We start from the raw sequence: 70,350 nt of genomic DNA, 5'->3' as shown, positions 1-70,350 counted from the left end.
TTAAGTATATTTTATATTGTATCTTTTATCAACGTGAGAAAAACATTGACTTAGTAAATATTAATTAGGATTAATAAAAACAGCTGGGTGCCTGCAATTCTACCTACTCAGTCAGGAAGCTGAGAGTTGAGGATCACGAAGCTAGCCCAGGAAGGAAAATCGAAGAGACTTTTATCTCTAATTAAGCACCAAAAAGCCTGAAATGGAATTGTGAGCTCAAGTGGTAGAGTGCTAGCCTTGAACAAAAAAGCAAAGTGCCCAGGACCTGAGTTCAAGCCACAATATTGACAATAATAATAATGTAAAAAAAATAAACCCAGCCTTTGAGATTGGAGGCATGGCTCATTTATGTAGAGTGCTAAACAAGGAGCAAAAGCATCAGATACTGAGTTCAAGTCCTGGTCTCAAATCTAAGAAAAAGGAAAGAAAATAAACAAGCCACTCTCTTATGACAGTGACTTTCAAACTCTCACCATCATGCCCTGTAATAAGGAAGGTGTGTGCATATGTATAGATGTGTGCATATGTGTAGATGTGTGTGACATGTGCATACATGCATATACAAAAGGAATATTTTATGAAACAATCTGCATGCACTCTAATATAAGTCCTGTCTTGTCCTGCTGTGTTCTAAGCTGTTGGTTTCATTCAGCTGCCTCAGGGGGCATGCCATGGTGGTCGTCTCCACAGCTCTCCATTAATGAAAAATGTCTGCATGTCAAGACCTTGTACCTAGAGCTTTTGTACAATGCCCCAAGGCCTCAAAGATAGAGGTGATATTATTGTTCAGTGTGAAATTACTTGCCAGGAAAGGGTCCCTTGGGCAGTAAGTGCAACCCTGGGGTCAGTCTCCCCGGCCCCCAATCCTCCCTCAGTCCCATGCACTTTCTACCACCATATTCTGCCTCCTAAGCAGGCATCTCAGTCAAGCCCGCTTCCAAGGCATTTCTTAGGCCATTCTTGCTCTTTCCACAAGGGAATTCACCTCTCCAAGTCTGCTCTGTGGCTTCTGCTCTCTGTCTGCATTCACGATGCCAGCCCCCTCCTTCCCCACAAGAGTCAGACTCTTTGGCAAGCCAGCCTCAAGAGCCCCCGAGGTGAGGTGAGGGGTGAGGATGTGTGGCACAAGATGGAGTTTTCTAATATGTGTGTGTCACGTTGGAGACTGAGTGGAGAGAGCCTCACATGCTAGGCCAGCACTCTACTACTTGACCGATCTCCTAATCTTTGGTTTGTTATTGTTTCTGACGGTCTGCCACCTTTGCCTGGGCTGGCCTCAAACTCCAGGTCCTCTTGCCTTGGTGTCCTGAGTACCTGGGATTATGGGCATGTACACCACACCTATCCAGACATGGAAAATCTTAAGGAGCTTTCTAGACAAATCCATCTCAGTGACTGGGAGGGATCAACCTGCCTTGGATTGGAAGAGGAAGAGAGAGAGGAGTATTAAGGTTCAAACTCAGAGCCTTGGATTTGCAAGGCTGAGCTATGCCTCCAGCTCCCCTGCCCCCTTTTTTTGCACTGATTACTTTTGAAATAGGCTCTCACTTCCTGCTCAGGTCTGTACTTTGATCCTCATATTTCAGGCTTCACAATGTAGCTAGGATGTTACCAACATCCAGCTTCTTTCATTGAGATAGTCTGAAGGATTCTCTTCCCCGGACTGATCCTGAACTGCTACCTTCCCAAACTCAGTCTCCCAAGGAGTTAGGATAACAAACATGAGCCACTGGCATCTGGCTCTCACTCCCCTATCTTCTGTCGCAGTCCCATTCTTTCATCACTTATCTGTCATTCCCTTTTCCCCTTCCACAATAACCCTTCTCAGCTCTAACATTTGGCATTTTTTTGTGCCAATAGTGGGGCTTAAACTTAAAGTCTTGGGCTCTGTCCCTTAGTGCTTTTTTCCACTCAAGGCTAGTGCTCTTGAGCCACAGGTCTGTTTCTAGTTTTTTGGTGTTTAACTGGAGATAAGAGTTTCATGGACTTTCCTGCCCAGGCTACATTGGAACTGTGCTCCTCAGATCTAAGTCTAAGAAGCTAGGATTTCAGATGAGAATCACAGGCACCTGCCCATTTCCCAGTTTTTGGGATCTGTCTCCTTGCTTCTGCTTTTTTTTCTGCCTCCAGCTGTCAAAATGGGAGCTCCAGAGGGATAGAGATGCTCATCTCTTTGCCACCCTGCTGTCCTCCAGAGCCTGGCACGTAATGCACCATCAGTAAACATCCCAGCAGAATGCATTTCAGCCTGACATATAACACTCCAAGAAATAGCCGTGACTTTGTTGATGGCATGAATATTCTTTCAGAGCATAACCACAGCCCCCAAGGAGAACAAGAGCCAATGTTCCCCTCGGCCTCCAGTACAGGAAGCGAGCAGGGTACATAGTAGCAACGCCGTGTTCCCATTCTCTGCTAATGATGAACACTTGATCTAACTTCCAACCCCACACCAAGTGTGGCCGGGCAGCAGGCGGCAATAAAAGCCCAGGCTTGCCCAGGTGATTCCCACAGGATCACTTTGTACTGGTCTCCTTCCATCCCTTTCCATCCCTTTCCTCTTCTGGACTGTCCAGCCATCAGGTGCCGCTTCTGTATCAATAGAATTGATTGTGCTCTGAGCTCTTTTCAGCTTTTTGGAGAGAGAGGAGAGACAGGGAAGAGAGATGGGGGAGGAGGAGAGGGACAAAGAAGGGGAAAGGGAGCGGAAGAGCAAGCTTTGGCAGAAGACAGGCTCCTGATGAGAGAGAGAAAAGCACTGAAAACAATGGATGTAATTTGTATGTCACTCACTATGCAATTCCTGAGAGTCATATTCTACACATAGTTTGCTTGGATGGCGTCTTCCCTAGAGTCTGTTTCCTTGGCCCCAGTGCTTTAGACAGAGGAAGGGGCTCATGAGAAAGACGGGTGGGCCAGGGAACTCTTTGCTAGAGGAAAAAATTCACTGGGATTAACAGCTTTGTCTACATTCAAGCCCACTTCAGTTCCCCACTTCCGGTGCGACCTTCCAGAAGTCATTTCCTGCCTCTGAGCTTCAGTTTCCTTACTGGCAAATTGGGATGTGGTTATTATATTATTTTTGCAGCTTTTCCCAGCTTGGTTGTCCCATAACTGCAGGAAGAATAGCTGCTGATTTGACTCCTTCATCAATTTTTCGAGCCTTGATTCATTCAGCCAACCTGCCAAGAGGCCCTTGGAGCCATACCTGGAGCAACCAGAGGCTTCTTTGAGGACTTGATAGTGGACATGAATGAAAAAGCCCAGAGACAGTGTCCAGGCCCTGAGTTCAAGCTTCATGATCAACAAAAATACAACACAACAAAATAAAATGCTGCTACACATCAGGCCCTGATGGCTCATGTCTATAATCCTAGCAACTCAGGAGGCTGAGGTCTGAGGATCTGTTTGAAGACAGTCCAGGCAGGAAAGTTTGGGAGACTCTTACCTGCAATTAACCAGCAAATAAGCTTGAAAGTTAAGCTGTGGCATGAGTCATAGAGTGCTTGCCTTGAGCACAATAGCTCAGGGACGGTGCTTAAGCCCTGAGTTCAAGCCCCAGAATCAGCACCCTCAACCCCTCCCCCCCAAAAAAATGAAGTGAGGGGCTAGGAGTTTGGCCTAGTGGTAGAGTGTTTGCCTAGCAAACTGGTTCGATTCCTTGGTACCGCATACATAGAAAAAACTGGAACTGGTACGGTGGCTCAAAGAGTAGAGTTCTAGCTTTGAGAAAGTCCAAGGACAGTGCTCAGGCCCTGAGCTCAAGCCCAGGACTGGCAAAAAAAAAAAAAAAAAAAAAAAAGATATCGCCCCATTCTGGAATATTAGACGAAACCTTAGAGGAGCCAGAATAGTTGCCAAATACAGCTTTTAACTTAAATAATAATAATCCCTCACAGGAGGAAGCCTGATGTCAAGTAGATTATATTTTTAAATAAATATTCTGAAGGTTGATGATGGCGTCTGCCCGCATTCCCTCCCTCACTTCAGTGTGCAGGCCCTGGGAGCTAGTCCAAGACCCTGGGTGCAGCAGCAGCAGCAGCAGCAGAGCAGGCCTGGGACCCCTGCAGTCCTGAGTGGAGCCTCTGCAGCTCCAGTCTTGCCCATCAGGGAGGGTGTTCCTGTCTAGCCCAGTGGCCATGGCCAGGACCCACTGTGAAATGGCACTACTGAGAGTCGCCAGCTGGCCATCATGAAGAGACCAACAGTTCTTAAAAGTCTCAAAAGCCAGTGCCGGTGGATCACACCTGTAATCCTAGCGACCCAGGAGGCTGAAATCTGAGGATTGCGGTTGGTAGCCTTGAGCTGAAGAGCTCAGGGACAGGGCCCAGAGTTCGAGTCCCAGGAATGACAAAAACAAACAAACAACCTCTTCAAGGCTCTGGGTTAGAAGAAATGACAACTTCTGGGTCACAAGGCATTTAGGAAATACCTCTTTTCACTTTAGAAGCTCACAACTGAGCCAGGTACTGGTAATTCAGGTCTGTAATCCTAGCAATTTAAGAAGCTAAGATCCTAGTTCTAAGACACCCCTAGGCAGGAAAACACATGAAACTGTAATCTCTAATTAACCTCCAAAAAGCCAGAAGTAGTGCCTCAGCTCAAGTGATAGAGTAACTGCTTGCTAGCCTTGCGCACCAAAGCTCAGGGACAGTGCCCTGGCCCAGAGTTCAAGCCTCAGGACTGGCAAACATAAATAAAAAGTTAACAAGTGAGGCTGTCAAAATCCAGAGAGACAGCAATTTAATGAAGTTTAATCCCCCCCCAACCTGTTCAGCCAATGACCTGCCAGCCCCGCAGGGGCCGGGGAGATGCAACTCAGGGTAATGGCAGGATTTCTCTGCACCTTGGTTTCTGCCTGAGCCCCCTACGTCCATCTCCTCTCACTGACCCTGGCCTGCGGTCCACACCTGACTCCTGGCCTTGTCCCGCGTCACCTGCACCCGGTCTCTCGTTGAACTGGGCTTGGCTCATCTCCCACCCGTGGCCCTTTGGGGTGGAAGTGTCTGTTCCAGCAGAAAACCCACGTGCGGCCAAGCGGCTCCTTCTAGTCAGAAAGGATTCAAAATAACACTCAACAGCCCTGTCTCTGAATACGGACGGGGACTGCCGTGCACTAAAGGCCATCGGGGGCCCCGGAATCTCCTGCCGGCCCTGCCCGGGAGGCCAGCGTTCCCTTCCCAAGCCGGGAGCAGCGCTTGCATGCGGGATGGCTACTTCCTCTGTGCCGGCGCGGGGCACCCCGCCTCCCGACTGCCCACCAGCGGCCACGTTCAATTCCCCGTGGCCAGCCATGCCCAAGCCCTGGGGAGAGGTAGCCCCTTCGCTCCGTGCGTGCGTGTGAGTGTGTGATCAGTAAACGTGCGGTGTGTACGCGAAGGTGGTGAAGTCCTATTCGTGGCTCTGGAGCACAATGGAAAAGGTCCAAGACAGGGCCCGGGAATCCGAACGCACCGAATCCAGATCCCGCCGCCGGGGCACTCGGCCGGGTCCTGGAGAACCCGCCGCCCACTACACAGACTGGACAGGCCACGCCTCGTGCTCCGGGAGCTGCAAGTCGCTGCCCCGCTCGGCTTTGCACAGTGCGGTCTGGGGGCGGAAGTGAGAATGAACCGAGAGGAAAAGGGTTTCGGAAGAAAAAGTTACTGTAGAGAGGAGAGAAGTACACACACCGGATTTACCGACTTCAAGTCTCCTCCTCCAACTAGAGGCACGGACGGGGTTCGAACCCGCGATCTTCGGTTTACGAGACCGACGCCTTACCACTTGGCCACCGCGCCTGACAGCCGAGCAGAGGGTGGAAGCTCTCAGTGGAGGGGAGGCGGCGCGAGTGGGGCGAGTGAAGCAGCCTCGCTGGGCCCGCCCCTTTCGTCAAGCCCCGCCCACCCGGCCCCGCGGGTTCGCTGATTGGGCAGCTCCAGGCTTCCCTCGGCCCAGGGCCTGCGAACCCCGCCCTCAGTGAGACGCCCCTGGAGCTGGCGGTGGCGCGGGAAGAGATTGGGGCGGAGCCTGAGCTACGCAGCCACGAGGTCGGCTGGCGCTGATGCGGGGAGACGGGAGGAAACCGGGTGGAGGTGGACGGGGGGTTCAGGCTGAAAGGACGACCGGAGGTGATCTTGCCCACCGGCGATCGCTTCCACCACGCCCCGCTCGGGTGCGGAGTGGCAGCCTAGCGGGCGTCCTCTGAGAGCGGGGACGCACGGGCCTGGAAAGCGGACGCCTGCGGACCGTCGGGTGGAGCCGCAGCCTGCCGGGCTGAAGGAACGATCGTGGAGCTCAATAAAGCACTCGTGAGTGACAGCACCACGCCGACAACCACCAGGGACCAAGACCTACAGGGCCACAGGACGGACGGGGACGAGGGGGCATGGGAAACCCAGCCAGAAGTTCAGGAGTGAGCACTGCTGATGGCTTGGTTAGAGGCACACAGGCTGTTTTCCTTTGCTTTAAGCTTTATTTCAGTTAGGTTGCAATGTTTAGTAAAGTGAACGGGAAAGAAAGAGAGAGAGAGAGAGAAAGAAGAAAGAAAGAAAGAAACAAAGAAAGAAAGAGAGAAAGAAAGAAAGAGGCAGTCTCAGGAGCTTTCCCACTAGTCCAAATAATCAGTGTGCTCTGAGAACTGATCAAGTCTACCTTAAACTTACCCAAGAGAGCACTTGAGGAAATGACTCCTGGGGCTTAAGAGTTTGCAAAGAAAAATGCTTCTCTCCAGGATGGCCTCCTGTCTTGACGGGCTCTGGCAGATTGCTTGGTTTAAAGGGATGGTCCAACGTGTGTGTTGTCATGACAAGTGTAAGGAAGGCACTAGCCTTCAATCTCTGAGTCCCTGATAACAGTGTGACAGGAAGGCATGAGTAAACCGGCCAGGTGTCAGATGAAAAGAGAACACTGAAGCGCGCACACCTAACCTACTATTTCATCAGAAATACTGGTGGTGTTAGACTGCTCTTGGCACATGGTATCAGATGTGCCTTCATCTGTGTCTGGGTTGTGTACTGTCTATCTATGCTTCACTAATAAACCTTCTGGTGTATTCCCAATAATTTTTGCAACATCATGAATTTGGTACCCTCAGAGGACCAGGTAGACACCTCCTCCCTGGCCATCGTTACACCGTTACCATCAGGGTCACAACCACAGTAGTTGGAACCACGGGGAAAATGTAATTGGTGGTGGGATTCGTGGGGGACAAAGGCCTAGGTAAGGTTTTGGGTTATATTCTGTGAAAGAGGCAAAAATGAGGGACTGGGAGTGTGAGTGCTTATACTACTGTATATTTTGGTACAGCTTTTAGTTTGTAGATCTTTAATTTTACAAAAAAGAAAAAAACCCACATATTTTTGTGTGTGCCAGACCTGAGGCTTGAACTGAAGGCACAGAGGTTGTTCTGGAGCTTTGATGCTCAAGCCTGTGGTGCTTTACCACTTGAGTCACACTTCTGCTTTTGGCTTATCTTTTCGTAATTAATCAGAGATTAGACTTTCTTGGACTTTCCTGCCCTGGCTAGCTTTGAATCTTGATCTTCAGGTCTCAGCTTCCTGACTGGTTAGGATTATAAGCATGAGTCACCCACCAGTGTCCAATTTAAAATTAATGAAATAATATCCTTCTGTCTTGGTTTGATCTGTTCTAGGGGAGGGGAGGAATCTGGGCTTACAGGTGTCAAGCTTCTTAGCAAGGCTAGATTGGACCACTGTGCTCCCATTTATGCCTTCTGTAGCTGGATGACAGCCATGCCCCTCCATTCCCATATTGTATTGGTTGAGATGGGGATCTCAGAACATTTTCCCAGCTAGCCTCAGATTATAATCCTATCTCTACTTCTTGAGTAGCTAGGAATATGGGTGTGAGCACCACACCCAGTAAGTTTTTTGAGCTGTAAAAGTTTTGTAAATTGATTTTCTATATTAGTACCTTATCAGATATATGCAAGTGTTTTATCCTATTCCATTTATTGGCCATTCGCTCTTTTCTTTAGAGCTAGGCAATTTTTAAACATTGTTTTATTTAATTTGCTTTCCACGTTGTGCTTTTATAGTTCCAGGGGCTGTGTGACTGTGTGTGTGTGTGTGTGTGTGTGTGTGTGTGTGTATACACATGCATGCACAGGTGTACATATTTTGTGTGGAGATTGGGGGAGGGCCTGTTTTACTAGGTAGCTCAGGTTTGCCTCAAACTTTCAGTCCTTCTGCCTCAACCTCCTGAGTGTTATGAGTAGCAGGTACAGATCTTAACTTCAGGGCTTTAATGTACTTTGCTGAGCTTGAGCTTTTCAGCTCAAGGCTACCACCATACCCCTGGGCCTGGACGTTGTCCCTGAGCTCTTCAGCTCCAGGCTACCGACCTACCCCTGGAACCACAGCCCCACTTCCTGTTTTCTAGGGATTAATTGGAGGTAAGAGTTTCACAGATTTTTGTGCAAGGGCTGACTTTGAACCTTGATCCTCAGTTCTCAGCCTCCTGAGTAGCTAGAAGGGCATGAGCCACTGCGCCCTTATTTTTTTTTATTTTATGTAATTCTTTTTTTTTTTTTTTTTTTTTTTACTCCTTTCCTCTCTAAGCCCCTGTCATGCATGAGTCACCATCAACCCTGGGCCACACTGACTGCTTCTCTCTGTGGGTCACTGGGGTTCCATCCCAGTCCATTCTCAGTTGTGTAGGAGTAGGAACCAGATTGTATCTTTCTCCTAAGGGAGAAGAGAGGGGAGGAAAAGAGATAGGGGAAGGAGGGAGGGGAGGGGATGGGAAAGGGAAGGAAAGGAAAGGAGGACAGCCCTGGGAAGGGGAGAGGGAAGAGAGAGAGAAACAAAGAAAAAAAAATTTCCATTTCCAGGAGCTCATTTTGATAAATATTATATGATCAGAGATGTGTAGATTTTTCTTTTTTGAGTGAGGGCACAAGGATTGAAGCTCAGGGCCTCAGCCTGTTAGGTACTCAACCACTTGAGCCAAATCCCCAGTGTTTTAAATTGTTTTAGTAGTCTCCCATTTATGCCCAGGTCTCATTTTTGTTTCTCATCTAGCTGGGATAGTAGAGGTACACCACTGCAGCCAGCCTTTTTTTTGGGGGGGGTCGGTCATGGGGCTTGAACTCTGGGCCTTGGTGGTGTCCCTGAGCTCTTCAGCCCAAGGCTACCACCTATGCCAGGAGCCACAGTGCCACTTCTGGTTTTCTTGTAGTTAGAGATAAGAGTCTCTTGGACTTGCCTGAGCTGGCTTTGAACCAAGATCCTCAGATCTCAGCCTCCTGAGTAGCTAGGATTTCAGGCATGAGTCACTGTACCAGGTTTCAGCTTTTTTAATTGGTTGAGTTGCAGTCTCAAAACTTTTTTGGGGTCCTACCTGGCCTCAAATCACAATCTTCACTACCAAAGTCACTGCACCTGGCATGTTTACAGTTTTAAATATAGAACTTTGTACCTTGGCACACATACTTGAAATCTGACCAAAGTGTAGGAACTGGTTCTGAAGCTCAAAGTTCCTAAGAGGCAAGAATCAGGCTATATTTATCTTCACACAATGCAACAGTAAAATCATCCAATCATTCATTCCTTCAACAAACCCTCAGTAAGCACCAAATATGTGCCAGACATTGAGCTCCATGCCGGGGCCAAAGCAGTGAACTGACCAGCACAGATCCTCCTCCTCCTCCTCCTCCTCATCCTCGTCCTCCTCCTCCTCCTCCTCGTCCTCCTCCTCTTCCTCCTCCTCTACCTCTTCCTTTTTCTCCTCTACCTCTTCCTCTTTTTCCTCCTCCTCCTCTTCCTCCTCATCACCATCCCCACTATTCCTTTTTGAGATGGGGTCTACGCTGGCCTGGAACTCACTGTATAGCTTTCTGGCTGAGCCTCCTGAACGCTGGGAGTACAGACATCTGTGCCCATGCCCAGTGGAGATATGTTCTAAATATGCAAAGCTTAGTATGTCAGTTAAGTACTCAGGAGAAAACTAAAGCAGGAAATACAGTGTGTGGGTGGGGATGGAGGCTGCAGTTTTCAATAGAGCAGCATGGTACATTCGATGCAGTGACAATCTTTGCCTATTCCCCTTTCTTGATATAACCTGGACACATGGCTTACTTTGACCAAAGCAACTGGTGACAAGCTTTCAGCTTAAACCACCTTGCAGCTTCTGCCTCCCCTATCTTAGAACAGTTCTGAGACCACCATGTAAGACAAAAAGACCACAAGGCCTTGTTCCAGCCAAATAAGCAACGCATGTCAGACGTGGCAGGGGGCCAGTTGGCTCTTCCACCCAGCTGGCCTCAGTGAGTACAACTACAAATGTGAACTCAGGCACATCTGGCAGAGAAACTGCTAGCCAAACACAGAACAGGGAAAATGGTAAAGCAACCCTTCTTGCTGCAAGCCACAGTGACCTGAAGGTGCTGGGTGACCCAGTAATGCTGGTCCATTGACACAGGAGGTCACCTGCGGCTGCAGATCATTCTGTTTCAGTCTGCAGCCAGTGGTTATTTGCATGGACTAGATAAAACTGGTGATGCCAGGTGAATGTGGCCATAATCAGCATCTTCTCTGCTACCATTTAATCTCTTTATCCACACATGGAGAGTTGGCCATTACCCTGGATCCTGAGTTAAGGAAAAACAGAACAGGTTTCATCACAGGAGAGTGAAGGGTCAGCTTGACCCCTCCTCTCCTACAGTACTGACCATGCCCACTTCCCTTTGAAGGGGTTTTCCTAGCTGCCACAAAGCTTTGCATTCAGGCTGCTAGTTGGGGAGGGGAGAGAAGTCAACACCACTGGAAACCTGATAGAGTAGATGGTCACTTTTTTTTTTTTTCGTCATAGGGCTTAAACTCTGGGCCTGGGCACTGCCCCTGAGCTTGTCAGCTCAAGACTAGTGCTCTACCACTTTGAGTTACAGCACCACTTCTGGTTTTCTGGTGGTTAATTGGAGATAGGAGTCCCATAGACTTTCATGCCTGGGTTGGTTTTGAACCGCAATCCTCAGATCTCAGCCTCCTGAGTAGTTAGGATTACAGGCATGAGCCACCGTCACCCAGCTGATGGTCACATTCTTCAGGGTAGCTCATTTAGATTGCGCTTCCTATTTCAGGTTAGTGCAGCTTAGTTTTTCCCCTTGCAACTTTTCCTAATTCTTCTCCTTGTTGGAATTCACCTGTATCAAAATGCTTAAAGGTGTGGGGAGAGCTCACACGTGCAACATGGGATAGCAAAAACAAGGCCTCTTCAGAAGTCCCCAAAGGCAGAATCCCCAGCAAGCCTCACCCCAAAGGGGCCTTTTGTAGTACTTTTTTTTGTGTGCTAGTCCTGGGCTTTTGCTCAGAGCCTGAGCACTGTCTTTGGGCTTTCTCAAGGTGAGAGCTCTACCACTTGAGCCACAGCACCTCTTCTGGCTTTTTTCTATGTATGTGGTATGGAGGAATGGAACCCAGGTCTTCATGCATGCTAGGCAAGCGCTCTACCACTAGGCCAAACTCCCGGCCCTGTAGTACTTCTTTTTTGCACATGATGATCCTGTTGTGATTCTCACACAGCAGGACAAAACATACACCTCTACACACACACACACACAATTTGTCACATAGTGTCCATCCTAAGCTCTCACTTGGCACCTGTGAGTCACTGATGATACCGGCACTGTTCAGTGGCTGGGGACAGATTCATCCCGGACTTTCCAGGTCTTCCTGCCAGGCGTGGGGCAGCTTTCCATGCCCAGGTGGGTAAACCTAGTGAGCCAGGGTTTGTCTGCCCACTTGGGAGACTCAATGGCTGAGGGGCTGTGCTGGGAAGGGAAGGTTTGGGCCACAACGTTGGGCCTGGGAGGCCTATGGCAAGGAGAAAAAGGAATCTGGGGCTACTTTGGCCCTCGACAGTGTGGAGGTGCTCAGCTTCAGCAGCCAAAACCATACTTGAGGACGACTTGGGTTTGTAACCCAGAGGGGCCACTGTGGCTGACATGGAGGAGACATAGCCCCGGGATGCTATTAGCTCCCTGGTAGGCCCTCCTTCTCAGGGAAAGAGTTGACTGCAGAGATGACAGTTTGTCCACTTTTTCCCAGGATGGAATGGGGGTGATGCAGGGTCCTCTGGGACAGCAGGCTAGAAAGAGGAGCTGGAGGGGGCCCGTCTCACCCTGTCGCTGGGGGAAAGCATCAGTCAGCCCAATTATTACTGCACACTGTGCCTTCTCTTCCTGAGCCAGAGATGCTACCAGGAGCCCAGATCCAGGCCCTGGGCTTGCTTCTTCCACCCTCTCTTCCCCACCACAGAAACTCACAGCGAGGCAGACAAGAAAAGCCAACTGTTTATTTACACCTCATCTGTACATTACAGTTCCCTGGAAGGCGCCTGCCACAAACAGCCTGCTCCTTTTGGGAGAGACGCAGGCTGGAGGTGGAGAGCTCAGGACCTGGGACTCAGCCTTGAGGCCTCACCCCACTTTTCTTCTCCCTGGGACCTGAAAGTGCTGGTCCCATCCCAACCCTAAAGCTAAGTCCATTTTCAGACACAGGCTCCTGGAGCAAAAAACCCAAGTTGAACCCCTGGACAGTCAGAAGCAATCTGACAAACACTTGAGCAGAAAACCCAACCCCAATGCAGAAAGAGCCAGAAGGTCAGAGCTGCAGAGCTGAGTCCTGGAGGTGCCCTGTCCTGTGGCGGTCCTGACGCCAGTGCGGTCTTTAATGGCACTCTGGTCTGAGCACCTTGGGCAGACAAGGTGATCCTGGCAGGCAGGAGTGTAAAGTCTCTTCCTCCTAGGCAGGGTCTGTTCTAGACACCAGACGCAGTGGCCTGAAACCCAGACCCATGCTGGAGCACTGTGACCGATACAACCAGGGCTTCCTGTGGCCGGCAGGCGGGGCTGCACACCAGGCTCCCAGTGTCCCAGGTTCAAGGTGTACTCAGCCTTCTATAAATACCCACGACAGCACAGGAAGAGGCTTAAGGGAGGGCTTTACACAAAGTTACCCTAAACTAGCAAGGCTCCTGAACGAGCTGCAGGCTGGCTGGGGGACTACGGGGAGGGGGGAGCTGCGCTTCAGACAAGAAGGAACGATTCTGTACAGAGCTACCTAGTCTACAGCACAGCGGAGGCAGGGAAGCAAGGCCTGTCCCTGTGGGCAGATGTGCCTGCAGGTATGGCCGTCCACGGTACAGGCACAAGGCTAGAGCTGGATGCTATGCACACATTTATAGACAGGAGCACGTAGAAAAGGTTTAACGGGGAGAATCCCGTGACACGGAAGAGAAGGCACAAGGACAAGAACCCCAAACCATGCAGACAAACACAGAGCCTGTGCAGTACAGCAAAGCAGACAGCCCCAGCAGGAGGCAGGGTCACCTCAGGACAGAGGCACTTTGACCCACAGGAGAGGTGGCCCGAGATGCCATCCCCAGCTGGTGTCTCCTACGTTTCGGCCACAAGGGACAAGAGGAGGCTACGAGGTGTGGATACCAAGGGCATGGGAAGTGTGGTAACACTGCCTTTCACCAGCTTACACTTTCACCAACCAAAGCTTCTAGAAAGTGACTACCTTCTCCAGTGAGCCCCAGAGCGGTCTTGCCAGGCAGATAGGCTGCCCACCTTCACCAAACTCCCCAGAGGCAGGTCAGGGCCAGGAGGTCTCCAGCGAGGAAAGGGGTCCTCTGAGGCCCCTTTTGTAGCACCCCAGTCATACCAGCCTCAAGAGCCACCCTAGAATGGGAGACCTGGGGGCCCCAAAGGGAGGGCTCCAACCTAGAACTCATGAAACCTTCTACAAAGCCCCCAATCTGTCGGTGACCAAAGCCGCTTCCTTGGCATGCGAGGCATAGGGGTTAGACAGGGAGCTAGGTGCCTGAGGGTACAAACGTTGGCCTGGATGTCAATCAAACCCAATCTTGGCCGGCTGACATTGAAACTTCACAGGACACACAGCTGTGTCTTGCAGCCAGAAGCCCCTACAGTCCTGGGAAAATGGTCAGACCAAGTTCTGGTCGGGCCATCAAAGAGTAAAACTCTCTTGCCGCTTGTGGGTGGCACTGACCACTCCAGTATGTGATCCACAAGCAACGCTCGAAATCTAAGAGCCCTCAAAGCAGCTCTCATCGTAAGCCTGCCTGCTCTCCTGTCTCCACAGTGTGCTTTTCCTTGGCTTTGCCGTAATAAGCCTGTTCCTGGGTTTCCTGTGTCCATCCTTGAATTCTTTCCCTGGCAAGACCAAGAATCTTCTGTTCCCATCCTGGTGACGTGCTCCATTCCAAAACTTCCCCCGATCCAGTCACGGCTAGAGTTAGTTTTAGACTTTCCACTGGACTACACACAGTGGGCACAAGCAGGAGGGAACGTCTCCTGTCTCACCAGGTCTTGCTGTAGGTTCCATCCAAGTATTAAGTCCCTCCCTGTAACACAAAGCCTCCATTTATGCCTCTCAGACCATCAGAATCAGGCCGGACAAGATTCAGACCGGCCAATGGACTAGCACCTCCAGAAGCCTGAGCCAGGTGCTGGTCCAGCTCCCCCATGGGGAGAGGCGAGGGCTCCTCATGTGTTGTCAGGAAACAGGCAAATCCCACAAGGTCAGGGCCCAAGCAGACCACAGAACAGGGTCAACTCTCATCCACATCCAGTGACCTCAGGGGCAGTAGGCATCCTGCTCACCTACTCTTCAGAGTTCCTGATTTCTAGGGTAGGGACTTGCCAGGCCCACCAGTCCTGGGGTGAGAGAGCCTCCCATCTAGGGTGAATGCACAGTGACAGGAAGGTCATCACCTACACACCCACAGCTCAGCCAACATCTCCACCGTTTTTCTCTACCTCTGGCTAACAGCTTTCCCTAGGAAAGGTCCCAGCCTTGAGCTGATCATTCACATCACCTGGACAGATCTTTGAACAATTCGGTGCCTGGCCAACCACACACCAACGAATACCCGACCTCTTCAGATCAGTCCAATTATCTGAATTTTAAAAATGTCCCCAGGCGATGCCCATGCACAGCCCAAGTGGCAAACCACCGTTTCCAGTCCTGAGGCTCTGAGAGGTTCCTGAACACTTGTGGTTTTAGGATGTCAGAAAAAAGGTTAAAAAAAAAAAAAGGAATTCCTCTCTGATGATTCTCAAAGCTACTGTTTAAATTAAAACCACTGAGGTCTAACTTTGGCCAACTCTGTTTTTAAAGCTAGAGGCAGGGCTTAACAGCAGAGCATCTCTCTGGCACATGCATGGTCCCGAGTTCAAACCCAGCTGATTTTGTTTGGCTTCCTACTGAAGTACAGCTCTGTTGCGCAAATATGAATCTTCTATAGAACCCCCGTCTGCACTCTGCGCCCCTGTCCCAGTCACTGCTGAGCTTCAGGCAAGATACTGCTGGTCAACCGCCAGCCCTTGGTAGGGTTATCAGGCTTGGCAAGAACAACAGAAGCAACCAACCTCCCAGTTCTTCCACTTCCAGTCAAACTGGGCTCATCTGGAGCCTATGTGCCATTCTGGAGTCCAGGGCACCACTACATCAATGAAGTTGTAAAATGTCGTGGAACCGGAAGTCTTAAAGACACGTTTTTAAATATGATTCAGGTATTACAAGGAACATATTGGTTCTGAAAGTTTCCAACTGTTGTCTTTCTGAAATTCAAATCTACCTGAGCACCATGTATCTGCCAGCTAGTGAGCTCACATGAGAAGTCAGCAGAACTCCTTATGGAAATGAGGCAGGGAGGCAGAAAATAGAGCTGGGGAGCAGATTCCCCACCAAAGAAAGTTCTGGACTTGTAGAGGATGGGGATGGGGGAATGGAGGGGGTGAGGAAGTAGTTCTGGGACCACCAGACCATCTGTGCCCATCACCATAGCTTTCCAGCCCAGAAGCCTTAAAAAGCTAAGACTGAGATTTTTATAAGAAATGTATTCGAGCTGAAGTAAGAAAGTCAGATTACACTTGAAATGAGTGTTGCATGAAATTCCGCTCCTCATTTAAAAGCCTATCTTCCAGAAGTCCTCTGGCCCCTAGCCAAGCCTAGAGGGTGTTTCCTAGAGAAGTCTGTTTTGTGGCGCCCCCTACAGGGAGACCATTTTTCTGTTCCAGTTCACCTGGCAGAAATTCTTTCCCATACTGGGTCTCTAACTCCATCTTCCAAGGCCTCCAGAAATCCCCACCTGCACAGCTAAGGAGCCGTGTAAAATGCTGGTGCCCGAGGGAAGCCCCGGGAGCGGGACTGACCGGGCTGCCTCTTCAGAAATAACCCAGACCACACTCCTGTCATGATTTGTCTTTTCCCATTCCTTCCTACTGGCAGATCCTCAAGACCTCACTCCCCTGCCTTTCAGCTCTGCCCACATCTGCTCAGACCCTGGGGGATGCTGCAGAACACCGTTTCCTGAGTGAGCCCCCCTCCCACCTTTACCTCATCTTCTTGATGTGGTTAGCTCATCAACCCACTGTCTGATGCATGAGACAACCCCCATCTATGTGGTTAAAAGCAAATCACAAGCTCCAAAGCCCAGACTCCAGCCTGCCTCCCTCACGCAGGGGCATGCCTCCCTCACCTCTCCTGCCCCTCCCTTCTCTGCATTCACTGCTCTGTCCTTCCCAACATGCCCAAACCTTCCATTTTACACTAGCAGTGCCGAGGGAAACAAGAAACTGCAAGGGAGGAAATAAGAATGCACATGTTGATTGAGCTCTGGGGTGAGGAGAAGAATGAGGAGCCATATAAAACCGAGATGAAGTGGAAAATCCAGGCAGGTGCCCTGCCCACTCCCAGCTGTCCAGAACAGATCTTACTAGAGGTCCCTGTGAGAAGTGTCACCCCAGGTCAGAAGGATGGAAGACTGAGGTTTTCCTGCGGCGTGGCCTGAAGCTGTGCCCACCAGTGCAGCCCGAGGGCCAACGCTCCTAAAGGCTGGAGTGAAGGGACCTGGATACCTGGCAGCAGAGCCCAAGCTGGAAACCCATGGCAAGGCCTGCCCTGGCAGGCAGTGTGGAGGCCAGGCTGGCGGTGCAGTGTGGTGCAGTGGGGACAAGATGCCCCAGGGTGGCTGTGCACATATCAAGATGCAGCCTCCTGGGAAATCACTTTCTGGCTACCCAGTGTCAGCACCTGCTTCCAACCCTTTCTGCTCCCACCATCTTCTTGGCCTTTCTTCTACTGCATCCCTCTACCCCTATTGTCTTAAAGATGGACTGAAACCAGACCTAAAGGGGAGGTAGGTATGCAAGGGTGGGGAAGACACAGACAACTACAGATGCCAAAGGCCCAGCTGAATGAGGGTGGTTCATGCCAGCTTGCTCCATAAGCCCTATACACCTGCATGACTCACTCTTCTTGAAGCTTCAACACCTGGGAGTGAAAGGTGGCCCAAGAGGCTGGTAAGGATATCCAAACTCCTGAAGCAACTCCCAATTTTGCTCCCACTTCTGGGCAGTAGGAGGTGGTGGTGATAAGAGACCCCTCCCTCATTCCTTAGAGTATTTTCTAATTCTGATGCTCAGAGGTAGTCATTTTATCCCGTATCGGAAATCCATGCTTCCAGTTCTTTCTGTTACAGGAATTCCTGAGAGCACACCTTGCCCCTTCCACTTCCAGGACCTCTGACTCCTGCAGAGGAGCCACAAAGGGCACGCACAGCCACCACCCCACACTCACGCCTTGCTTCCACTCGTGACCTCCCACACATGCTCCAGCAAACAGCACGTGTGGTGGCCAGGGGTACATTTACAACATGAGTGTGGGGTGCTGGCCTGCATCCCTGGGCAGTCCTGCCCCTTGGTCCTGGGGTTCCAGGGCCCTCTGTAGTCACGCCATGTCTCAGTGTTTGATCTCCAGGATGGAGGGGTTGTGATCCAGGATGGCCAGGATAATCTTGTCCATGTACTGCCGCAGTCGGAAGTTGATCTCCTCCTGTTCCTTTAGGGCTTCCATTAGCTGCAGGAATAGGAGAGAGGATCAGATAACAGGAAGGGAGGTTCACATGGCAACCTGGCTGGGCTGCAATGAAGCCCGCATCCCTGGGCTTGCTATGAGCCTGGGAAATAGGCTGGAGACTAACCTCAGCACTTAAGGGGCTAAGAAGATGCACTTAATCTGAGGAGGCCAGGTGGGGGGAGTTTTCTTAAAGGCAGGGAACAGAGACATTTACAACTAGGGTCAGGATGATTTTAAGGCTGCCAGCTTTCCTTCTGACTAGAATGGCTCCAGCCACCCCAGCTCTGTCCTTCTCTGGACAAGTCCTGCTGTGTCCTATAAGTGCGAAGGACCTGCTGCTGCCTCTGTCTTGGGCCTGGGGTTGGCGCCAGCTCCCTGGAGCTCCTTGAGGCCAGATGTCAGTCAGCTTCAAGTCACAGAGGGAAGGATGAAAACCACATGAAGATGCAGCCAGGCTTTTCTGGCAAAGGCTAGGCTGTGGTGCTATAGAGCTGGCTGGGCCTCTGGTCCCCCACAGGCAGAGTGTATGATTGGAAGTGAGGCTAAGGGACTGTGTGCGAAGCGGCTGTTCCCCCACAGGTCCCCCTAGGGAGAGGCTGTGGCTACCTCATCTCTTGAGGCTGTGTCGATTTCTGCAGCCAGAGACTGGGCTTTGGTCTGGGTAGCAAAGAGGTTCTTCGCTTCGTAGAGGCTGAGGCTCAGGATCTGTCCATTCAAGTCATCGTTCTGATCCCGCAGCTTATGATTCTCCTGTAGAGACAGGATGCAGGAAACATGAACTTCCAGAAGTGTCAGAGCCTGTGGGAGCTACTTCTGCCCTCACCACCTCCAACAGCCCCCAGCCCCTTCCCAGGGAGTCATGGCAAGAGCAGGGGGCCTGTGGATGACATGGCCTTTGCCAGGCCTCGGGGTGGAAGGACTAGGCCTGGTCTAGGAACAGGGGCTTCCATGTGTTCAAAGCTGGAGCTCAGCTCAGCAGAGTCCTGTCAGCAGACAGGAGCTTGGCTGGCCCGGAGGGGACTGGCATCCTGTCTCTTCCCTCAGCCAGGCTCAGAAGCCCTGCTCAGTAGGATGTGTTTGGAAGCATCGCTATTGACTCTGGCTCCACAAGCCCCACTCTCCAGCTCTTGCCTACAGTCCTTGAAGGCTCCCACCTGGGACCCTGTTGCTCCTCATGGATGGGGGAAAGGTTGTTATAGAACCCCTGGCAGTAGTGTGGCTCCCAGCATCTCTGCCTCAGGGTGAACACACGCTGCACCCCTGGCTTGGTCAGTGCCCTTCCTCTCCCCATCCCTCCCTCCAGAATGTTCCTAGGAATGATACGAAGCGGGATCTCAGGCTTGGGGGCTAGTTCCAGGAGAAGCCAACCCAGCCAGCCATGAATCTGAAGCTGGCTGGGTCTCATCTTCACTCCTAGCACTAAGGACAGGACTGCCTTCATACAGACACAAAGGAGAGAGCTTGGGATCCACTGGACACAGCTAGAGTTAAGGGCTTGGCCTGGATGGTGAGCCCTGCAGTAGGCTGGGGAGAGGAGATGGGACAGAGGAAAGGGAACATGGAGGCAGCCGTTCCTGGCTTCCTCCCTGAGGTGGAAGGGGGGAGGGGTGCCTGTACAGCAAGACTCCCCATACAGCTAATTGGGCCCTTCATCCTAGCCTTCGGACAGTGAGTTTTGGGGGCCCACCTGCTTCAGCCGTTTGACCTCATGTTCAAGTTCCACCTCGCGGGCTCTGGCATTGAACTCGCCCAGGCCGGATGCACTTCGGCCCCTGCCTGGCCGCTCACAGTCCAGCTTGTACATCTGCAGGTGCTCCAGCTCCTTACGCAAGTCTTCAATGAGCTGCGAGGGAGACAGGCTGGTTGGCGGGAGCTGCGTTGATGAGGGGAGCCCTGGGGGCCTCAGGCCTGGGACCCACCTCCTGTGTGGCCTCCCGTTCCTTCTGGAACTCCAGGCGGTTCTGCCGTAGTTTGTCCATCATGCGCTTGTACAGATCCATCTCGTCCTTGAGCCGCAGGCTGGTGTCTTCCAGCCGGTCAGACATGCGCTGCCTCTCCTGGCACAGGGAGACACAGGGCGGGGGTGTGTATGGGGGGGAGAGGTAAGTTCCCAGGAGAGGTGTTACATCCTAGGGTGTGGGCATGGCGAGTGGAAAGCAGGCCAGCTCCCTTGGACAGAGCCTTCCAAGTCCTACCTGAAGAAACAGCTAGGTCCTCTATGATTCTAGAAACATCTCAGTCCTCAGCGATGTCACTGAGTAGAAGTTGGTAGTCCAAATAGAAACTAACCCATTTTGCCATGCAGGGTGGCTCACGTCTGTAAATCCTAGCTTCCTAGCTACTCAGGAGGCTGAGATGTGAGGATCATGGTTCAAAGCCAGCTGGGGCATGAAAGTCCATGAGACTCTTATCTCTAATTAATTGCTAGAAAATGGAAAGTGGGGCTGTGGCTCAAGGGGAAGGGTGGTAGCTTAAGCTGAAGAGCTCAGAGACAGTGCCCAGGACCAAATTTCAAGCCCCATGACCAATCAAAAAATAAAGAAACTCCCAAAGCTATGGACATGGTAATGGAAATATAAACATAACTATATAGACATAAAAACCTATGACTCTATAGACATAATATTTTATTTCATAAATTAATATGTTTCTATGACATACAAACCCTTAGCCTAATTGTGATTAAGTTCTAAATACTAAGCCCCAGTGATCATAAATAGAGATTCCCTCCTCGAACACTTGTATGTTAAACTTGTCATTTAAAATATGATGTAAAAATCAACATTAATAAATTCTTTAAAAAAACAACAAAGAAACTAAACCCTCTCACTCTCTCTTAAGAATGTTCCATTACAGTGGCCGGGAGTTTGGCCTAGTGGTTAAAGTGCTTGCCTAGCATGCACAAAGACCCGGGTTCGATTCCTCGGTACATACATACATAGCAAAAAGCCAGAAGTGGTGCTGAGGCTCCAGTGGTAGAGCTCTAGCCTTGAGAAAGTCCAAGGACAGTGCTCAGGCCCTGAGCCCAAGCCCAGGACTGACAAAAAAAAAAAATGTTCCATTACAAAGGAATATATATGTATTATAGATTCACCATAGAAAACTTGGGAAATCAGAATTTCGGAAAAGTAATGATTCACCCAATTCTGCTTTGGTTGATTGGGCATTTTTAGACTTTCAGAAATTATAAAGGAAAAGCCTCAATGACATAGCATCACGGGGACCCACTCTCACCTCATCCAGTTTCTCTGTCTGTGACTTGAGCCGAGACACTGTTGTTTTAAGCTCTGTATTTTCTTCTTCTAATTGCTGTACCCTGTGGGAAGGAGAACAGAAAGCTAGAATGGCTATGTCTTACAAGGGAACAAGGATCCATAGCTGTTCTCTGCTCCCTGGAGGAAACAAAATGTTTTTTTGTATGATGGTACTACGTCTTGATCTCAGGCCTTCTCCCTCTCATTTCCCTTTTCTCTCAAGGCTGGTGCTCTATCCCTTGAGCCACACTTCCATGTCCACAGGCTATGATTTTCTAATCTTCAAATGCAAAATGCTGCAAAATTAGTAACTTTTTGAGTACTGACATGATCTTTCAAGCTAAAAGTTCAATACCCAGAAACTTTATGTCCTGTACAAATTTTCAACATTGTGTAAAATTACCTAAAGGCTATGTGCATCAGCTGTGTAGGAAACAAAAATAAATTTCCTTTTAGAGTTGGGCCTACTCCCTATCTCAGCATTGGTGTAGAGGCAGTGTTCACGAAGGGCTGCTCTGAAGTGACAGAGGAGATGATACTCAGTACTCAGTACTCAGCACTCCATTGATTTCATGGTGCACATGTGAGTGGAGCTGTTGGAAATGGGGCAAGGTCATTTCTGGAACTCAGTCTTGCAGTGTTACCCCCCTATACGCCCCCCACCCCCCATGCAGTATGGTTACTTCTCCTATCCTGGAGAGGGGTTTCCTATCCTAGGGCAGGTTCCCAAGCAAGGGCCAGAGATGAAATCAAACCCCTCATGGAAGGTGGCCAGAGCTACTGAAGGAAGTGAGGAAGGATGCATGCCATATGGAAGCATTTTATCTAGAAATACCATCCACAAATTCTATGTGAACAGCGCCCCCTGGAGTTACGCAAAGGGCAGCAGCTTCCAGGGCGGCTTTCAGAGCTTCCTCTGGCGCATGCTCACACTCTCCTCCTACCACCTCCCTGGGGCCAGCAGCCCACCTAGCAGGCTGAATGGACACAATTACCTTTCAGGAGACACAAGCCTTAGAGATGGGCAAACAGGGGCTTCTAGAGTCCAAGTCCAAATTCAGCACACACACACACACACACACACACACACACACACACACACACACACACACACACACACCTGGTGACAAAGTGGTGACAGAATAGGTCTCAGCCCCATGGACGATGGAAGTCTCCTTGCCAAACTTTAGGGGTTGATACCCCTGTTTCCTTGGGCTTGTCTGCCTCAAAAGGCAGGGGAGAGCCCGCCCAGGTACCTCTAGCTATCTCACATGGCCCCAGCTACTGCTCTGCTCCCTTCCCTGCCCAGCCTGGGCTCAGATGAGAAGCCTGTGTACCAGGACAGCATCTTCTCTGGTGGGGGCTGGGCACGGTGAAGGTGGCACTGGGCCTCACACTACCTCACTGTGTGCATGGCGTGTGTGGCCTCTGTGGGGCAGACAAGGAAGGGATGGTAGAGGGGAGATGACAGCAGGTCCAAAGCTTGTGAGCTAATGAGTAACCAGCCAAGATATCTAAGCCAAGGAGAGCTCTAGCCCAGCCTGACTCAAATTCCAGCAATGAGGTCACATGTACACATAAGGCATTGGAGCCCATGGAAAACCCAGGTAGGCCCTGTTTTTTCTATTTCTCTTGGGCTTGGGTCTCTGGCTCAGTCTACCAATGTTCAGGGTTGAGAGAGCATCTGACAGCAGGGGGTGCTCTAAGCCTGGATATCAGACTGAGCCTCAGCCTGAGGGGAGGACCAGCTTTACCTCTCTCTCTCTTTCTCTCCCTCTCTCTCTTTCTCATCCTAGGGCTTGAGCTCAGGGCCTGGGTGCTGTCCCTGAGCTCTTTTGCTTAAAGCTAGGGCTCTACTACTTTGAGCTTCAGCTCCACCTCTGGTTTTTGAGTGGTTAACTGCAAGTAAAGAATCTCATGGGGACTTTTGAACCACGACCCTCAGATCTCAGCCTCTTGAGTAGCTAGGATTATAGATGTGAGCCACTGGTACCCAGCCTGGGTTTCCTTTTTAAAACGTACTCTCTTTCTGATAAATCTTTGCGTTGTTTCCTTTTCCTAACACGGGGGGAGCTACTATGACCATTTTTGTGCCTCCTGAGGAAGGTGCCACGTGTTGTTAAAGTATCAGCAGTATAGCAGTTAGCAGAAGAGGCTGAGCGAGCTTCTGGGGGCAGGGGGGTGTTCTGGGGTACAAGGTTCTGGCGCATACCTGGTGTTGAGCAGCTCTAGCTCAGTGCTCTTCTCCCGCTCCAGCTTGCTGTAGGCCTCGCGGTGTCGACGGGCCTCCTCCTCCAATGTCTGCTCAGCTATGGTCTCCTGATCCTTCACCATCTCTTCCAGCTCATGCACCCTGGGGGGTGGCAGGGGAGAAGGGGGAAAGGAGATCTCATGGTCTGTGTGGTCTTACCCTGACTCCGATGCCCTGGGCTCCTCAGAGTCCCTACCACTCTACTGAAGGAGGTTCTGGCATGTTCACTAGACCTGCAGGCCTACCAGCTTTGCTAACCAGTGAATTAGGGACACCACAACATCTCAAGAGAGGATGTTAGTCACACATAGCTGTGAGAGGCAGGCCTGGAGAAGTCCAGAAAGAGCGAAGTTTCACAGAGAGGGAGGGACATGACAGGTGGTACAGGGGAGGAACAGAGGGCCTGGCCACAGCTTTTGAACAGTCTCAGATCTCACCTCCTCTTTCTGCTCTGCCTCTCTGGCCAGCCATCCCTCCAATAGTAATTCATCAATTCAGCCTGTTGAGCATCAGGATGACAAGTGCACACATTTTGGCTCGTGGCCCCAAGCGTGGCAGACCTGGGAAGGTCCAGGCCCCTTCATGGGCATCATAACTAACTAGCGTTCTACTTACTATATCAATCTGGATATGGCTCACTCACTAGTCCCTCGTGCGCACTGACCTTCTGAGCTATATAAATGGGCCCATGCTTGGGTCCTATGAGGTAGAGAACCAGACTTAGGTGATGGTTGGGGCCCTCCCATTGGTCCACTGACACCAGCCTCCCTTCTGCAAAGCTTGACCCAGGAAAGGACCAAGCAGGGGGCGGGGGTAGAAAGAGAGGGAGAGAGGGAGGAAGGGAGGGAGGGAGGGAGGGAGGGAGGGAGGGAGAGGGAGAGAGAGAGAGAGAGAGAGAGAGAGAGAGAGAGAGAGAGAGAGAGAGAGAGAGAGAGAGAGAGGGAGAGAGAGAGGGAAGAGAGAGATCCCTTCTTCTGTCTTATGTCCAACCTGGAGCTGCTGACCTGGTGGGAAATCTGGAGTGGAGGTCACACAGCTTGGAAGGACTGTGGGCCTCTCCTCAGGCTTCTTAGCAATGGGCCCCACCCCTCTTCCCCTCTCCAGAGCCAGTCCCACTGACCTGTGCACCAGCTGTGTGTTCTCCTGCTTCAGCTTGCTCTTTAGGTCCCCACTGGTCAGACTGTCATTCTCCAGCTCTGTCACTTTCTTCTCCAGGAAGCTCACCTGCAGCAGAGGCAGGAGAGAAGCCACACTTAAGGGCAGAGGTCTAAGAACCTGTGACAAACTCCTCCACTCATGAAGAGAGGTTCTCTTCAGTGTGCGCGGGGTCCATGACCTGTGCCCCCTCCTACTCCTACCTCCTAAGAAGGGGCTAAGGTCTTCTAAGTCCCCAGAAAGCGGCCTGGAACACCCCCCTAGAAGAAGCATGTACACATGGAGTCCCTTCTTTTGCCACACCAGGCCTACCTTCTCAGTGATGTCATTGTCACAGGAGTCAATGCTGTCCCGGAACAGGTCCTCCGTGCTGCCGTTACTGCTGCTGAAGTTACTGTGGTGCATGAGCTGCCTGCGGGAGGGAGGGCGCTAGCTGTGGGGATGGATAGCTGGATGTGGACAGCCTAGGGTCTCAACTCAGGGCTATGGGTGCGTATCACATACACACTATGGGGGCTGCCCTCCCTCAGCCATGGGAGAGCTTCCCCTGACATCCACACCCAATAGGAGGTGACAGTGAGGCTGCAGGGCCCCTCCCTGAGCACCTGGCAGCCCTGGCTAATTGGTCACCAATCTTTCCCGCTGCCTCCATACAAGTGTCTAACCAGCAGGTATTAGAGCATAGCTGGCCTGTGAGGCCCTCCTCTCCCAGATGGATGCCTCCATGAAGTAACCCGGCTCCTGCTCTGTCTCCAGGCACTCAGCAAAGGGTAGAGAGGGACAGACTCATCCATGCTTTGCAGGGGACCAGAAACAGGATACTTGTAGCAGTAGTGTAGCAAGCTCTAGCTGCTCTTATGGAATGACACCCCTTTCCCTGCTTTCTGGCAGGCAGCAGCTGCAGTCTCTGCCCTAAGATTGCACCATCAGCGCTGGGCCAAGTTGCAGGAGAAGCATCACCCAGGATCCTGGTGAGCTGGAGAGTCAGCTCCATAGAACAGGGCAACCTGCTCTGATGGGCACATGCATGCTGGACCTCTGTCAGCAGGAACTCCAGGGTCTCTGCTGTCAGCTTCAGTGAAGGGGAGGGCACTGGCAGCGAGGGACCGGGCCTTGGCACTAGGGGCACCTCAGAGGCAGGCCTGAGATTGATTGGACAAGAGGGGACGCAGGGCAGAAGCAGACCTCTGGCCACTCTGCCATGCCTCATTTATGACCCTCTACTCATTCAGCCTCACAAAACACTATGTGGGTCTGGGTTTATGACATGGGATAAGCTTTTGAGGACAACACCCAACTTGCCATCTCCCAGGGGAACCTTACCTTCCAAAGGCCGTGCTTGAGATCTTCCGGTTGGGGCTGGAGAAAAAGAGAGGGGAGTCACTGAGCAGAGTGAGTGGCTCTGGGTAGACCCTTCCTCTGCCTCTGCCTAGACACAAGGGTGCAGGACAGGTGTCCCTCCGCAGAAGGGTTGCCTGGCTTCAGTGCGGGCCTTGCAAGGAATGTTTTGATTTCCCCTTGTAGGGTCAGTGGACTGTCCTGCTCCCTGGGGTCTCACCTGTTGGCCTTTAAGTTTTTCAGCCGGGCTTCCAGGTCGTTCAGCAGGTTGATCTTCTTGCAGCACTGAGAGCAGTAGACGTCCAGCAGCTCACTGTTATATGTGTGTCGCATCTTTCTTGGGGTCTGTCCCGCGCTGGTCCGCAGTGGGGAGAGGAGGAAGTCACCTTCTCAGCTGCAGACCAGCTGTTCTGCCTGCCCCACCCCACTGAGTTTACTTTATCTTGTTTCCTAAGACGACACTGTCTAGAGTCCTCCCAGCTCATTTAAATGCTTCTTTCCCAACATGAGAAAATAGGGTGCAAAGGTCGCATCCCAGAAGCAGAGCTATGAAGCCCAACACCTAGGGAAGGACAGTCAGCTCAGGATCTGGCCTGCCTGACCTCCAGGAAGAGGCTGGAAAAGTCAGTCATTTTTCCTGAACCCCAAATGTCATCCCAGATCACAGGGCTACCTGGAAGACACTGAAGACCCCAGATCGGAGTAGACATTGGTTCTGGTCTCGTCGTCGGGACAGGGGCTGCTGGGGGCACAGTCCACATCATCACCCTCCCCGTAGTCTTCAAACTGTTCCTCGTTGCTTATGAGGGAGGCGGAGGAGTGCGTGGAGAGGTCTGACGTTGTCATGGACGGAGTGTGGACCAGGGACCTTCACGCCAAGGCATCCAGTTAGTAACACTGTGGTAAGGAGCCAGCCAGGAGGCCTGGGGACCCCACCCTAAAAAGAGCATCTCACCACAGAAACTTCCCACATGAGAGATAGGCAAACCCATTCCACCCCCAACATTGGTTATGATTTCACAAACCAGCTACTCTAAATTATAATATAATTATAGCCAGTCAATTGGAACATGTATTAGTGAACCTAATGATTATAGACTATCAAATAGTTGTTGAAAAGCTTGGGAAAATATTGGCAAGCAAGCTGAGAAAATGAATATCAATAAAAAGTTAGGGCCAGTGTGGTAGTATATACCTGCAATCTCAGATACTTGGGAGGTAGAAGCAAGAGGATCTCAAATTCAAGGCCAGCTCATAAGAAGAAAGAACAACTGTCTCAAAAAAGAAAAATCCAAAATACAGACAAAAGGGCTGGATTGTGGGGGAAGGGGAGATGGCTAAAGTAGTAGAATGCTTACCTAGAATGTGCACGGTCCGGGATTTAGAACTTGCTACCACAGTAAACAATATATTCCCATCCATCTATCCATTCATCTACAAATGAGTATGTAAGAGGTCTATACAGAAAGAAATATTGGAAGTACTTTTCTTTTTGGTGGTACTGGGGTTTGAACTCAGGGCCTTAGGGCACTGTGCTTGTTAGGCAGACACTCTACCTCTTGAGCGCCAGCTCTAGCCTATGAAATACAAATATTAAAAATCATAACTTGGACTTGGATTCTCACTTTTCTTACCTGTTTTATAATTTTCTCTTTATTTTCAGTACTGGGGTTTGAACTCAGGGCCTTGAGCCAGCTCTTTTTTATTTTTGAGCTATTTATGCCTTGAATTTAAGCCTGGGCTGGCTGGGATGATAAGTGAGTACCACCACACCCAACTGTTGGTTGAGATGGAATCTCATAAACTTTTGTCCAAGCTAGTCTCAGACAGAGATCCTCCTTATCACCATCTCCTGAGAAACTAGGATTACAGGTATGAGGCACCACAGCGGGCCTTTTGCAACACTGGCTTAATTAACATGTACATCTCTGAAAGGATACATAACAATGAGCTACTAGGTGAAAAGATGCCTCCTCCCAAAGAACATGAATCAGAGATACCAGGCTCTCATGGGGGGACCCATGATGTGATGATGTGGTCTGTGATATTTTGGAGATTAGCTGAGCCTAAGAACAAACAAAGACCATACATCCCCTGTCGAATATACTAGCCTTTAGCCTCCATGTAACCATTCCTCCATCGTCTCGCCCATAGGTCTTACTTTCCCAAATTCACTGAGTCTCCACTTTTTAAATGAGAAAGCTGAACAGTGAAAGAAGCCTGCAGTGGGTGAAGGTGGCAGTTCTCAATCCATGCCCCCAGGGGAATCTCCATTTCTACTTAAGGATCACAGTTTAATGATAGGTTGCTTAAGATCAAGTCTCCTGGCACCTCTTCCCTATTTATTTAGTTAGTTGTGTGTCCTAGGGTTCTTTTACACTTCAGCAGAGCTGATCAAACCTCTCAGTTCTTCCTTTGATGTGGTTTACCAAAGCTCTCAGTAACTACTGCTGTATCATCTCCTGGTGTTGAGGTCCAGAAAATCATAGGACCACCAAATGGTCGAGAACAGCAGCTCTGCTGTCCGTGACCTGCATACTGGGGCATAGCTGATGAGCTGCCCCCAGGGAGCAACAGGGCCCTTCCCAATAATCTCTCTCAAGGGTGATGTCAAAAGCATCCTGCCTCAAGAGCACTGAGCAAACCTTAGGTTCAATCACATGAAATTTCCTTTTGTTCTTTTTTGAGGGGCAAGGTTGAAAATGGATTAAAAGTTTGCCCTCTCAGGGCTGGGAGTTTGGCCTAGTGGTGGAGTGCTTGCCTCGAATGCATGAAGACCCAGGTTCACTTCCTCGCTACCACATACGTAGGAAAAAAAAGCCAGAAGTGGTGCAGTGACTCCAATGGTAGACCTCTAGTCTTGAGAAAGCCCAAGGACAGTGCTCAGGTACTGAGTTCAAACCCCAGGACTGGCAAAAAAAAAAAAAAAAAGTTTGCTATCTTATGGTTTGACCAATACTGGAAGCCCCTCTTCTTTTTTCAACATCTGAATCAATACCCTGTCCCCTTCCTTGCCTATTTAGGGCATCACTCCCAACTTCCCAGCTTCCTAGATGCAGTGGTGGTGAGCCTATATACTTGCAGAGACTATGCAGGCTAAAATGGGAGAGACTCCCCTCTGCTGCTGCCAGAAGTCACTTAGGTCACAGGGTCTTATTTAGGATTTTGCCTTCTTTTCTCCTCTTGTTGTTTTTTGTTTTTGTGGTGCCAGAACTCAAACCTCTGGCCTCAACCATGGTATGCAAGTGCTCTGCCTCTGTACTATACACCCAGCCCTCCTGGGCAGAAGATGTAGCTCAGGGCACAGTGCTTGGCTAGCATGCACAAGGACCTGGGTTTGATCTCCGGTACTCTAAGGACACAGAAACAAAAACATTTATGGTGTGTGCATGATCAATACAAAAAATATAGGTTATATAGTATAGATACAATTAAAATGACTACCTCCAGAAATTTTAAGAGTAATTTTTCTAGGCATTTCCTAATAATACAGGTAGTATGTTTTCTTCTTTTAATAAAGATCATATTTCACTGACATCTTTATAACTTCCCGTTGTGCTGGTCCTAGGGCTAGAATTCAGCACCTAGGTACTATCCCCAAGCTTTTTTATTCAAGGCTAGCCTAGCATCCTATCACTTGAGCCACAGCTCTACTTTGCGGTAGTTTATTAGAGATAAAAAGTTTCACAGGCTTTCCTGCCCAGGCTAGCTTCAATCCTCAGATGTCAGCCTCCTGAATAGCTAGGATTATAGGTGTAAGCCACTGGTACCTGGCTGGAACTTGTGCTTCCTAAGTAATTGATATCATGAATCCCAGATCATTAGTCATTCAAACTTGACTTTGTACAGCTGTCTGGAATTTCCAGAACTTTCTACCATGAAGAATATCCATGGAAGTAACGTGAGCACATGTACTTTTGGAAGATACATTTCAGGGAGAAGCAGGTTTCTGGCCCAGAGGCCACACAGCAACAGTTTCACTCACTTGTCCTCTGGCAGAAACAGGCCCCCAAGGCCAGGCTCCTTCCCAGGACCCCGGACAGAGCCCTCCAAGCCCTGGGTGCTCTCCATGGGGCTGTCCATGTCTGTCTCCTGGGGGTCCTCTGGGGAGGCCAGTGTCATGGCCTCCTCCTCATCCTCAGGAAAGAAGCCAGGCTCCCTGGGGATGAGCTCGCCATCAGCAAAGGTGGGGCCAGAGACGTCGCTACCCTGGAAAAGACAAGGAGGATGGAATGAGCAGAGTCAGCTCCCTGAAGCTCCAGGCTTCCTGTCGGGCATCATGGTACCAGCAGGATCAGGGATGGTGAGGATGTCATTGATCTGACCCCACATGGATCCAGACCCATCAGGTCTTAATGCCCAAAGTATGTTCTTCATCAGCAAGCAGAAAGCTGTTATCCAATGCAAACCAAAGGAAACCAGCAGTGGTGGGCAACTGCCTAGTTCTGCAGAGCATGCCAAGAGTGTATGCATTATCCCATTTGTGTTTCACAACAATTCTTTGGGACAAGCATTACTTTTCCCATTTTCCTGACAGAAACAGAGGCTCTGAGAGCAGTGTGCCAGCATCTTCTGACCACTGTCTGTGGTCCATTCTAACTCCCTAGGGCTCTGTCATTAGGGATCAGAGGTGGCTATGAGCACTGAGCTCCCACTCTCTGAGGGCCCAGGGCTGCCCTCCATGGGCCACACAGCCTTGCCTGGACTCAAACCGTCTCAGGCTCACCTCCTCTTCACACAGGGTCCCACAGTAAAGACAGTGGATGAGCCTGCCCTTCTGCCAGCCCTGGGGGAGGACACACCTTTGGGATCTGGCCGACTGGCTCTCAGTCCTGGTGGACCCAGCCATTCACAGGTTGTATACCCTGGGGCAAGTGACTATCTCTCTGAGTGAGACCTCTGAGTTTTCCCCTATAAAATCTCAGAGGCTGCGTCCAAGAACATGTGACAATTTACACTCCCACTGGAGTCACAAGTTACAGTAGCCTGGCCTCGCTGGTCAACCAGAAGGTCTTGACAGCCAGGCAGCCAGGGAGTTATTAGACAGAAGTCCGAGGCCCAGGGCTGGGGAAACAGGGCTCAGCCACCCAGGCAAGGGCTGGTTAATGGCACCCGTCAGTAGTCCCCTTGGTCCCCTCCACTTTTCCACCCTGTCTCCAGTTGGGCCTGGACAGCGCTGGCCCCAGTTGGACACAGGAGCCTGGAGTCACACAGCTTGTCCATGGGGCCTCTTCAGTTCTGAGAGCTGTGCTCACCTGCCCCTTCTTCTGCAGGATGCTGACAGGGGCTGAATTCAATGGAGGCTGAAAAGGCCATGTATTGATACACGTGGGGTACCATCCAAGCTTAGGGATGGTTCACAATGGCCCACTGTCCCTGCCGTCAGAGGAGGGAGCTGCAGGGGCCACATTAAACAACTTCATTTGGTCTGGGCCTTACTCATCCTAGTGAGAACTGCTGCCAAGTCACACCCGGCAAGTCGAAGCACTTTCTGGTAGCCAGTATTCAGAGAACAGGGGCTCTGGGGACCATGCTGGGAATGGGGATGTCACACATGAACCCTAGGGGAGGGCACCACAGGAAACCTGTGGGAACTGCTTCCTAGCACTGGTAAACAAGCTGCATCTTGGTGTGGGGAGCTGGGGAGGTGGAACCAGAGGACGGGAGGCCATGAGCCAGTGTGCCTGGCTGTTTCTGAGCCCCAGGTGAAAGTGATAAGAGGACCTGTGTGACAGGATGCCTCAGAAGGACCACACCTCACATCAGGGGACTTGGAAACATGGCACAGGAGAGAGGGGTGGATGTGCTCTGAGTGCTTCGGTTTCTCCATCCACACAGACAGGATTCGAATTAAGTAAGTACTCGCAGTCTTAGTACAAATGAAAAGTCTACAAAATGGCCATTATTATTGTCATCACTGAAGACTCCCAAGGGTCTGCCCAGTGCCTCCGACATGGGTCTGCCTTTGTTTTGGGGCAGGGACAGGGAACCAAGCTTTTGCAAGTGGCAGAACCTGGCCTCTCATGATCAGGTGCCTCTTCTTCCCATAGCGAGGTCCTCTGCTGCACACTGCCCCTGGATGGGAGCTAAGCTGAAACTCTGTCTGGGGAAGGCAGTCCAGAAGGCTCTGAGGCTTGGGCTCATCCACCCCCAGCCCTGGCAACAGCTCTGCTCTGCAGGCAGTAACTGAGCCAAGCACAGCTCTGTGGGGACAAGCCTGGGTAAAAATAGCCAGGGCGGGCACATCCTCGCTTCCCTGGAAGCCAAGCACCCACAGAACACGTGGACCCACCACAGGGAAGGTGTGAATAGTGGACAGAAACCAAGCTAACGTTGGAGGGGGAGAGCTGCAGTCTGCTAGGCCAGGCCAGTGAGGGAATCTCGAGCATTTTTAGCTAGCTGACAGCTCAGAAGACAAGGGCCGGGGCAGAAGTTTCAGTTCCTGGTGCAAGGTTCGAAGAAGGATGAGCCTGGGTACCTGGGCTGGGCTCCCCTATTGTCCACAGTGGCTCAGTGGCTCTTACCAGGCAAAGATGATGGCAGAGACTGCATCTGACCTGTGCTGTGGCTGCTAATGGCTGTGCTCAGCCGGGTTGCCAGGTGCTAGGAAAGGGTGGGAATCAAGGTAAGGTGAAGCACTCACAGGGAAACCAGCCTATAACAAGGTCAAGGGCGAGTACAGGCGAGCTGGTCACTAAGCCAAGCCACAAGGGCTTGTCCCACATCTCAGCGGCTGTGGTGGGAAAGGCCTAGGTCAGAAGGTAGGACAGATGCTATGTTCTCACCTCGGGGCCAAGCTCCCCACCCTAAGGCTAGCCTCCCTCCCAGGACAGCTTCCAGGCTCTTTCCTCCTACCAGCCAGTGGCTCCCGGTGCATTGCAGATACAAGGTCTCATATCCAAGGACAGAGCTCAGAGAAACTCCTGAACACTGCTGACAGCGCCCCCAGGGGACCCGCGGGTCCCAGGAGGGGAACAGCAGTAACAACCAGTATTCATCCTTAGTCTCAGGTATGAGGCCTTGCCCCCAGAGGGAGGTGTCCAATCACCCCATTTCAGATGGGGACATGGCAGTGCTTGGCAGACCTGCTTCAATGTGACCAGACATAGCACCAACCCAGGAACTTCAGGCTGGTGTTAACTGGAAGAGAAAGCCAGGCTGGGACTCCTAAGCCTCCTGTGCCACTTATGCAAGGCAAAGGAGGTCCCCTGTTAACTCTCTTTCCCCCCAACTCCCACTAAGAACAGCAGAGAAAGTCAGAAAGAAGAAATGTCAAGCAGACCCAAACCAGAACCAGAGATGAGCAAATTCCTCAGGGGTGGCAGAGCAGAGGGACCAGTGGATCTGAAGGGATCTGAAGACAGAGCACCTCTCTCTGGGAGGCACTAGGAGGAGTATCTGGGGCAGTCTCTGGTCACAGCCACTTGGACTGAGTGGAGGTCTCCAAGGCTGTGGGTCCTGCCTCAATAGAGGCACTGAGACTGCAGAACACTTTGTGTCTATCCAAATCCTCCCCTGGGTCAAAGTCCTCCATCTCTCTCCAGGACCCAGCTGAGCAGAGAGCAAAGAGCAGCCCGCACTTGGTCAGGACGCTGCGGATGAACCAGCTGGCATTTTGCCTGTGCTTTCTCTTTCTCCTCTGCTGCTACTGGAACCCAGGGTCTGTGCATGGTAAGCAGGAGCTGCAGCAGATCTGAACCTGAGACTTGAAGGGTGCGGGGAAGCTGAGAGGATCTGGTTTAGGCTTTAAGCTGGACCCTGGACATTGTCTTGCCCATTTCCTCAACCCCTGGGGAGACACTCTGACCCTCACCGATACTGCACCACTTTCGCTCCAATAACATGTAAGCATGTAAAAATATGGCAACTAATAAAATAAAAATGATTAAAACTGGGGCTAGGAACATGGCCTAGTGCTGGAGTGCTCACTTAGAATGCACAAAGCCCTGGGTTTGATTCCTTGGGTACCACATACACAGAAAAAGCCAGAAGTGGTGATGTGGTTCAAGGGGTGGAGTGCTAGCCTTGAGAAAGTTCAAGGACAGTGCTCTGGCCCTGAGTTCAGGCCCCAGGACTGGCAAAACAAACAAACAAAACCTAAAACTCTGAGGAAGAAAAGGAATCAAAAGCACAAATCATCCAAAAAGAATCAGGAAGAAGGAAAAAGATCAGATGGGAAAAATAGAAAAGAAATAAATATCAGTAACAGGCTACAAGCAAAAAGAAGGAATAAGTCTATGAAAAGGCTAACAGTAAGAGACTAGATAAATAACTACATGCCCTTTGCATGCGCTTTTTAAAAAAATACACAAACACGAACCAAAAGAAAAGCAGGGAGTGGGGTACCTTAATCAGGCAAAGTATTTGAAAATTAGAGGGATGGGCACTTAAAAATGATCAAGGATTTCACAAGATATAACACTACCTATTTTATGCATGTAATAGCAGTTTCAAAATACACAGAACTAACCTAATCAGAGCTAAAAGCTAGAAATTTGATTTGCCTCCCTCAGTGAAGGCCAAGCAGGGAAGAGGATGACAAGAAGAGAGGACCCCACAGTCTGACCTGAGTACACAGAATACAACCAGATCAAAAGCTGGGTGTGGTATCTCATGCTGGTAATTCTAGCTACTCAGGAGGCTGAGATCTGAGGATTGAGATTCAAAGATAACCTGGACAGAAAACGTCTGTAGAAGTCTTATCTCCAATTAACCACCAGAAACTAGGAAATGGAGATGTGGCTCAAAGTGGCAGTGTGCCAGCTTTGAATGAAAAAAGCTAGATAGTGCCCAGACCAAGACCACACTCTGAGAACCATGGCTCTTGATCAAGGGACAGAAAAGCTGATTCCATCCCAGATCATACAAACATACAAAAATTAAAATCATAAGCGATCTATTTAGCACTTTAATGCACTGATGAACAGTTTCAAAATACAGAAAGTACAACTCTGATGAACAGTAAAACTGAAACTGGGTGTAGCTATTAAGTGGTGCTAGGGGATAATGCTTAATACTGGAGGGTGTCTTAATGGTATATTAGTTATGAAGAGAAATGTCTTTAGTTTTGTCTAAATTCCTTTCAAAGGGTTAGGGAGTAATAAGTTATAAATGCAGACCAAGCAAGTTTGGACACAGCCCTGGAGAGCAACTCTGGATTGTGTTGCCAGCCTGAGAATTTAGCCCCCAGGACTACGAGAAAACCCATTTAAGTTGTTCAGCTTCCCATCTTCAGTACTTTGGTAAGGCGGGCCCAACAACTAACATTCCTCCTCTCTCTCTGGGGGGAACCTGAAGCCCCACCCATCTCCCCACCCTGAATAGAAGGGAATTCCTTCAAAGTCAATTCAATTGCAAGTCCAAGAGAAATTCTGGCTCTCTGGACCAGAAGGTCGCTCATCAAGACACTCCAGGGTGAGGGGTATCATATGAATACCTGTCTTGCAAGTGCCAGGCCCGGAGGTCAAGCCTAAGTACTGAAAAAAGAAAAGACTCAAGATTCATTTGTTTATTTACCTCTGGTCTCTACTCTCTGAGATCAGTTTGAGATACCTCAGGAGCTTGGTGGAACTATGTGGATCAGGGTGATGTTTTGGAAACACTACTTACATAAGAATCAAATTATTATTTCCATTGTCTGTGTTCTCTCAAATGCACATTATGTTTTAATTTTAAAGAAGTATATGCACAATTCAGATATTGGAATTGCAAAGGCAATTTTTCTTGGTCTAGATCTGTATTTAGTATAGTTTAAGACAGATGTAGGAGGTTGGAGGCATGGATCAGTTTGTAGAGTGCCAGCCAATGAGCAGAAGTGTCAGATACTAAGTTTGAGTCCTGGCCTGTACAAAACAAAACAAAACAAAAAAAGACAAATGTAAAAGCTATTTTACCTAAATAGCAACTTGTTTACAAAAGAAGAGGCCAACAGGCAGTCTTGGAAACACAAGCCCTGTACCCATAGCCTCTAATCCTGGAGTGGCCGCCTTTGTGGCCCAGTAATTGAGCAAGATGGTCCCAGTAATTGAGCAAGATGGTCCCAGTTTTACTATGTCTGGCTACTTGAGATCTCTCTGTGGTCAGAGTTAGAAGGTAAGTTGCAAGCGCTCATGGGACACGTGGGCACCCTGCTCAGTTGTGAAGCCAATTACTTACTCTAAGTTGTGTTGTAGAACCTGAGTGTCCTTCCCCCACTGTCCAGGGCAGTCATAGTGACTAAAGACCAGCTAATCTAGCAAATCATCTCCAAGGAAAATCACAGGGGAAGAGGAAAGGCCTTGCTAAACCATGTTCTGACCAAGTCCTGGATGGGGTGTAGCATCCCCAAAAGCTTTGGGGCTTAAGTTCAAGTACCCCATAAACCCATTTTCTTGAAAAGAGGGGGGGTAAGGATTCAAAGAATCCATCTGGTCTACCCCTTCCCAGCCTGCCAGTACTAATAGCCTTGATTTTCAAATGAAAATGTGGACTCCTGAGGCAAACTCTCAGGGATTATGAAAACAGAACTTAAATTACTTCCACATCTGGAAACCAAACCCGGCAAGCCAGTCCCAAGAATTCCAGGCATGCCAGCCATGAGAAGCCGCAGGTCCAGGAAGGGCTTCCTGTAAGCCCACAGTCCCCTCTCCCATCCACCTGAACCTACACAGGAGAACTCCTTGCTGCAGGGGGTGCAGTCAAGCACACAGGGGCAAGGAGGGGGTATGGATATATGTGAGTCTGGCCACAGCTGGCCTGCTCTGTGTGACTCAAAGGACCCCCATTTTCTTCCTAAGTCCCCAAAAGAAAACAGTCTCAGACCCAAGTCTAACACACTCTTTTCCAAATATGCTGACATTTTCCCTCTTTATTCCTCCTTGTAATTATCTACAAAGTTGGGGCCCCCTAGCTTCAAAGATTCCATCTAAATGCTCAAGGAAGATTTCCTGAAGCACACTGGAGCTCCTGTTCTCAGCCACTGTGCCTGGAGCTCTCCTGAGAAGGCGTGGACCAGGCACTGGGGAAACTCACATGTTAAAAGCAGAGTCACGGGCTGCCCGCCCAATGGGCGCACATCAAGGGCTCTCCAGGCTCCTGGAGCAGGCAGCTATTTTGGGCTGCAAATTACAGCTTTTGAAGATGTGGCTGTTTGAAGTGAGGGCTTAATTGTTCACACAGACTCAAGCTTGTGGGGCTTGCTTTGGGGGCTCCATGTTTCATTATCATGACAGGGGGAGCTCAGATTCAAGATGAAGGCCTAGATGGAATGCTGGGAGGGTAGGGGGTTGGGGGGGAAGCTCATTCTACTGGAGTCTTCTGGTGGGCACCCTCAAAAGAGGTGACAGGGAACTTCCCATAGACAAACCACTGCCTGCTTGTAGGCGACTATGTGTCGCCAGGGTGGGTGCCTAGCCTTCCTCCTTGAGTCCTGGAGAGTAAGCAGGGTGCCATGGGCATCCATCCACAGCTGGTAGCTAGTTCTGTCCAATTTGCCCTCTTGGAGCAGGCAGATCCTCCCACTAACACTAACACTGCTGCTGCTGCCCTAGCTGCCTCCTCTTCTTCCTCTTCCTCCTTCTCCTCCTCCTGCTCCTCCTCCTTCTTCTTTCTACGGGGAATGAACTCAGGACCTACTTGAAAGTTTTTTGGCTTAGCTATACTTTTAGTTTTTTAGCTTTGCTATCTATCTCTAACTTTGCTCAGGCTGGCCTTGAACCATATTCCTCTTTATCCTGGTCTCCTGAGTAGCTGGAATTATAGAGAGGAAACACTCTGTCAGGCTTGTTTTTTTGTTTTGTTTTGTTTTGTTTTTAAGACAAACAAAGGATTTCCTGGTAACTTTTACTCAAGGCCATCCTTGAATCTCAATCCTCTCATTCCAACCCTGAGTAGCTGGGATTACAAGGAGGAGGAGCCATTGCTCTCTGTTTTCCAGTTCTTCCTTCTATCAGGACAAGGCTCTCAAAATCATCTGGCCAATTCAGTTTACATATCTCTCTGTCCTGTGGGATCTGCCAGGCCCAGTAATTCAGCTATGTGTTACAGCCCAGGGGCCTTCCCAGGATCTCCCTAGAGGGACAGGTGAGAAGACCTTAGGTATATCCACAGCCCTAGCCTAAGGGTTAGAAGGGCTGTCAACCGGGTGTTGCTAGCTCATTCCTAGAGCCCAAACTGCTTTTTGGAGGAGAAGAGCAGGAAGATCAGGACATCAGCCCGGACAGAAAGTTAGTGAGATCTTATTTTAACCAACAGGTCAGGCATGGCAGTCTGAGCCTATTAGCCCAACTACATGGGTGGTAAAAGTAGGAAAATCTCAGCTGATCCTGGGCAAAAATGTAAGACTCTACCTGAAAAACAACCAAACCAAAGAGGGCTGGTTGGCTCAAGTGGTAGAGTACCAGCCTAGCAAGAAACTACAAACTCAAACCCAGTACTGCTCCAACCCACCCCCTTAAGACAAAAAAAAGAGCTTATGAACTCAAAACTACCCATAGCCAAGCTTTTAACTCCACACACCAGCAGCAAAATCTTTCCATGCAGGTCTTGGCTTCAGGACAAACTACCCCACGCCTACCCCACACCCCCCATGCCCTGGCCCACAACTCTTCTTATGCACAGGGGCTTCAATTTCGACTCCTCTAAAGGGGCTCCAAATTCTGGCATTTGAACCTGACTGACAGAAGCTCAGGAGGAGATGGGAAAGGGGATCTCTGAGGAAACAAGGTTGAAAACTCCCAAGACTCCCTCCAGTCAGCAGCTTCCACCATAGCCCTATTAGCAGGATGGCTCCTCCTGTCTCCTCAGCCCTGCTCCCTCCTCAGAGAGAGGCTCCAGCCTTGCCCTCCCCACTAGACTCTGCATGGCCTCCATCCCCACTCCTCCCATCCCTCCTCCCCATGCCCCATGGCTGCAGTGCTGGTCACTCTGTGCCCTGTGCCCTGCCCAGGGATCTCCATGGAACACTCTTGTGATTCTTGTCACTTAGCTAGAGAAGCACAAGATTGTCATACACATTCAGGAGGATGGGGAAGGGGACACATCAACTAAGGCATTAAAAGAATTATAGGAGAAACAGAGTCAGAGAGGTTAAGTGATTTGTGAAAGATCACAGAGGCAGTGAGCAGGGCAGAGGCAGGTAGTATAGAGAACTTCTGTGCTCCTGGCCATGCAATGTCCAGTGTAGTGGACAGCACTGGGCACCAGGCAGCCTCCTCTGGCCATGCAGAACACGGGGACAGCCAGCCATGCTAACTGCATGGAGACTTGTGCTGTCCTAGGCATGTCACCACTCTCCCTTTCCCCAGCACACAGCTCCTAAGAAGCTACATGTGGGAAGACTTCTTAGATGAGAGGAGCAAGTAGGGAGAAAACTGCTAAAGGGAAACTGATGAAATGGAAACTGAGGCATAGTGAGAGAACAAGAGAATAAAGGAAAAATGATGTCTGAGGGTTAGAAACAGAGTCAAGAGGCCCTGTTACCTCAGGGGCCGGGAGTTTGGCCTAGTGGTAGAGTGCTTGCCTAACATGCAAGAAGACCCAGTTTCGATTCCTCGGTATCACATACATAGAAAAAGCCAGAAGTAGTGCTGTGGCTTAAGTGGCAGACCACTGGCCTTGAGAAAGCCCAAGGACAGTGCCCAGGTCCTGAGTTCAAGCCCCAAGATTGGTTAAAAAAAAATAATATAAGAGGCCCTGTCACTTCAGGAAGGCAGCAACCGTTCCCACCATTATTTTTCCCTTCAACTGGGCAAATTAGAGCAGGGTGGCCCTCACAGGAATTCTGGCCTCCAGAATCATATGATCCAAGACAGGACAGACTCTCCTTAGCTGTCTGTGGCGATCTGACTATACAGACAATGGGGGTGTGTGGTGGTGGGGGGGGTTGGCTATGGGGCTTGAACTCTGGGCCTAGGTGCTGTCCCTGAGCTCTTCAGCTCAATGCTAGGGCTCTATGACTTAAGCCACAGTGCCACTTCCAGTTTTCTGTTGCTTAATTGTTGCTAAGAGTCTCTTGGACTTTTGTGCCCAGGCTGATTTTGAACCCTGATCCTCAGATCTCAGCTTCCTGAGTAGCTGGGATTACAGAGGTATGAGCCTGGCTGTACAGGCAATTTTTTATGGCCTGCAAATGATGTTATATTCAAATGGCCCTTTGCAGAAAAAGTTTCTTCCACCCCTGCAAATGACAGCCAGCAAGACAGGAACAAGGATAGATGCTCTGTGCCCATCCTGTGCCCAAATCATGATGACAGTCAGGTTAGGACTCTCTTGTGCTCTACTCTCCCAAGGTCACATGGCTGGTAAGGTAACTGGAATCTGAGCCTGTCAGTCCGTGTTCTAGTTCATCCCTTGAAGCCACATTACAGGGCCATCCTGCATCCACTGCGAGGCAGCTCTACTCTCTATCTTGAAGAACTGGGCAGATTACGTAAGCTTTCCAGAGGTTACCTAGTTTTGGGGTTTCATTAACTCCAAGAGGCCCAAGATTTTAAGATTTAAGATGCACTGTTATTTTAAGAACACTGAGAAAGAAAAGGCGCCATCAATTCAATTATAACATTTCAGTGAGAACACAACACACACCAACCTGATCTGCCAACACGTGAAGGAAAACAACTGCAAACTGCAGTCTGGATACAAGCAGGGATAAGGATTCAGTCAGAGAAAGATCCTGACACGTGGGTGCCACCAAGGGCTGCCCACGTCTCTTTCAAGCATGCTCCTGCAGATGTGTGTACACGTGCACACACTCTCGCGCACGCGCGCACACACACACACACACACACACACACACACACACACACCTGTTGCCATAAGATCCTTCTTTGTTCGCCACTGATGCAATCATGCAAATAATCACACAAAGATGTGCTGGCCAGACTGCCTTGTCAGCAAGAGCTTTACATGGCCACCAGGCCACAAACTCCAGGTTACCTAGCAGTGCCTGGCAGTTCCTGTCCTGACCACTACCTGCTGGGCCTGCCAGGCTCCAGGCAGACCCTGGCTTCGCTTCAGTGGAGCTGCAGACCTTGGAGTGGCCAAGCAGGATGAGCAGGTAGGTTTGCTCCCTGGAAGACTACCAAGGACAGTCACCTTCTGTGGCTGGTAGCTGCACAGCCTGCACCTTTCTGTCTGGCCCACCTCCAGACCTCCAGTGGACTACGGCCAGCCACAGCAGCAGTGCTTTAACAAGGTGCACCTGAAGGCTGCCAGGGGCAGATGGGCAACCCTATTCCAGCCCCACTCCCAGCAGACTCTTCTAGCTGGGAACTGGTGGGTGGACAGGAAAGCTCTGACTGGAGGTGACCAGCTAGTGCTGGAGTATGTATGCAGAGGGCCACTCTCTCCTTGGTAGACCTCCAGGCTGTGGTGAAGCGGGAAGACTCTAGGAAAGAATCTGGAGGAAGGCTATCACCTCTGAATATAGTTTGCACGTTATTCTCCGATTTCCAGGTAGGTGTCAGTCACTGAGGCCCCAGAGACTGATCTGCAGAGGGCTGACCCAGAGGTCTAGTCTGTTTTCTTTAAAAACACAGCAAGGGCCAGGGCACTGGATTCAGGAGGCTGAGGTCTAAGAATTGTACAGTTCAGTATGAAGCAGGCCCCAGCAGGAAAGTCTGTGAGACTCTTTTTTCCAACTAGCTACCAATAAAAAAGCCAGAAATGGTGCTGTTTAAGCCCCTGGATTGGCACAACTCAAACAAAACAACCACAATGAAGGCACAGAAAGGTGCCCAGTGTACTGGTAGCTCAGCTTGAATAATCCTAATTACTCAGGAGTCTGAGATCTGAGGATCACAGCTGAAAGGTAGCCAAGTCAGACAAATCCAAGAGACTCTTCTCTCCAATTAACCAGATAAAATCCAGAGTGGTGCTGTGGCTCAAGTGGTAAAGTACCAGCTGTGAGTGAAAAAAAGCCAAGTTGAGGCCCTGAGTTCGAGTCCTGGTTCCAGCATCAAAAAACAGAACTACCAACAAACCAAACCAAACAACAACAAAAGGCATGGTGGTGCTCACCTGTAATCCCAGCACTTGGAAGACTGAAGCAGGAAGCCAGCCTGGGCTATGGAGTGAGATCCTATCTCAAAAAAAAAAAAACCAACCCCCAAAACTATAAAACATCATTAACAAACCCACACGCTGAGGTAGCACAAGTCCTCTGGTAGTGTTTGTCCCCTGCCACCTTCCTGTTTTGGCAACGATACCTCCTGTAAGAGCTGAGGTTATTGGTGCTAAGACCAGCTTCTGCTGGAGGAACCCTAACATGGGCTCTGCAGACCCTGCCTTTGTATGCAGGTTCCACCCAGGCTGCAAGGTTGGAGTTTGCATTGTCCTCATGCAGTAGATTGGGAAGCTGGGGCATAGGAGGTAAGGCAAGTGGCTGAGCTGGGAGCTGGGATCTGAAGTCCAGGTGTCTGGGATACCTCCACCAGCCTTCCTCCATCCACCTATGGAGGGCCAGGAAGGTGAGAGTTCATGCCCAACCAAGGCATTTTATACCACTGCAGCTCTCTATATTCTCACCTGAACATTCTACACCCGAGGGATCACAATAGCGAGGTAACTTGTGCAAAGTCCCATGGCAAACAAGCAGCAAAGCCAAGGATTCTGGCTCCCAGACATTTTTATTTCTACCCAGAGAAAGCAGCCCTTAAGAGTCTGGGGATGAAGGAGATGCCTGAGTTTGAGGTGGGTGTTTCTCCCATAAAAATCAGTGAGCAGGAAGGAGAAATTTGCTCCCACTCTTTCTCATCCTGAAAGGGAGACAAATCTGGCACAAAACATAGACACACCCCCTTCAATTCTTGTACATTAAAGCCTACAGGGCACAGAAGAGGACAGATGACCAAGATGACTGGAGAATGTACCCACCCCTCACCCACATTCTGGTTTTGTTTGGGCCTTCCTTTTTTTTCGGGGGGGGGGACCTTAAATGAAAAAGGATCCCCATGGGCTGGGAGTTTGGCTTAGTGGTTGAGTGCTTGCCCAGCATGCATGAAGACCCGGGTTCGATTCCTTGGTACCACATACATAGAAAAAAGCCAGAAGTGGTGCTGAGGCTCAAGTGGTAGAGCTCTAGCCTTGAGAAAGTCCAAGGACAGTGCTCAGGCCCTGAGCTCAAGCCCAGGACTGGCAAAAGTAGAGCCACAGATCATAATAACTTTGACCGAACACTGTTTGCATTTGAAGGATATCTATGTGGTTAGAAAAGAACCCAGTGGTCTAAGGAGACGGAGCAGGTTGAATCAACTACAGATATGACAGTTGGAGAACTTCCTGTTTGTTAAAGGAAGTCAAGCACAGACTTTAGACAAGCTGGTATTTCTATTATCCACCTGGTAGGCAGATCTGAGGCTGGAGGTCACCCACACTCTATAGCCCCAGACACTGGGACCTTCCCAGGACACATGTTTCTGGCTGCCTGTAGTCAGCCTCTCATCTCCTTTCCAGGTCATTAGAAAGGTGAGGAAGTGTCGGGTCACAGGCTCTCTGGTGCTCCTGGGAAGAGCTCAGCTGTGTGTATCAGGCTCCACACTGCTCCGAGACACAGCTGTGCCCATATTGCCACTAGCTATTTGTGTGGTAGAAATTACATGGTATGCAATTGCCCACACACCGGTGTGCACAGGCTTATCTGACCTTCTTCCCCCAAGGGCAGGAAGTCCACAGCAGTGTCACCCCTAGATACCTCGTTCCTGAGAAATGACACACTGATCAAACTGCCTCAATGCTAAGGATCCTAAAGAGAGCATGAAAGGCCAGGTATGCCAGGATTTCTGATCTCAATTCTTCTGCTGCTCTCACCCTGCTCTCCTGAGGCTGTTTGATACAGCAGGTACCTCTTTAACTCCTGGATCTTGGACTCTCTTCTCTTCTTCCATGCCCACTAACAGCACCATTTTGCCTCATAGTTCTGAAACATGTCAGACAAAGGTCTATCTCAGGGCCTTCACAGTTGCTGTCCTCTCTGGTTGGTACTTCTTCAAAGTACCAATGACGCCTCAGTGAGACTTCCCTGGCCACTGTGCTTAAAGCCTGACGCTCCTTCCTCCCAGCTTACCCTCCTGCCCACCTCACAGGCTACCTGCCTTTTGGTTGGCCTGCTCGCTACCATCAAGCAGCTCTACAAAGGCAGAGATTCCAATGTGTCTCATTCATAAATAGACCCCCAGTACCTACAACAGAAGCCAACACTAATTAGACACCCAAGTATTTGCTGAATGAATGATTTCAGTAGTGCCTGTCTTGTGCCAAGTAATGTGCTCGGGACTGGGAACCAGAAGGCTGTGTACTGAAATGCCGTCTGACAAAAGAGACTGCTAAAAGTGGTGCTGTGGTTCAAGTGGTAGAGTGCTAGCCTTGAGCAAAAGAAGCTAAGGGACAGTGTCCAGGAGAAAGTACAACATCCAATAAGGTAGCAGGTGGGCCTGCCAAATCAATGTAGCAGAGAGGGCCACCTGTGAATCCAGCTTTAGATCTGCGCAGTCATACTCATTTCATGTGGAAATCTTACAACACAAATGTCCAGAGGACATTTTCCTAGAGGAAAACCATGTCTAGCCCCAAGGTGCTGCATACCTGCAACGCCAGGCACTGTCTCTCTGCAAACACCAGATGGACTAGATAAGAAGCCTTCCTTTTCAAAACACACCAACCCTCCCCCCCCACCATCAGAACATCAGAAGACAGCCCAGACTGGAGGGTGGGGTGAGCACTCTGTCTAGGCTCTCCCTCCTCTACCCCCAAGATGCCTGCCTTCCAGGACTATCAGCCTGCAGCTCCTACTTCTTCCACCTCCTCCTGACCCCTATCTGCAACTATCTGCAATAAATGCATTGAAATCAGGTATGGTGAGTCATGCCTATAAGCCCAGCACTCAGGAGGCTTAGACCCTGCCTCAAGAGAGAGTGTGTGTGTGTGTGTGTGTGTGTGTGTGTGTGTGTGTGTATGTGTGTGTAAGAGAAAAAGAGAATGAGAGAGTAGGATCATCTTTGGAAAACAACTTTAGTATAATGAAGCAGGCAGGGAGGCACCCAGATGCAGCAGGAGGTTTCTAGGGTTTGGGATGAGGAAAGGGAAGTTTTGAGGGATACAGGTGAGTAGCTAAGAAGGTTTATTTCTAATAGGAGGAGGCCAGTCCACCAAGGGGTGACAACATGGTTTAGGGAGGGCACCCAGGATGAGCAGGGACACTTCTCATTGCAGAGTGCCTTCTGGAATCCCAAAAGAGATAGCCTAGGCTCCTTAGGCCCCTCTAATTTCTGCTTTTCTCCCTCCCCCAGGATAAAAGTCCTTTTTCTAAGGACAGGCTCCAGGAAATCTGTCCAATAGTAAGATCTCCCTTAGGACAAAGGTCACCTCTCCCTGGGCTCACCTGACCAGGCTAGTGAACCATTCCTTCCCTTGGTCCACCAGGTCTTATCTCTCCTTCTGACCTTAGTCACTGCCCTGCCCCCATCACTTAAATCCAATGTCCTAGGAGTTTCAAAGCCAATCTCTGCCAGGCATCTACCCAAGCTTGCTGCCTACATGCTCAAATCCCATGTTATTTACTGGCTTTCTTGCACACACTGTGGGCTCTACCATGAAGCCACCAGGGAGGTGGACACTCCAGGTGAATCCCAGGCATCCCAAATCCCCAAACGCCTGCAAACACACTGAGTGCAGGGAATTGTTCTAGGTACAAGATTCCCTAGCCACATAATCAGTAACTAATAAATATTAATTAAGCAGAGTCAGGGCTGGGTCCCCCAATGCCAGCACCTGAGTAAGCTAGGATGGGGCAGTGAGACCCCAGCCAGTGGGGTGGGTGGAGGGGGAAAGACATTTTATTGCAGAGGTGGTCCACAGAATTTGGAACCCCCCTCACCATTTCCTCTTCCCCCGAGTGATCTCAGTAACCATTTTCCTCCTGGAGAGGGACCTGGGTAACCCAAGGGAATGTACCTGCTCCACTGCTTCCCAAGAGCCCTAGCAATTCTCACCTGCCTCCTGCCCTGGGAAGAGAAGAGGGGAGACACTTGGTGGGGTCACTAGGAACCAACCCAAGATAGCACATGCTGGGGCCAGAGGTAGGGACCCAGATTCCTCAGTTCCACTGAGAAGGAAGCATAGAAATAACGTCAGTGAAAACTGGCATGCTCCCCGGAGCCCCGATATGTCCTCTCTAGCTGCCCTTTTTCTAGCTTCCTTCAAGGAGGGGGAGGAGAGGAGAGGCAGAAATGAGGAGGTGATATTGGCAGGTTCTCGTGGATGGCAAGGAATGGGGTCCAGGGCTGTGCTGGGACCAAATTTCCCAAAGCACAGACAGATAGGACTGCGATGGCCAGGCCCGGAGGAGGTGGCGGGATGGTGGTGACCAGTGGCCGGCAGGGAAGCAGTTGTTTCGACAACTACTACGTGGGCTCTCTGGACTCGAGGGCGCCGGGAGGTGCACATCCCTCTGCCAAAGCAGCATCCCGCGGAGAAGGGGCAGGGTGCCGTCCCCAAACCCCAAGTGGGGCCAGCTTTCCCCTTCCGTCCCTCAAGGAGCTGGGAAAGAAACAGGCTCGCTGCAACCTGCACGAGCTACGCACAGACTTCGCCCAGCACAGTCTTACCGAGGGCAATGGCCGAGCCGAGGGCAGGGCGCTGGGCACGTCCCGTCCCGGAGGGGCAGAAGGGCAGGGGCGCTGGGATAGAAAGGCGTCCGGGACCCCCAAGTCCCCTCCTCAACTCGCAACTTTCCTTCTTCTCCCCTCCACACACTTTTTGAAACTGCCACGCCGAGCGCGACCACCCCTCCTTGCGCCCGGGCCACGCGTGGCTCACGCACCCGGGTGCGGGCGCGCGGCGGGAGGCGTCCCTGGAGGGGGCCGCGGGGACAGCGGCTTCTCTTCCGTGACCGAACCGGCCAAAGCAGGTAACCCGACCTCCTAAACCAGCGCCGGGAGGGAGGACGCGGCCGGGGCTGAAGCAGGCTCAGTTCCGCGCTCCGCCAACTTCCCCGAGTCCCGGGATCGCCGGCCGGGCCAGGTGCGCCCCGTCGGAGCCCCGCTGGCCAGAACCCCCTCGGCTGCCGCTTACCTGGCTCCCGGGAGCAGGCGGGGTGAGCATCCCCGGATCGATCCGCTACGGAGGGATACGAAAGTGGGAGCGGGTCGGAGGGACCGTCAGGGACCTAGCCGGCAGCCGGCAGCTTGCAGCCAGCGAGCGCAGGAACAATCCCCAACCGCGCGCCTTCGCTCGCCCGGTTCGCCACCAGTTGAAGGCGCGGCCCCGCCCCCGCCGGCGCCGGTTGCCGGGAGACCCGCGTGGGCCGAAGGGGCTCTTTGTATCAAAGCGGCCGTGACGTCACGAGGCGCCCGCCCGGGCTCTGGGACTCGGAGGGGCGGGGCCTCGATCGGGGGTGTGGCTTCTCGCAGGGGTGTGGCCTCTCGCTGGGACTGAGCCAAAGGAGCAAGGGGAAGCCGCGGGGGGGCGGGGCCCAGTAGCCCCGCCCATCCAAAGTAGGGGCAGGTGGCTGAGTCGGCGTTCACCAATAGTTGCGCAGCTAGGGGCGGGCCCAGGAGACCTGGCGCCTTTGAGGGAGAAGCTCTGCCTAGGTCTGTTCGGAGACGTACACTACAACTCATACTCCTCGGCAGGTTCCTGAATACTTTCGGTGTCTGCAGCCGCTGTTTGCTATCACCGCTATGCGAGATTCCGGCCCGCATTCCAGTCCTCTCACTCCAGGACTTCAACTAAGAACTGCTAAACTCTACCCGCAATACCCCATCACCAGCTGGAGTCTGACGGTGTCTAAGTTGATTTTTACACTGAATCCTACCCATAGCTTTCCCCATCTTTTCATATAAAACTAAAGTTATGTTACCAGCACAGGAATACGAAGAAACAAGGCAACAAGAATCAAAGAACTGTGGTTGGAGAGGTGGTTCAAGTAGTAGAGCACCAGCCAATGAGTGAAAGCACCAGATACCAAGTTCAAGGCCCAGTCTGGAACAAAAGAAAGAAAGAAACAAAGAAAGAAACAAAGAAAGAAAGAGAAAGAAAGGACCAAACAAAAAGAAGAGGATCATTTTTGTAGAACCTACATCAGAAGTGTGGTCCTCCCAACTCTTCATCATGCTGGATTAAAATAAGGCAAAAACAATGTAATGAATGCAGGGCAACAAGTAGTGCTGATGTGGTTTTCCTTTAACATGAAGTTGCATTATGTAACCTCAAGTTACATTCTGCAGCTTATCTTCTTCACTGAGTGGCTCCAAGTCATCTTTTCCTTCCTTAAATCCTCACTCTCAACAAGCTAACCTGAGTACTTTAGTATGCCTGTGATTAGCTGGCTGTTTGATCTAGCACCACCACACACACACACACACATCTTTGCCTGATTCTTTCTGGTTCTTTGTTCTCAATTTTTTTTCTCTCCTAAATAAATTCCTACTATCTCTGTTTATTAGGTGAAAGCGGCCTGTTGGGGCTCCAGACTTTCCAAAAGGGACAGCCTTAACTAGAGGGGAACTACAGGGGGCTTCGTCATAAGAGCTACATGAGAAGGGAGGCAAGACAGGAAGGCGAGGGGTAAACTCCAAGGCCCTTAGCCCCTGAATTTATGGCCTGCAGTTCCTGTTCTGAGCTGGATCTATGCACCCTTGCCTGTCACCCACAGTTCCTAGCACATGGGAGCATCATAGTGTATCCAGAGAATCCTGATTTGGTGATAACGTTTGATTCCTGTGGTGACAAGTTCTGGTACCTCTCCAAGACTTCCTGTGCTCATCTGTAAGAAGGGAACAGTGCAGCCTGGCCTCTTGAGTTGTCATATATCCTAGCATAGAAGATGCATTGCATTTTAGGACCTCAGCAAATGTATGGCCATCAGTGAGCCCCCACTACCCTGCCCTGCTTCACACATCCACCAGAAGCCTGAACTCAGCAGCTTCGGTGGACATTAGGGTGTGGAAGAGTCCGGCTCACCTATCTTCATTTCTTTTCTTTCCTTCCAGCTCACACATTGCCCCTATGGAGTACTGGGCCCCCAGAAAGTAGGTCACACAATAGAGTCACCCAGAATGAGGGAAGAGAAGTAGGACTGTAGTCAATTGTCACTTCTCTGGGTCCTGGCTGCTCTCAGATAAGACCAGTGGAGAAAGCAGCCTGGCAAGCCCCTCCAAGCCCACCCAGGCAGCCAGAATGACATTTTTGGAGCTCTGTGGAGGGGGAGGTGCGAGTGGGCTTCTTTGTTTCTCCGACAGGCAATGAGGTAGGTATTGTCCCGGAAAGAAGAGTGGCAGAAGAAGGCTCAGATGGGGTGAACATTCCAGACTTTGAATTAGTTACCACAAGGAAGTTACTAAATGTTTTGGAGCCTCCGTCGTTTCCACATCTATAAAGTGAAAATAAGATGTTTCCTCTTTCAGTCAGTTGTGAGGGTTTTAAATGCAACAATAAAATAAGTGTACAAAGGCTGTCATGTTGCAAGCACGGAACAAACAGTGACTCCTGATTACTCCCACACAGCAGCCACCAGCCTGTCTGACAGTGTCTACATGCGTAGGTGCCAGAGCCAAGGGCCATATCTTGGCCTCATCACTTTGTAGCTAAATGATCCCAGGTAAATTGAATCTAAGCTTCCACATCTGTATATTGGTGATAACAGTTGTGTGTGTTTTAGGATCAGAACAAGCAAGACCCATAAAATACTTAGAGCCTGGCTATAGCAAGTATTTAATAAATAATAGCTATGGCTCATTATGCCTATGGCAAAAGGCTAAGAAGGAGAATGGGGTGAAGGTGAGAAACCGTGAGTTTAGGAACTTGACTTTCCTAAGAGAAACTGCTACCTGCTACCAGGGTTTGGTGAGGCACTGATGGTTAAGAGTCCTGGAGTGAGAGCAGTGACTTTCTGAGCAAAAGGACTAAACAGAATGCGGGGGACTAAGGACTCCAGGCCAAGTCTCAGGGCTGCTAGTTCAAACAGGGGCTAAGAGTAACTTGTTAGGAAGTGCAGTCCTATCTCCTGACACAGTGGTCTCCCTCACCCTTGGCTAGGCAATGGGGGGGGGGCGTCTTTAGTTAACTTCTTTGGTCCTTTAGCATAGCAGTTTTTAGGTAACATGTCTGGATAAAGATCTCAGTTACTTTTTTTTTCCCCTCAAGACTGGTGCTCTACCATTCCCAGTGTTTGTTGATTAATTAGAGATAAGTCTCTGCTATTGTCTACCAAGCTGGCTTCAAACCAGGATCCTCAAATCTCAGCCTCCTGAGTAGCTAGGATCATAGGCGTGAGTCACAGGCATCCAGCTCTCAAACACTCTTCTCTCCCCTTCATTTTATGATTGGGAAGACCAAGGATCAGAAAAGGCTGGAAATGTGTCCAAAACTACCCAGCCAGGTATTTTCTGAGCAGAGCCCAACTCAGAGGCTCCTGACTGCCAGTCTTCCCTGCTATCGTCCTGATGCTTCTGTGATGGGACAGTCAGGGGATGGGGATGGGTGGATGCTAGCCTTATCAGAAGAAAAGAACAATCCCATTAGCAAGAGATTCATTCTGGAAAAGGTCTACAAAACCCTCCCTCAGATGACAAGTCACTCTGATTAATTCTGTTCTCTGGCATTTGCTATCAAGACTGGACTACAATGACGTTGACTCGGAGTTGATAGAAGCAGCTGGAACATTGACAGGCAGGAATCCCATCTTTCAGACACTGATGATGACTTGGGGTCATTTGGGTGACCCAGGATGAGGGACCAGAATGGATCACACTCCTGAATACCTCAACTATTTTCCCTTTGCTACCAACAAGCAGCAGTTATCTCGACAGGAGCCAAAGTAAAGAGGCAATGCTAGTCACGTTTGAAGTCACATGGAAGGATGGTATGTAACACACAGTTCTGAGAGAAGGAAAAGCTCTTCTAAGCATCACCTGTGTTAACATTAGCAAGCAACTTACGTACATCAACAGTAACATTAGCCAAGGAACAGAGAACAGCGAATGCAAATGATAACTATATATGATACATAAATATGGTATATATCTATTTCTATAGATATCTATATATGTATATATAGATATCTATCTATCTATGTATCTATATATTTATATATATCTAGGTATATATATGTATGTATATGTATATATATATATATATATATATAGAGAGAGAGAGAGAGAGAGAGAGAAAGAGAGAGGTTCATCCATCCATTAGTGTTTCTCTTGGAACCCTCAGGATTCTGTGGAGACCCTGCTCTGACAAGCATTAAAAGGAATGATTCCTCTGCTTTGCATGCAGTTTTTCAAGTGAGAAGCCATATGGACAGGGGGTTCCATGGCTTTGGAAATGTTTAAAATCACAGGTCTAGTATAATCACTCATGCCCGAGCAGGGAATCCAGGCCCATTTGGGAAGTAGCTGAGGTGAGTTAGTGGTGGAGCCTGGATCAGACCTGGCTCCCCTGATGGGTCTGTGTTCTCCAAGACAGACATCAGTCACTAATCAGGACAGACCTCATCTATCAGGCATGGCCTACACAAGCAGGGCAGGGTGACCTGAACATTACTCTTGACCACCACAGTGTCATCTGCATCTTCTACAAGGCCATGAGCTCTGGTCTCTCTTGTTTCTCTGAACTCCACCCTGAGGAAGGGTCGGCCTGTTTTCACTCTCAGAACAGCTGTGGCCTGGGAAAGGGAGGAGAATGCACGTAGGACCCCGGGATGGCAGAGGCTGGGTGACCCCAAGGGAAAGTCATTCCTAATTTCCCACACAGAAAACGTGTGTGTGTGTGTGTGTGTGTGTGTGTGTGTGTGTGTGTGTGTGTGTGTGTGTGAGAGAGAGAGAGAGAGAGAGAGAGAGAGAGAGAGAGAGAGAGAGAGAGAGAGAGAGAGCCCTTCCTCCATGCCAGCCTGTGCCCAGGGCCTGAATGGGACCAGCCAGCATCATCCTAAGAGGGCAGCAGCCTCATCCATCTTCACTTCCAACTTGTAACCATGCAGGACTGAGTCTGTTCTCCCTGTCCTCTGGGTGGCACACCCCTCCCCTGGTGAGCCTGGACAGCATTCTGACAGCCCAGTGTTGCCCCGGGGACAGACCTGGCACTAGAGGACTGTCCTTTGAAGCTGTCTATCCAGGGATCTGGCTTGCTACTGTAATGTCTGGCTGGACATGGCAGATGGGCTGGGACCAGGTCTTATTGACTCTGGAACCTAGGCCGGGGCTTCAGCGGTGCCTGACTATTTTTGTCAAGAAGCGCACACACAAACTGGGTTTTCTTACTCATTCAAAGCCAACGGGAGGAAAAAATGGTGAGAAAATGCAGATTTCCTCCTCTATACAGCCCTTGTCGGCTCTGACTCATGCCACCGTGCAAGGAGAGGAGGTGGCAGGGAGGCAAGCAGCACAAGGTATCCTTTTGACTCAGGCAGGGCAGGGCCAGGAGGGAACTTCCTTTTCCTGAGTACTACCACAACATAAACAGCCTCTCCCCACCCCACACACTGGGCAGTGCCATGCCCGAATCAAGAGTCACAGTCACGTTCATTCACTGCCAACTCAGGGGCAAGCTTTTAAGGGTGGTGGTAAAGGCTGGGAGTGTGGCTTTGTGGTAGAGTGCTTGCCTAGCATGCATGAAGCCCTGGGTTCAATTTCTCAGGATCACATGCACAGAAAAAGCTGGAAGTGGCATTGTGACTCAAGTGGTAGAGTGCTAGCCTTGAACAAAAGAAGCTCAAGGAAAGTGGCCAGGCCCTGAGTTCAAGTCCCACGACTGGTTAAAAAAACAAAACAAAACAGAATGGTGGTAAAGCATGGTTCCTAGTCTGAATATACCTGAACATTCCTCGGGAACTTGTGATTGTCATATTCCCCTCCTCCATTTTATGACAACTTGGACTGGAGTGTGGTTCAATGGTACAGTGCTTGCCTATCATGTACAAGGCCCTGAGTTCAACCAAATGCAAGAACAAGTTTCTCCAGGTGATTCCAACACAGCAAAGCCTTTTCTCTGCTGGGTTTGCTGGCAGAACTGGGTGTGGCAGGATCACAAACCAAGCTGGTGCTGCTCATTCATTCATTCAGTTCATTCACTCTGTCCTGTATCAATTGTTAACTCTGTTGTGAACCAGACAGCACTGATCAATGTAAAATTTTGTTTTTGTTTTTTTTTAATGTTAGTCCTAGGGCTCAAACTCGGGGCCTGGGCACTGTCCTTGGACACTTTTTGCTCACGGCTAGTACTGCTCTGTCATTTGAGCCATAGAGTCACTTCTGGCTTTTTCTGTGTATGTGGTACAGAGGAATCGAACCCAAGGCTTCATGAATGTTAGGTGAGCACTCTACAACTAGGCCACATTCCCAGCCAGATTTAGCCTGTCTTTTTTTTTTTTTTTTTTTTTTTTGCCAGTCCTGGGGCTTGAGCTCAGGGCCTGGGCACTGTCTTTGGGCTTTCTCAAGGCTAGTGCTCTACCACTTGTGCCATAGCACCACTTCTGGCCTTTTCTGTATATGTGGTAACAAGGAATTGAACCCAGGGCTTCATGCATACTAGGTGAGCACTTTACCACTAGACCATGCTCCTGGCCCATCAATGTAAAATCTTTTCTGATTTCCATGGGATTCCATTATAGTCAAGCCCTGTCTCAAAAACAGAAAAAAAAAGATGAACTTGTTCAGAGTACACTATATACTATATTCATTACAATGAAACCCTCTTGTACTATTAACATATGTTAATAAAAACTGCAAACAAAAATAATGTAAGAAGGGCCGGGAGTTTGGCCTAAGACTTTGGTTCCATTCCTTGGTACCACATACATAGAAAAAGCCTGAAATGGTGCTGTAGCTTAAGTGGTAGAATGCTAACCTTGAGAAAGCCCAAGGATAGTGCTCAAGCCCTGAGTTTAAACCCTAGACCTAGGGGGAAAAAAGTAAGAAGAAAAATATTTTTAAAAATAAAAGAAGAAAGAAAGAACTGACATGGTCACAAAGCTTGGAAAAGATAGGACTCACTCTGGCCCCAGAAAGAGGACACAGCTGTGAGTAGACTGAGAATGCCTCTTTTGGTCCTTGCACAAACTCCTAATCATCCTTTAAACCCTACTCAGGTATGGCTTCCCAGGTGAAGACCTCTATCCCCATAAGTAACTAAGTAATTCCCTATTTCATGGCTTTCATGCCTCAAACATGAGCCCTGTTTCTGTGAGGAACTCAATGAATTTTACTAGGATTAGTTTCCCGCCAGACCCCTTTCTAGGCTGTTTCCAGAGGACAATGTGTGCATTCCTGTTGGCTTTGGATCCCATCTCCTAACATGTTTGGCATAAAATAGTCACTGGAAGAAGCCTGCTTAGCCATGAGTTAACAGAAACCTTTCAAGAAGTCCCTAAGATAGGCATTTGAAAAGAGAGAACGGCAGGAATCAAAGAGGCCCCTTCCTTTTTTTTTGGCCAGTCCTGGGCTTGAGCCCTGTCCTTGGACTTTCTCAAGGCTAGTGCTCTACCACTTGAGCCTCAGCACCACTTCCAGCTTTTTTCTCTGTGGTACCGAGGAATCGAACCCAGGTCTTTGTGCATGCTAGGCAAGCACTCTACCACTAGGCCAAACTCCCGGCCCAAAGAGGCCTCTTTCAAGATCCAGGAGCCTCTGCCCAGAACAAGAGCCACTTCAACGCTAAAGAGCCATCCATCTGTCCAGCAGCGCTGTGGACAGGGACTGGACACCAAAGAGAGAGGATTTTTTTCCTATAGCTTATGATTGATAAGAACTACTGAATATTGGCAGCTACTCCATTACTTGTCACTTGTTATTACCACGTAACAATCTGTAGGGCAGATGCACCTGGAACCAGATTACAGATGAGGAAGGTTAAGTGGTAGCGTCCAGGTGACAGGCAGGATTGGCATCAGATCTGCTGGCCCACGTTCAGGACTTCCTGCTGCCTTTCTTATTGCATGACCTGCTGGCCAATGGATGCCATTGGAATTGTCAAAAGGCAACAGAAGCTACTGAACAGGATAAGAGAAGCCTACGGGAAGTATGGAACTCATTCTGCTCTATCATCCTTGGGGAACAGGCGTTTGCTGTCCAGCTGGGTGGCTTTTCATTCACTGCACATGTGCGCGCGCGCACACACACACACACACACACACACACACACACACACACAGAGCTACCTCTGAGATTCATCCACCTCTCAGGGAGTGTCCCAGTCTTGTGGTACGATGACCAACTGGGTTAGAGCCCAGGACAGGGCACTGTCTGGCCTTGAGTTAGCTGCTGCCTCCTGCCCCAGTTCCAAGCCCAGGGAGACACACCCGGGCATTTCCCTGGGTGCTACCAGATCAGCTGAGCAGGACAAGGCCAGAGCGCTAGGGAAAGGGGACAGGAAACAATATTTGCTTCTTTGCAAATGTTTTGTGAGCTGACTGTGGTAGGGTGCACCTATAACCCCAGCGCTCTAGAGAGTTCCAGGACAGCCTGGGCTGCAGAGCGAAACCTTGTGTCTAAAGAATTCAAAACTTGCTGGCTGCAGTGGCTCACTCCAGTAATCCTAGCTACTCAGGAGGCTGAGATCTGAGGATCACCCGAGGCACTAAAGTCCAAGAGACTCTAATCAATTAACCACTAGAAAACCAGAAGTGGCGCTGTGGCTTAAGTGGTAAGGCAAGCCTTGAATTAAAGAGCTCAGGGACAGGGCCCAGGCCCAGAGTTCAAGCCCCACTTAAAAAAAAAAAAAAAAAGAATTCAAAACTTGGGTGGAACCCCATCTCTGAATGCAAGATAGGGCTCTGTGATCAAATCAGCTCCCAGGAAACAATACAGAACCCCCTCCTAGGAAAGAGAAACCCAGTGAGTTTTATCTTAGGGCCTTGAGGCTTCAGACTTTTCTCACATGACTAGGACTCCGTGTTCTGTGGGAAGCTGGCCTGGGAAAAACAGTACCAGGCTCCCACCCACAGGCCCATGTTATTACCATTATTTAAAAGGTACAATGGCCAATGGCTGCGTGGTATTTGCTGTGCCCTGCCTCTGGCTCAGAGCCTCTAAGATACAAACTTGCTCCTCCCCACAAGGCTGTGAGCCAGGGATACTCCCCACATCACAGACAGTGACTCCTAGTCTTAGAGAGGTCTGCCAAGGACAGGAGGCTGGTAGGAAGAGTGTGAGGATTTGAACCCAGGCAGCCTAGCTCTAGGGGCTCCTGTAACTATGAAACAGAGAGGTTTGACTTATTAATCAAATAACTTCTCCAAAGTAACCACTGTGGAGCCAAGGTCCCTCATCTATTCACTCAGCTCCAACTCCTTCACTGGGCTGTATCCATAGGCCAGGCCTGGGGAGAGAGAAAGAGGGAGAGGAGAGAAGGAGAGAAGGAGAGAGGGAGAGGGAGAGGGGGAGGGAGGGAGGATGGGAGAGAGAGAGAGAGAGTGAGAGAGCACTCATGCCTATTGCTATTGTGGGATCCAGATGCTGCCATGGCTTCCCAGAGCTCCATGTCCTCCAGCCATGGTCTCCCACCCATGCAGGATGTGTAGATCAAGGTTGGGGTTTGGTACCCAGCTATGCCCGGTATATGACCCAGCTCCTACAGCCCCACAGCTGGCATATGGTCTCCAGCAGGAGGTGTCCCAGAAGTCCCTCTGACAACCCTCAGCATGGTCATTGTCCCTTCTCCCAGCCAGCTCCTCGTCTACCTCCAGAGAGGAGAATAGACAATTCGGGGGCAGATAGGAAGGGGCCTCTCCCAGCCATCTCCCAAATTCTCTCAGTGAAGCTGGAATGCAAGTGACCCACCACTGCCCAGCCAGGGACATGACACCAGCAGGCTCCAGGGCTCCGCCCTGGAGACAGCAGTCAGCTGGGCAGCCAACCCTGGGGCACACCCAGATGATGGTCCAGCGTCCCTGCTTCACCCCAGGCCTGTCCAGGTATAGTCCCTGAATGAATAGAGGCACAGTAGTGGGCCGATGGGCAGGTCTCAGGAGCACACAGCTCCTTTGTGTGCCAGGGCTGGGCAAAGAAAAACTAAATAAATGCACCAGGCCCTGGGACACTGAGCCAGTGTTCCTCTGAGCCAGTGGGGGTGGGGAAACAACAGCCCAAACTCAGGTAGAAACTGGAAAGCAGAGTCCAGAGGAGGCCAGTGGGGGGAGGGGAGCTGACCTTAAAAGAAGCTGGGATTCCAGGCCAGCCCCCCTGCATTCCCCCCTAGACCACAAGGCCACAGTCACAGAGGTGAGGTCCCCTGACCACCCATAGCTGACCCTGACTCTCTCCACCCGGTTTCTCATTTGAGCCCTTGCTGTTGCCAGAGTTTATAAAGTTGCAGCTCAGTGAAGTGAGAATCGTTGGTGGTGGGGGATGGGGAGGAGGCAAGGCTTGGTTCCTGTGAGCTGCTGATTGCAACATGTTTGCCAAACAATCAATATACAACCTAGTTTCATAAAGGTCTCTGTTTAACTGACTTCTTGCCTTGCTTAATATTGCATCCACTGATTCATTAACATTCAACACCACAGTCTGTAACTCTTTCTTGCCTCAGAGACCTGTATTTTTCTCCACAAGCACACCACATCCTTCCAGCATTCAGGGCCATTTTTACCTAGTGAAATTACCAGCAAAAAGCATAAAAATGCAGAAAACATGGCTTAATGAGGACTGTTGCTTATAGCACAAGGCCAGAAAGCACTAGCACAAGGCCAGAAAACACTGTGGCGGTTTATGTTGTCACTACTCTGAGCATGTTTCCAAATGACCATAAAGAAACACTATGATCATTGGGATTTGTAGGCAAATTCTAGCAATCAGACAAATTTGCAAACACAATACATTATGGAGGCATTGTGGGGGGGAGTGGAAAGGGACCACAAATGACCTCACACATGAAAAATATTTAGCAAAGCAATAGCTTCTTAAATATTAGCATTGTTACTATTATTACTTGTGGTCCAGATCATATCTTGGCACCTTTGCTGTTCCCTTTCTATGGGCTTTTTTTTTTTTTTTACCCATCTTATGAAGACCTAGAGCCAGGTGTGAACTGCCTGTCTGCTGCCCTCAGCTTCTTCAAACCAACCAGAGAGCCCCTAGCTGCCGGCTCCCACTGGTTCTACACAATCATCTCCATGCACAGGGGCCCCGACTCTGCACCTTGCAGTGGATGCAGGACACCTACCTGGAACATGCCCTGCTCCTCACTCACCTGTACACTCTGGCATCTGCCCCTCCCAGCCTCAGCTACTGCCATCTGGGATTCTCAGACCAGCCAAGCTCACCAGTCTCCCTCCCCACACCTCATCTCCTTCTACAGAGAGATGCTTCTACCACAACTCTCCATTCTACACTCAGCTTTGGTTTCTACAGAGCACTTGACCTGCTTTACAGTAGCATCTGCAGTCTGTCCTGCCCCCATCCCCCAAAAGAATGACAGTAACTGTAATAACTCAGCTTTCAAGGTGCAATTTGACCACTAGCTTCCCCCCTTTCCCGAAGCTTTAGGGCAAAGTCAGCTGCTCCTGTATCAGCTTCCCTGCCTTGTGTACAGTTAGAATCTCAAACTCTGTCTCCACCCCCCATTCCCCCATCACACACACTGCAGTGCCTGGCAGTTCTCCACGTGTCCAGGGCCCTGTCTGTGGACAGAAGGGCTCAGTTGAAGTCTGGGAACTTGATCTTATGTGACCTTCAGGACTGACTGTGTGAGACCTTAGCCAAGGCCTCTTATTACCTCACAAGGCTACCTGCTTCTGACGCATGCCAGGTACAATCCGCAGGACTCACTGCTAACTTAAGTGCCAGGTGAGAAGTTTGACACCTGCACTACAATAGACTCCAAGACGCACATCTGCGCACCTGGCACCTGAGGCTCATACCTATGAACTTGGAATAAAAGTACCTACTACACAAAGTCCACAGACCACTTGGTGCAGGTTTCAAGCACCTGGCAGAGTGTGTGTATATGGAGGATGGCGACACAGTAGGTGTTAAGAAGTATTCCTCAGGGAGGCACCAGTGGCTCACACCTGTAATCTTAGCTACTCAAGACTCTAGGATTACAGGAGTGAGCCACTGGAGGATTACCGTCTGAAGCCAGCCCAATTAAACAAATTCTGGAGACATGTATTTCCAATTAAGTAGCAAAAAGCCAGAACTAGAAGCATGGCTCCAGTGACAGTGCCAGCTGTGAGCATTATCACCAAACAAGTGCTTAGGCCCTGAGTTTTAAGCCCTAGCTCTGACACACACACACACACACACACACACACACACACACACACACACACACACACACACACACAAACATGGAGGAAGAGGAGGAAGAAGAGGAGGAGGAGGAGGAGAGAAATGTTTGTCCTTGTGCTACAAATCCCCCAGTCCACTTGCAGGTCACTATTTTGTTTTGTTGGAATCCATGTCACCTCTTCCACTTCTGTCAGTCCTGTCCTGAGCCCCAGGGAGAAGTGTGTTCCCTTGTCATTGGGTTTTCTGAGCCCAATACTTGAGCTCTCCCTGCTTTTTGTTGTTGTTATTGTTGTTGTTGGTTGTGGGGCTTGAACTCTGGGCCTGGGCACTGTCCCTAAGCTCTTCAGCTCAAGGCTACCGCCCTACCCCTTGAGCCACAGCCCCACTTCCTGTTTTCTAGTGATTAGTTGGGGATAAGAGTCTCATGTTCTTTAGTGCCCAGGCTGGCTTTGAACCGAGATTCTCCTATCTCAGCTTCCTGAGTAGCTAGGATTACAGGTATGAGTCACCACACCCAGCTTTTCCCTGCTTTTTTGCTTGACCTTTGTCTCCATGGTCTGAATGCATCTCAAGTCTCTCACATGAGCACCCCAGGCCTTGAAAGGAGGAAAGGCCTGCAAGCCAGGAGAAGGCTGATAATCCAGACACCCCTGAGAGGGGTTATGTAGGGGGTTGATGATCACTGAGGCTTCTTGACAGTTTTTGCACTCATAAACTCCCAGGAGGTCACAGCCACTTTGATAAGAGGGCGCCAAAGAGTGGGGTAGGTCCCAGAAACTAGAAACACTTAAACCTCAGCTTCCTCCTCTCCCACAGAGGCTAGACCATGTGACCTCTGGGAAAGCCAGAAGGTCTGGCGAGCTTTGGCGAGCACTGTAGCCTGGGTCAGCTACTGGGTGTGACAGAAAGAGCTTTAGGGCAGGACTGTAAAGGCTGTAAAGGTCCCAGCTCCACCACTTACCACCCATGACAGCTTCTGGGCCTCATTGACAAGATCTCTAAGCAGTTAGTGTTTGAGTAATTTTCCTGCTAGCTCTGGAAATGTTTTAGGTGCTGTTAACATCACCATGCCCGGCTTCTTTGTGGGATGGGCAAGTAGAAACCAAAAGCAAGGCCAAAATTAGAATACTACTTCCTCCTCCTCCTCTTCCTCCTTCTCCTCCTCCTCCTGTTCTCCTCCTCCTCCTCCTCCTCCTCCTCCTCCTCCTCCTCCTCCTCCTCCTCCTTGTTCAAGGCTAGCACTCTACCACTTGATCCACAGCATCACTTCCAGCTTTTTCTGTTTATATGGTACTGAGGAATTGAACCCAGGGCTTTGTACCTGTTAGGCAAGCACTCTACCAATCAGCCACATTCCTAGCCCCAGAATAAGAATTCTTTCATGCATTTTTATTGGGGTTTGAGCTTAGTGGCTCATGCTTCCTAGGCTGGTAGAGATACCATATGAGCCACAATCCAGCACTGATTTTTGCTGGTTATTTTGGAGATGAAGTCTCCTAGACTTTTCTGCTTAGGCTCTCTTTGAATCTCTGTAGTCCTAATCTCAACTTCCTAAGTATATGGGGTTAAAGTGTGAGCCATCAGCAATGGTTTTTGTATACTTAAAAAAATGGCCGAGGCCTTCTTTATAACCCAAATTAAAATGAGTTCCCAATTCTTCTTTCTGCTAGGCATGATCTATTTTCTAGCTTCTTAGAGTACTCCTTCTATCACCCTCCCACTCCCAGCTGAAAGCCTCAGGAAGGGCCTCTTGGACCCTCAGCTCACAGCATGCCCATGATGAGCACTGAGCATTAGGGATGGTAAGGAGGAAAGGGCCAAGGGCTCAGTGCTGAAGCTGACCCTCCACGGGCGGATGTGCACATGTCTGCACATTGCAATAGTTGCCAGCAATCCCAAAGGCCTTCCTCTCTGCCAGGCACCCCACCATGAGCACCACAAAAGTCAACCGTTCCACCCTTCACGGTCCCACCCACCCAGGTGGGTGCCTGTGAACCCACCAAAGCTTGGACAGCCAGGCCGCTGTGTGCTAAGGGAAGGCCCTGCCAGTGCAGGTAATCACATCGTAATTTTTTTTTTTTTTTGCCAGTTCTAGGGCCTGAACCCAGGGACTGGGCACTGTCTTTGGGCTTTTTCAAGGGTAGCGCTCGACCCCGTGAAGTACAACACCACTTCCAGCTTTTTCTGTGTATGTGGTACCAAGGACTCAAACCCTGAGCTTTGTGCATGTTAGGCTAGCACTCTACCACTAGGCCACACTTCCAGCCCAAAACATGGTCACTTTAGTTCTGTCAATTTTGTAGATATAAGCCATGTTGTTTTTGTTGTTTGGTGCCAGTACTGACTGAGCCTGAGCACTGCTGTCCCTTAGCTTCTTCCCTCTAGGCTAGTACTCTACCACTTGAGCCACAGCTCCACTTGCAGTGTGTGTGTGTGTGTGTGTGTGTGTGTGTGTGTGCATGTACGTACATACATATATGTATTTTGGTGGATAAGTAGAATAATAGTCTTTTGGAGACCTGTTTGCCCAAGCTGGCTTTGAACCACAATCCTCCAATGCCAGCCTCTTGAATGTCTAGGCTTACAGGCATGAGTCACCAGTAACTGCCTCATGGTGAGATTCTTTACCTTAAAAATAAGACTTTATCCCAGCACCAGTGCTCATACCTGTAATCCTAGTGACTCAGAAGGCTGAGGTCTGAAGACTAAAGTTCGAAACTAGTCTGAGCAGGAAAGCCCATGAGACTCATCTGCAATTAACCACAACAAAACAAAACAGAAACGGGGCTGTGATTCAAGTGGTACTAGCCTTGAGCACAACAGCTCAGGGACAGCATTCAGGCCCTGAGTTCAAGCCCCAGGATCAGTATACACAAACACCCCCCCCACACACACACACAAAAATATGTTTCCATACACAGTAAGGGCTTCAGGCTCTATACAACCTGCATGCACCCGAGTCTGCATCGTTCTTACCATTTCTCAGATAGAAAGCCAAGACTAAGGAAGATTAAGTAGCCTGTCCCTGAGTAGGCTCAGCCAGAATCTGAATGTAGGCTGGCCTGTCCCCAAACACCTTTCTGCCCACGTCTCCCCATGCCAGTATGTAGCTGCCCAGAGGCACCTTAGTGACTGTGCAGGGTTCTGAGCAGAAGGAGAGATGATCTCTGTTCAGAAGGGTCCCAAGTTCAGAGTCCAGAGTCCAAAGCACTAGCTACTTGGCATCAAAATCCTGTGAAATCTGATCACCTCCTCCCCCACTCTGCCCCTCCTGACCCAGATCTACTGCCTGCCTTTCCAAGTGCTGAAAGCCTGGCCCACACACTGTAGGTTTATCCAGCTCACCCTGGATAAACCTGCACTCCATCCCTTCCCCTTCCTGGGCCCCTCCCTTGGAACTGCAAGGCCCAGTCTGTGTCTAATACCAGGCTGGGGCAAACAAGGGCTGGCATGCTCCCCTCGGAGCAGCCCTCCCCTCTCCCCTCAGCTGCTCTGCAAGTGGCCGGTTTAAGCTGCCCAGGCATTCAGTTTCCTTCATTAGAATGTCAGCACTGGCCACTGGGCCCATTCCAGCACAGCAGGGATGAAAGAGGGAAAAAGTGTAATGGAGTGGCCTTCCCCCTGCCACTGAGCCAGGGTGAGGGGTGGAAATGCGGTGCAGTACTGGGTCCTTTAATGGCCTTGCCAGAGCCAGGCAACCTGACAGGAGATGGGCCACAAAGGCCACTCTGAGTGTAGGTCAGAAAGGACAGGGGGAGAATACAATCAGAGAGAAAGGCTGCACATGGAGAGAGGGAGAGGAGACCTTGGAGGATGCAGCTTTCTGGAATACTCCAACTCTAGACAGCTAGAGGCAAAGATGGAATGAGGTCACCTAGCCTGGGCTCCCATTTTTTTCCCTAGATGAGGAAGTAATCCTGTTGATCTGGAGAGGGATGTGTGAAAACATTCCCTTAGATCAAAATGCGGAGAGAACCTTCCAGAAAAGGGCTGCATGTCCTTCTGTGGAACTTGTAGGGTCACTGGTTTTCTGGAAACTGTGCCTATCTGGATAATGGGATTGAGGAGCTCATTCTTTCCCAGAGGGTATGGTGAGGCAGGAGAGGTTGGGCAGTGGAGAGAGAGAGTATTTCAAGGCCAAGCTATTACCCATGGGCAGAGTGGCAGCTCTTTTTCCAGGAGTCCTGTTATTGTCAGGTGCACTGTGCACCAGGTAAGTGATACTGTAAGTGCAAGAGGATTGATCAGGGCTGAGGGTTTCCCTGCAGGGTTGGAGAGGAACGGCTCAGAGTCTGGACATCCAGGAAAGAGTCCTCAACAGTGACTCAAACATAGGCACAATCATTGTCAAGCCTGCAAGTCTAGTGAGGAGAGGCAACAGCAGAGAATGACCAATGCTGGCTGCTTTCACAGGGTGGAGGGAGGTTCAGGAGACCCATGCTCATTGGGGCTATGATGCCAGCCAGCTGAGAACCCCTGGCCTCCTGCATCTGTGCCCAAAGTGAAACTCCTCAGGGACCCCACATGACTGTCGGACAGTCTACCACATGCCAGACACTGTTTGAGCTGTCCCCTTTATCTTATTTCCTCCCCACCAGTATAGTAGGGGATCTAACATGTCAGTTTGCAGACAGGGAAACTGTGGCTCAGAAAGGTTCCTGGGCAAGGTGAGGATGCAGAGTGACAAATGGCAGGACTGGGACTCACCATCCTGCCTGCCTAGAACCCCAGTGCTCCACTAAGGGGAGCTGCTTCCTTGCAAGTGCTCGTTATGTAACAAGACTGTGCCTGGTGGTTCCAGCCAGTGGCTGCCTCCCTGCTTTTATTGCTTAAGCTCTACTGGCTTCAAGGAATGTTCCTTGGAGGAAGCAGAGCAAGTGCACAGGCAGCCTCACGATCAGGCTCCAATCATACATTTTGGGGACCAAACACTGAGACGGGGGGGGGGGTGAAGGATGCTCCCGGAGGTGAAGCAGAGAGACTCACTCTGCAAACCCAGACTGACGATGGTGATAGAGACTCAGTCCCAGGTCAGCCCTTGCAACCAGTCAGCCATGGAACCTTGGGACAGTGTCCTGTTCTCTGGGTACCTCAGTGTACCTGATCCAAGACTTCATTTGATTGATTGATTGATTGATTGGTTGATTGACTGTGTCAGTCCTGGAGTTGCAATTCAGAGCCATGGCTTTTTCACTCAACGGTGGCATTCTACCACTTGAGCCACAGCTCCCCTTCCAGTTTTTTTTTTAAGTATTTAATTAGAGATAAGTCTTACAAACCATTCCCCCAGGTTGGCTTTGAACCTTCATCCTCTGGTTTCAGCCTCCTGAGTAGCTAGAATTACAGGCATGAGCCTTCAGTGCCCAACTCTTCCAAAATTTCAAATATACCCTACAAATCCAAACTGCTCATCTGGCCCTGGATCATGTTCATGCATTCAGAGAGCTGGCCAGCTTCTCAAACTTCCAGTGTCCAAACCAAACCACCAACCAATTAAATCAGGAGTTTAAAAAAACTTCTCAGGTAATTCTAACAAATGACCAAGAACACCCTATGACCTACAGCAGTGCCTGGCTGACTTTGGTGTGCCTTGGCATGGATGGCCTGGGCTGACCTGGGCTGTAATCAGGAGTAACCACTAACCAGTCTCCAATACACACAGATGACATGTCCCGGGTATCAGGGTCACAGGAGCACTGGCAAGGATGCACAGGTTCCCCAAAGAGTGCTCCAGAGGTGCAGAAGGGTTTCTTGGCCAAGTCTGTAGTCACTGGTGGCCCTTTGTGGCAGTCTGGAAGGGCCTGGCATGTCATAGCTCTAAAGAACTCATTTACTTCTGTCAGGCTATAAATGGCTCCCAGAATGCCATGGGCAACCAAGTGCTCAGGAAGCCTGGTGTTGTGGGGGTGATTCTCAGTCATGCATACCACAGACCAGCCAAAGGCTCCATGGGGTAATGGAAGTGTGGGTGGTGGTGTCTCAGTCTGCCACCCCTGGGCCTCTAAAGGTATTTATCCCACAGGTGGGGCTGTGGGTGGTGGAGACTTTGATGCTGGTGGAGCCATGGGGCCAGTGATAATTCAGCACCCGGCCCAGCCAGAGGCTACACACAGTGTTGCTCTTTTCTGTAAAAAGACAATTCTCAGGAGAAAGCTACCTGCTATTGGGTAGTCCTGGGAGGGAGGGGAGAGAAAATGAAGAGGCTCAAGAAATGAACGCTTCTTTGTCAAGAGCAAAGTAGTCACAGTGACAGCCACTCAGGTCTCTGGCACTGTCTGGCCGCTGAGCTCCGGCACGATCTAGCCAGTGGTATTAGGCCTTCCTCTCTGTTTTCCTGGAATCCTCACTAGAAGACCAAGGGTGGGGGAGGGGCGGGGGAAGGAGGCACCCAAATGAGATCCATTTCACAGACTGAGAAACTGAGGCTGGGAGAGGTAATTGAGTAGTTTGCTCACAGTTTCACTGGGAAAGACCAAGCTGTGATTCAGACCTAGGTCTTTCTGTGTCAAAAGGTGTGCTTGGCCAGCCCATACCTCCCATCCACAGAAGGAGGCTGACTGCTCACTCAGGCCTGTGCTTGAGGTGAGCATTTTAAAGCCTTTTAAGAAAAAAAAAAAATAGAGCTGGGATGTGGTGGCTCAGGTCTGTAATCCAAGTTACCACAGAAGACAAAGGTAAGAGGATTGTTAGAACAGATTCTACCTGAAAAACAAATGAAACAGCAAAAACAATAACAAAAAACCCCCAAAGGACTGGGTAGGAGACTCAAAAGGTGAAGTCAATACTTAGTAAGCTCAAGGCCTCAAGTTCAATCTCAAGTTCGGTCCTAAAGACCAACAGCAGACTCATGCTTGGGTAGCTCACTCCTATAATCCTAGCTATTCAGGAGGCTGAGATCTGAAGATCACAGTTTGAAGCCATTCAGGCAGAAGTCTGTAAGACCACCAGAATGGGCAGTGGTGCTGTGGCTCAAAATGGAAGAGAAATAGCTCTATAGCTCAATATAGCTCCAGCTCAATAGCTGGAGCCCCTGGCCTCCAGAAGCTCAGAAACTAGTGATTAAAAAAATAAAAACAAAAACAGAAAACAAAACAAACCTATAATCTGATGGGCAGGTTATCCCCGTGTTACAAATGAAGTTATTAGCTCCAGAGAGGACAAGTGATTTCCCAGTGTCACACAGCCCCAGGACCTTTGCACCGTTTAGGGTACTTTACACTACTTGTGTAATTAGTTGAGGTAGGGAGGGACTTGAGGAGGGTAGGCCTGAGAGAGATGGAGGCAGGCCTCCAAGGGAAGTAGTCAGCAGAGAGGATGATGCAACTGCTAACAGCCATGATGTGTGAAGGCTAGGACAAGGCCTGTTGTGTTCAGTTGCACAACTTGTGTACTGCACACTTGGAGGTGTGTAGCCACAAAAGGACACTCTCCACACGCCTAGATGTGGAGCCACAAGCCCTTTAATATCTAGGTGACGGCTGCCAGGCAAACCCCACTGTTGTCTCACCAGCTCCTGGGGAGGAAGTAGCAGCTACATCCCAAACCCGTACTGCCTGCCACGTCCAGGGCCAGTCAGTCAGGCTGGCAGGCTGCCTCCTGTGACCGAGAGGCTCTGAGGAAGCCTGGAGCATCCGAAAGGCTCCCAGAAGTCCTGAGAGCAGGAAGCCTCTCCACCAGACCCCTTGCAGAGCAAACTTCTTAACCTCCACCCCAAGGGGCACCAGGGGAGACCCTTCTATTCTGTGTTTTTAATAAACTGGGGTTTACTCAGAGGCCACCTCAAGGACTGGAGAGCCTCTACTTCCTCCTCTTCTTTCTCTTCCTTTTTCTTTTTCTTAGTGCTCCTACTAGGGCTTGAACTCAGGGTCTGGGCACCGTCCCTTAACCTTTTCACGCAACGCTGTCACTCTACCACTTGAGCCACAACTCCACTTCTCACATTTTGGTAACCACCAAAAAGTGGCTAGAGACTGTCCTGCCCAGGCTGGCTTTGAACCTGGATCTTTAGCTCTCAGCTTCCTGAGTAAGCTAGGATTACAGGTGTGAGGTACCAGAGTACAACTAGCAAGAAGTTTTTTCTCAGGCAAAATCCTAAGAAGAATGTGTTAGGTCGAGTAATCTGACTTGCAGAAAGTTGGGAAATTCTCCCTGGAAGGTTGCTTTACTCTGAGCCAAAGGAGCAGAGGCAAAATGAGGGCAGTGTTTTGCAGGCAGGTTAGATTCAATTGAGCTCTCTGAGAGGAACTTGATATGGGGATGGAGAATGGAAAACAAGAGAAGAAGGTTTAGCATGCCTAGGACTGCTGACTTTCTCCCAGCTCACCTATAAATTTAGGAATTCAGGACTGAGCTCTCTAGAGGGCATGGGCAGCCATCTGCAGCCATCTATCCTGACCCTGCAAAGCTGATGCTTCCTATAACAGCTATGGTCCAGCCACCCACCTCAGGGGACAGTGCACTTATATTAAAAGGTCTCTCAGGAGAAGGTGTCTGGTCTGGAAAACCACCAGCCACTGCACAAGAAAGAAGGATCACATTGGGTTGGTCAGGACAACTGTCTTAAAATCGATCCTGGTTATAAAGTCCCCTGGGCACAGAGAAGAGAGGAACTTAGCTTCTCACCCACAGATTTAGTTAGATATAGAAAAGACAACTTTAAAGATGGTTTTGCAGCCCAGTGCTGGTGGCTCACATCTGTAATTCTAGTTACTCAAGAGGCTGAGATCTGAGGATCATGGCTCAAAGCCAGCCCAGGCAGAAAAGTCTGTGAGACTCTTATCTCCAATTAACTACCAAAAAACCAGAAATGGTACTGTGGTTCAAAGTGATAGAGTGCTAGCCTTGAGCAAAGAGCTCAGGGACAGTGCCCAGGCCCCGAGAGAAAGAAAAAAGATGGTTTTGCTGGTCCTGTGAATGTATTGAAAACCTCCTAACTTTGAGTCTGTGCCCTTTGATCTGAGCTATTCTCTGCTGCAGTCAACTTTACAAACACCGTGGGCTCCAAGAAAGACCAGATTCACAGATAAGCAATCTTGTCAGGAAGGCAAACTGCCCTTCAAACATGTGATGTCTTCTTATCTTAAAGAAAACAGCCAAAAATTCTGGAGACCTCCTTGTTCCTGTTTTGTTGGGGTAATAAAGTAACTTCTCTGGAATTCCTCCAAGGACTTGGACTGAGCTAATGGTCAACCAGGCCCCACAAATAGGACCTGGGACTGTTTCAGCTCCGCATACCTTTCTCAGTCCCTGTCCTAATTCTTCTTGCCTAACTTAAGACAACGTCTAGACCTCAGTAGACAGCTGAGGATGTACTGAAGTGCTGTCTTCCCATGGTAGCCATGTCACACATGCTTTCTCTGTCCTTCGCCGTATCTCTTTATTTGGCATATGGGGGTAAGTGGCTGGACCTAACTTAGAACTCCTGAACCTTGGAACTGGGGTCCAAAACCCCAGTTTTGGAAGAGAGGATGACTGTATATGAAGAAAGGAGTTGGGTGGGGAGGGAGGTAGAGGCCTGCAGAGAGGACAGCTATCACCCTCACAGGCCACTTGGATCTAAGAATTTTTTTTTGCCAGTCCTGGGGTCTGAACTCAGGGCCTGAGCACTGTCCTTGGGCTTTCCTCAAGGCTAGCACTCTACCACGTGAGCCACATACCATTTTCCAGCTTTTCTATGTATGTGGTACTGAGGAATCGAACCTAGGTCTTCATGCATGCTATACAAGCACTCTACCACTAGGCCAAACTCCCAGTCCCTAAGAATTATTTTGAGCTGAAGGCAAGAGAGAAACTGAAGACATCAAAGCAGCAGATTGCCCTCTCCATGAGCCTGAGAGCTGGGCTAACACAACTTCACATTTGTAGGGGTGCCCACTTCCAACTCTTTCCAGGAAGAAGAGAAGGATAGAGAAGTCTGCAGAACAAATTTAAACAACCCAGAACTAACCTACTTTCCTAATTATCATTCCAAAATTTACTGCTCCTAAGAATTTCTTTTCCTTTTTCTGTTAATCTCTTGCTCTCTGTATCTCTGTCTCTGTCTCTCTCTGTGTGTGTGTATGTGTATGTGTGTGTTACTGGGGTTTAAACTTAAGCAAGTGCTCTACCACCTCCAGCCCTTTTTGTGTTGGTTATTTTGGAAGTAGAGTCTTGCTTCATGTCCCAAGTGGAGTGACAGGCTCATGCCACTGTCCCCAGTCATTGATTGAATTAGAATTTCATTTTGATGCCCCCCTTCCACCCCCCTCTCACCTCAAGCTGCAATACTCCAATCTGTACTTCCTAATCAGCTAAGACTGCAAGCTTCAGCTACCATGTTCAGTTAGCTGTGTCCTATTCTTAGCCATTTAAATTGTTCTGGTCAAGATTAGGAGTATAGCAACATCAGGATGAAAACAGCTATTTATCTCTCTAATAAAATGTTGGAGCATTTTTCCTTGGGCCCAGCAGATGTTGATTTCCTGTGATCTCCTAGGCCAGTCCCTGCCTTAGGAAAAGGTCTGACAAAAGGGTAGGTCAGTTCCTGAGACTGCCTGAGACTGTGGACTAGGCTTGGCTAGCAGTCCTAGGGGAAAAGATTTTTATTCAAACAAGATCTGTTTTATAATCTGTGTATCAGGCATTGAGACATTCCGGCATTTTCTAGGTAACTGTGCTGCATTCCTATTTTTCATTTTCACAAAAACTTTGTGAGAAAAAATCCAGTTACAACGCACAGTTAGCAAGGAAAGAAAATGAGGGTCTTGATCCACAATTCTCTGGACCTCAACCTCCTGAGTAGCTAGAATTACAGACATGAACCAAACAAATAAAAACAAATGAGTTAACCATTTGCCTCCAGAGCTTATGTGTTCAGAAACACTAAAGTTTGCCTCTGGGTTTGGATGCCAATACTACCGCCCCCCTTCCTGCCCGCCCCCCCCCCCCCCCCGGCCGTTCCCAACGGGTGCGCTGGTCCTAGCTCTCACCTGCACTGGGACTAGGCCTGAATTCTAGGAGGTCCCCCCCTCTACTCCTCCCCACCTCCAGGAGGCTGCACAAGCTGGCGGGAGGCCTTGGGAAAAGGCAAAACAGTGACAGAAGCAAGTGGCTAAATACCATGCCTGGCAGAACATCTGTCTTTTCTGTCATTGAGAGCCCTTCTGAGCCCTCTTCTGGAAGGGTTTGTTTTGGTGGACTTTGATCAAGTCCACCCCGTGGCTCCTGGGTTTCTAGGTGGAGGCTTGCCTATTGCTGGCACAGAGGCCCCTTCCCACTCTCTGCTTGTC

At 50.0% G+C, this 70,350-nt stretch overlaps 2 protein-coding genes and 1 non-coding gene across 3 annotated transcripts in view; all 3 read right to left on the bottom strand.

Moving 5' to 3' along the window:
- Positions 1-5,708: 5,708 nt before the first annotated feature.
- On the bottom strand, positions 5,709-5,780 carry Trnat-cgu (transfer RNA threonine (anticodon CGU)). The gene has a single exon. It is a non-coding gene; the product is annotated as a tRNA-Thr (tRNA).
- A 10,838-nt stretch (positions 5,781-16,618) lies between these two features.
- Positions 16,619-47,092, bottom strand: Rab11fip4 (RAB11 family interacting protein 4). Its single transcript, XM_090350641.1, has 13 exons — positions 46,932-47,092; positions 29,872-30,095; positions 26,560-26,754; positions 26,107-26,241; positions 25,872-25,907; positions 24,861-24,960; positions 24,514-24,617; positions 23,355-23,495; positions 21,123-21,204; positions 19,808-19,945; positions 19,576-19,731; positions 18,495-18,638; positions 16,619-17,888 (listed from the first exon to the last, which is right to left on the bottom strand). Exons 1-13 carry the CDS (start codon positions 46,959-46,961, stop codon positions 17,772-17,774), a joined length of 1,602 nt encoding a protein of 533 aa, XP_090206767.1. The 5' UTR covers positions 46,962-47,092; the 3' UTR covers positions 16,619-17,771.
- Positions 47,093-56,124: 9,032 nt separating this feature from the next.
- Positions 56,125-70,350, bottom strand: part of Nf1 (neurofibromin 1) — a 73,338-nt gene continuing 59,112 nt past the window's right edge. The window contains exon 6 of the mRNA XM_090351512.1: positions 56,125-56,174. Coding sequence (XP_090207638.1) covers positions 56,125-56,174 — 50 coding nt within the window. The remainder of the gene's footprint in view (positions 56,175-70,350) is intronic.

This window comes from Megascapheus bottae, chromosome 17, assembly GCF_031878675.1.
Source record: "Megascapheus bottae isolate mThoBot1 chromosome 17, mThoBot2.hap1, whole genome shotgun sequence".
In the NCBI taxonomy this organism is placed as follows: Eukaryota; Metazoa; Chordata; class Mammalia; order Rodentia; family Geomyidae; genus Megascapheus; species Megascapheus bottae.
This window is presented reverse-complemented; position numbering and strand designations above follow the sequence as displayed.

Excerpts from the sequence above, each read along its gene's own strand:
- Rab11fip4 (XM_090350641.1), bottom strand. The coding sequence starts at position 46,961 with ATGCTCACCCCGCCTGCTCCCGGGAGCCAG. Across the intron at positions 26,755-29,871 it reads CTGTTTCTGCCAGAGGACAA|GTCCCTGGTCCACACTCCGT; the intron begins GTGAGTGAAACT and ends CTTGGCGTGAAG. Across the intron at positions 19,946-21,122 it reads AGACAGAGAAACTGGATGAG|GAGAGGCAGCGCATGTCTGA; the intron begins GTGAGAGTGGGT and ends TCCCTGTGCCAG.